At 43.8% G+C, this 72089-nt stretch overlaps 1 protein-coding gene and 1 non-coding gene across 3 annotated transcripts; one reads left to right on the top strand and one right to left on the bottom strand.

Moving 5' to 3' along the window:
• Nucleotides 1-19557: 19557 nt before the first annotated feature.
• On the bottom strand, nt 19558-43251 carry PRDM1 (PR/SET domain 1). Of its 2 annotated transcripts, XM_055135798.1 has the most exons (9): nt 42917-42978; nt 42800-42809; nt 41278-41338; nt 40915-41177; nt 34485-34604; nt 30785-31037; nt 24100-25208; nt 22834-22962; nt 19558-22529 (listed from the first exon to the last, which is right to left on the bottom strand). In XM_055135798.1, the coding sequence occupies exons 1-9, from the start codon at nt 42976-42978 to the stop codon at nt 21957-21959; spliced, it is 2580 nt and encodes an 859-aa protein (XP_054991773.1). In that variant the 3' UTR covers nt 19558-21956. The 2 variants fall into 2 exon arrangements, with proteins under 2 accessions (XP_054991773.1, XP_054991772.1); XM_055135797.1 differs by lacking the exons at nt 41278-41338; nt 42800-42809 and having other exon boundaries at nt 40915-41157; nt 42917-43251.
• Nucleotides 43252-51098: 7847 nt separating this feature from the next.
• On the top strand, nt 51099-51205 carry LOC129404561 (U6 spliceosomal RNA). Its single transcript, XR_008629955.1, has one exon. It is a non-coding gene; the product is annotated as a U6 spliceosomal RNA (small nuclear RNA).
• Nucleotides 51206-72089: the final 20884 nt, after the last annotated feature.

The raw sequence follows: 72089 nt of genomic DNA, 5'->3' as shown, positions 1-72089 counted from the left end.
TCTTTCTTTCTTTCTTTCTTTCTTTCTTTCTTTCTTTCTTTCTTTCTTTCTTTCTTTCTTTCTTTCTTTCTTTCTTTCTTTCTTTCTTTCTTTCTTTCTTTCTTTCTTTCTTTCTTTCTTTCTTTCTTTCTTTCTTTCTTTCTTTCTTTCTTTCTTTCTTTGCTACACCTGGCGGTGTTCAGAGGTTACTCCTGGCTCTGCACTCAGGAATCACTCCTAGTGTACTTAGGGGATCAAACCCACTTGACCATATGCAAGGCAAATGACCTACCCACTGTATTATTGCTCCAGCACTGAACTTCTATTTTCAATCACGGAGAAAAATAAGCCAGAACTAAAAACAGCTGGTTTGGGATCAGAAGAAGAATCAGTATTCCTTTCTGTTTCTCGGAATGGAAAAGAGAGAGAGAGAGAGAGAGAGAGAGAGAGAGAGAGAGAGAGAGAGAGAGAGAGAGAGAGAAGAGGACTGTCATCAAGGAGAAGGAGAAAAGAAGTCCTAGGTGCCCTGTGTCTGTCTGTAGGAGACCACTCCTACACCAGAACTGTAGGTCCCTATTGACAGCAACTTGGTGACTGGCCCATGTATGGCTAAGGATCATGGAAGAGTTAGAGATTAGAGCAAATCACCAAGAGAACAGAACCAGCAAAGAAAGTGCTCCCCATGGACATCAGCGGTGGTGAGAACGCCTGCCCCTTCTGGCAGACTTCCCTATGTAGAGGGGGAAGTTCTGCAGGGAAGTTAGAAATGAAAGTCATCTTGGCTAGGCCAGAGAAGAGAAAGCCTTGATGGAGCTCGGAAGCTGGGCAGACCTTAAAGATCTCGTGAAATACCAACTCATCTAAGGAAGTGGAGTCTTGAGTTGTTACTAAGCATCAGACAGCAAAACCCTTGAATGCCAGAATGAGGATTAGGTTCTGTGAGGACAATTTTCTTTTTATGCCTCCAGGCCTGGGACACACCACAAAGTAGAACTTTTTCTTTTTGCTGTTGTTTTGGGACTCGACCTGGTAGGGCTCAAGGGACCCCCTCAAGGGATCATACCTGGGTCAACCGCATGCAAGGCAAATGCCTTCCCTGCTATGCTTTCTCTCTAACACAAAGTAGAACTTTTTCAAAGCTTTTACTCAAAATCAAATAATGATGAAGAAAGTCAACACATTAGAAGGTCCTTGTCTCCTCAAATATGGAGCAGTGCTCACCTCAATGCTAAGTTTCCAGGTTATCAAAACATGGAACAAGAAGATGGCTGGTGGTTTTCATTGTAAACAATTTGTTCCAAACAAATACCTTCCTTCACCGAGCAGTCAAATGAGGAGGATGACCTATTTTGACTCATGCTGCTTGCTCGGTGGCGGAAGTTCTACTGAAAACAGCAGGAGGAATTAACTGAGGCTAAATTAACTCAGGTGTCTGTGGAAATGGGTGGGAAGAGGCAGTGATTCATGGCCAGGACGAAGATAAGCTCATTCTTGTCCTTATAAACTCCAAGTCCAGAGTCTATTTTCTGAAGGCATTATAAAAGAGGAAACTCATTTTAGTAAATAGAAAGTAAAAGGCGTCAGCATTACACAGGAGTGATGAGATATTCACCATCCTGACTTAGGTGTTCTGAGACTTTTGGAGACTTGACTCCTACATAGAGAAAGGGGACTCACATGAACAGAAAAAAGAAAAAAAGGAAGGGAAAAGGACATTTGCTCTTAGGGCATTTTAACTGTTTAATTTAATTTTAAAATTTATATTTTAAATCATAGTATTATAGTTTACAAGAATGAAGTCATTATTTTGTAAGTGGCAGGGTCCTACGCCAATATCTCCACCAGTGTTTTAAGATGTTAAGACATTTTAAAAGCTAATCTTATTACAGAAGTTCTATTAGCTTTCTCCCCCTCGGGTAAAAAAAATGTCAATTTTCTTTTACTTCTGGACTATGGTTTCCAGATCAAGATGGTAGGAGTTTCTCTATAACCCATTACTGATTAAAAAAAAAAATTGATACAGTTTGGGGGTGAAGATTTTTGATGCTGAGATTTCTTAGTTGGGACTTGGTCTAGGATGAGGAAGTGGCTGGGTATCCTGAAGACATCATATTCTGGGACTATTTCCTGGGTGGACCGTGCTCACCTCCCTTCCCCCTAGAAGGAAGAGGGAACCACTTGGGGGGAAACCCGCTCCTTACCACAAATCCTGTCTGAGCAGCTTAGAGAAGCACTGGCCCTGACTTGCAGTTTACCCCCAGAGCTTAGCTGGTTTCAGAGGAACGGCCATGATGGTCCAGTCTGGCCTCTACTAAGAATCTCGGGATGCCATGACTCTAGGGAGTAGCCATAAAGATAGCACAGGGCTCAGAAATTGAAGGTCAAGGTCACAATTCCAGCTTCTTGCTCATGCTTCAGGGATAAGTCACTCTTCCCTAAGCTGGGGGAGTTGGAGATAACTTCCAGGGTTCCTCCTATCACTGACATTCTAATAGTTGATGAAGCACTATCATCATTGGTGACAAAGGTCTGACAAGCTGCCATAGCCTCTGGGAATGTGCCAGGAAGCACTTGGAATGAAGCCATTGCCCGCCTTAGCACAGACTCCAGGGCTGTTTGTTTCATTTCTTTGTTTAATTTTTTTTTCCTTTCAGCCACACCCACCTGTGCTTAGGGCCTATTCTTAGCAGTGCTCAGGAGACCACATGGTGCTGTAGATTTAACTGGGGCCAGCTACATGGAAGGCAAGCACCATTACCCTCTCTACTATCTCTTTGGTTCTGTTTACTTAATTGTTTTTTGGTTCTGGTGTTCACGGAGTTCTCCCAGTTCTGTGTTTAAAGGAATATGTCACGCCTGGGATTGACCCAGAGTTGGCTGCATCCAAGGCAAACACCTTACGTATCTACTATATCTCCAGTCCCCAAGGATTTTGTTTTCATATATTAATATCTTCTTTTCTATTTAATTGTAAATTCTCAGAGACCTAGAATAGACAGGGTGATGTACAATGACTTTGAAAAAGTCAACTGTGGCATCATACACATAACTTGAGTTTTGCAAATATTGAATAATAAAAAAGAAATCTCTTTGATAATACTTTAGAGATACTCTTAAGCTGCTTCAGAGATAAGTAAATGACAATGCAATGGTTGCATGACTTGTCTAAAATCACAGGGGAGTAGTCAGAGGGCAACAGTAAAATAAACATCAATAATATAGATTAAAAATCAAGAGGAATATTTAATATAAAACATCATTGTATCCCTTGTCATCCCATTGCTCATCGATTTGCTTGAGAGGGCTCCAGTAACATCTCAATTCGTCCCTGTTGTGTGCTAGTGTAGCCCAATGGCATCTGCTTGCTCCAGGAATATGAAGAGCATCAAACTGTTCATTCAAACCACATTATGTGTCTGGCCCATCTGATTTTCTTTCTTTCTTTTTTTTTTTTTTTTTGCTTTTTGGGTCACACCCGGCAATACATGCTCAGGGCTGACTCCTGGCTCTGCACTCAGGAATCATTCCTGGCGGTGCTCGGGGGACCATATGGGATCCTGGGAATCGAACCCGGGTCGGTTGCGTGCAAGGCAAAAGCCCTACCCGCTGTGCTATCGCTCCAGCCCCCCATCTGATTTTCAACGCAGGCAGGTGCGTGTTTGTCAGCATGCAGAAAAAAAATATATATGTAAAACATAAAATGTATTTTCAAAGTAGAACGTTTCCGGTTTTGCAGAAAAGAACTAACACTACTGGTAACTGCAAAGTGTGTAAACAACTCCTCTTGAAAGATGGATCATCCTGTCATTTGGTAAGTGGTGACTCCGGTTCAGAAAACGGTGGCCCAGTGACCTGGAAAAGTTGAACATCACCCTATGTGTCTGATGGATCAGGAGAGACACGTTTCCTCACAGGAGGAAATCTATTTCAACCCAGAGGAAGATTTTTAAAAGGAGTAGGACACAAAAAAGGAAGAGAAACATTCAGGAGGAGGGGAAATGTTCACTGGCCCCATGACAGCTATGAAATAAATCAGGAAAAAGAGAGAATGAGTAGATGACTTTAATTGTCTGGCCTCGGCTGTCAGCAGTGATACATGAGGAGAATGCCCCTTTGTTAACAAACAAGGAGGGTGTTGTTATCACAATGTTTAATGAACACTCATTATAACCTGGTAATACGAAATGTGTGGTCTGATTGGTGGATCTCTAAACAATTATGTCGACATCTCATAACTTCAAGATCACACAGCCTTATATTTCACAATGTATTGTCCCCTAAAAATGAAAATTGTTTTCCATTCAAATAAGTGTGGTATGAATCTTCCTGAAAATTTTCCAGGCCTTCCAAGACTGCTTCCTAGCAAGCAGTTCTGGCACGGATGCCCTTGTTTCCATGGCCTTTGTTGACAGGTTGGAAAAAAGAGTTCTCTTTCTCTCTTTCTTTCTTTCTTTCTTTCTTTCTTTTTTTTGTTCTTTCTCTTTCCTCCTGCATGACCCCCCAAAAGAGCAGACTGGTTTTCTCCAAGGAGAGTATCTCCATTCACCTGTATTCCTAACCAACCCAAGCCAGTCATCAGGGATGGAAGTCAACAAGCCAACCTCCCAATACCAGGAGATAGAAAATGTGGCTGCCACGTGGTGCTGAAATGCAAGAATGAATTGAGGAGCCCAATTATCTTAGGTGGTAGTTTTCAGAGCTGTTGGAAGGTGACACTCCTTGGCTTGAGCAAAGTGTCCTGGAATCCAAGTGGTTACAAATGGTCTACATTTCAAGTTCCTGCCTCACCCCAAGGTGCTGGCAGCTCCTTCATAACAAGGCCCACCTGGGCACCAGCAGCCCTGACCACAGGGCAGAGCGCTGCATGCTGAGTCATCCGTCCTCCCAAAGCTCCGTGCCAACAGCTACAGGGCAACACCACCCTGTTTTTCTCTTCCACCTTGACGAAAACACCGCGCTGGGCAGAGCCACTGGAAGGGAGTGCTCCCTGCAGATCTTTCGACAAGATCTCTCCAGGTTAACACAGCCTTATGAAAATGAGCAACACACTTTTATGTCCAGTGATTTGTAGAAATGGTCTTAAGAGGTCATCTGGTTTAACTGTTGCGTTTTACACATACACACAGTCCTAGAAAGGTCCAAAGCAGGAATGGGGATGGGGTTTTTGATAACCTGTTCTTCCAGTGGCCCCCCAGGAGGGTATGCCTTCTCTTCCCTGACACCAACATCCCTCAAGCCGGTTCGTGTTCTGGAATGAATTCTTTTGAAACAAAACAGTGACATGATTTTATAAATTCTTATGAGATCCACGAGTGGTTCTCATAAGAACCACAAAGTGGTTTTGTTTCTTTTTTAAAACCGTTTTTATAGAGATACCAGGATAAGAACCATAGACTATTTATGTAACAATAACAAAAAAAGAAGAATGTTTTGAGGGTCCAGAGATATAGTACAAGAGGTATGACACTTGCCTTGCATGAGGTTGTGTCAGTCATGATCCTGGTTGGAATCCAGGCCTCACTTATAGTCCCTGAGCACAGAACCAGGAACAACGCCGAGTACGGCCAGGTGTGGACCGTGGCTTCTTCTAAAAAGTCCCCCAAACTTAGAGCTTTTTGGTTTTGGCTAAAGCCAAACCTGGATAGTCTTATTTCTGAAGCTCAATATAGGAAGAATGCTGTGGTCCAATCCTAAGGAGCTGATCGCCTACTTTTAAATCATACTGATTAATAACAAAAATATATTAAATAAATTTGAACAAAATTGTAATAACACTTTTCGCAAGTGACCATTCTGTGCTGGCATGATGCCATGAGGGGCTAGTACAGATGTAAGAAGTAGAACGTAGGATTTTCTAGTAAACATCCAAACCCAAATTTAGCCAGAACCTACATTCTTCTTGAGCCAAAGATTAATTACAGGTAAGAGGTACCCCCAAAACATCTATTAAGATAAAAGGAAAATCATGTAATAGGGTGCCTTATTCAATAACCCAATTCAATCCATTTTAGAAGAACTACTAAAATGAATTCATTTAAAAGAGGCCAATACAATAAATCAAATTGTACTTTGCCACAGGAAGGAAGGAATTCTTCTAGATCAGGAGAGCATTTTTATAATTTTAAATTTTTTGGTTTTGAGGGTACACCTGGCAACGGCCAGGAATCACTCTTGATTCTGTGCTAGGTCTGCTGCTAGTAATCACGAGAACATGTGGCAGAGGGATCAAATCTCGTCTCCAGAAGCAAAAGGATGTTCTCACTGAGCATCTTTCAGTGCCCCCCAGGGCTTCCATTTTACCCATACCTGAGCCTTCCCCACCCCCCGACTGGTTTGCTACTTGAAGTATAATAGACAAATATTAAACGTTCATTCAGTGAGCAAATGAGTGACTGCTGGAGTAAAATGCTGGATTTAGCTTTCATTAGTGGGATAAAAAAAAACCCCACAATTTAAGGCCAATTAAAAAAAATACTTTAAGATTCATATGTTGGATCAACCTATCTGATGGAGGGATTAAAAAATAATCAGGGAGGATTTTCTCAGCATTTTTTCCCCCTTTGGGGAAAAGTGTCTAAAGAACACTACCCTCTGAATTACATCTAATGGATCCTCAAACTCTTGATTTCTCTTACAGGGCAGAACAGAGGAAGGTTTCAGAGTACGTTTAGAATTCTCTAACTATTTAGCGGTCTGTGTATTTTCTGGATAGTGACTGCGATGCTGGGGTGGAGAGAGAAATCAGGGTCATGGCTTAGAGGTTACTAGCAGTTGTAATGAGTACAGTTACTAGCTGGGTGATACTAAACAAGTTACTTAAGAGTATCACCTGGATCTGGAAGGATAGTTCAGCTGGAAGGATAGTTCATAGTTCAGCAGCTATGATCCCCAGCACCCACGTGGTCTCTCCAGCTCAGCCAGGAGTGATCCTGAACTCAGAGCTAGGAGTAAAGCTGGAGCAAAACTAATATATATATATATTTATATTTATAAAATATAAAATTTAATATATATATTAAAAAGAATAGTTACTGTGGGACACTTTATGTACACTAGCTTTATAGGTTTTTTTCTTTCTGTGTCATCTAATTTCATTTATTTCTCTGGACCTTTTTTCTTTGCTGTAAGAAAATACCCCAGAGGATATTTGTGAGGATAAAGAAGAAATGCAATGAGACAGGACCATGACAAACCAGTATAAACTACACAGCAAATATCAAATGCTAGACATTACTTTTCCATAATTATCCTTTTATTATGAAGCACCAGAGTCAGTATGTAAAAGGTACATGTTTACTTTCTGTTTCTTCCACTGGAACAGTGCCATTTAAAATGAATACTGGAATAAAAAGTAGACATGACTCATGAATCATATGTTCTTTGGAACCTTAATCTGTTGCCCTCTTCCTTTATCACGAGAAGGAAATGAAGCAAAGAAGGGAAAAGTCAAGAGTGAGAGAAGATGAAAAAGTGACTCGAAGAGGTGCCCAGCTAATTTCTAGAACGCTTATTTGCAAATAGTACAATCACATTGTTCAAGGCTTGAGTAGGGCCATGATTTGTAATCGATTCCCCGTATTTAATTTTCGCGGAATTTCTATTCTTGCGCCGTCTTTGGAGGACAGAAGGCATCGCAAGAAACGTGGCAGCGGGTGTTCTGGGCGGGAGAAAATGGTCATTTAAAAAAAAAAAAAACCAAGCTCATTCTGGGCCTTGAAGCTTGACGGTGTCATTTATTGGAGTGACACAGTCACCCTGTAAATGACCAGAGACATTCCAGAGTTCATGACTGTTGTGTAACAACAACACTTCAAGGGTGGCTGCGGGCACGAGGCGCGCCACGCCCCCCGCGCCACGCCCCCCGCCCCGGCCGCGCGCGGCAGCCGGGGAGCCACGCCCCCCTGGAATGTGGCTTTGCTCAAAGGCTACCAAGCGCTGGGTGAGGGGGGCGGGAACCGGACGGACTGGAGGGACGACTCTATTTTCAGGGAAGACAAACTGGTGGCGCTGATTGGCTGAGAGTCCTTACCTGCCTTCTGCTTGGGGGTCTGAACCACCAGGCCCGGAGGTTTGGTCTGGAAGGGACTTCCTTCTAATGAGAAGCCAAGAGAACCCACGCCCCCCAGGCACACAGGACCCCTGGCCACCCAAGCCCAGCTAGAAAACTGGAGGTTCTCACCTCCCCGTGTTCCTACAGCCAACAAATTGCTGGAGAGGACATTCCATTCCCCTGAGAGACAGAAGGAGACAAGATGGCAGCTCCAAATTACATGTGCAATAGCCCAAAAGGCTTGTAAACATTTAAGGAGTTGATTGTTATTTTCATTCCTGACTGGTTTGGTGGTGCAAATAACAACTCCATAAACTGCCCAAGCCCAGCTGGAGTGCTGAGGACAAGCGTTAGGGAACAGGCTCCCTCCCTCGCCTGTAATGAATATTCATGACCAGAGTGAATCTCAATTGCTCTCCAAACAGGTCAGCTGGTGCATGAACTTAAAGCAGATCTGGGCATGTAAGTCATGCCCAAATTGATCTATTTGGCCAGAAAAAAGCACTCATGATTAGCCACAGGATCAACAGAGGTTCCCCACCCCCACCCCCCCCTCCTCTAGGCAATGAGGCAAAGAGGAGAGACCTTGTTCAGTGGGGCTTGGTTCCATTTTTGCAAGTTCAACTCTTGCAAAATGAGAATGTTCCAGAGCTCTGTTGTACCACTCAGTGTCAATAGTGAATACTATGACACTGTACTTGAAATAATGATGATGGCACTTTCTGGGTTGGGGGGGGAGGCGTGGGGATTGTTCACATCAGGTGGTGCTCAGGGGTAACTCCTGGCTCTGCACTCAGGAATTATTTCTGGCAGTGCTCTGGGGGACCATATAGGTTGTGGAGATTGAACCCGGGTCTACAACATACTATGCATACTATGCAAGCACTTTACATGCTGTACTAGCTCCCTTGTCCCCAAGTTGTATTTTCTGTAGCACTGTCCTCCTGTTGTTCATTGATTTGCTCAAACGGGTACCAGTAACATCTCCATTGAGAGACTTGTTACTATTTTTGGCATACCGAATACGCCACGGGTAGCTTGCCAGGCTCTGCCATGTAGGCAGGATACTCTCCATGGCTTGCCAGTCTCTCTGAGAGGGACAGAGGAATTGAACCTGGATCAGCTGCGTGCAAGGCAAACGCCCTACCCGCTGTGCTATCTCTCCAGTCTGTATTTTCTGTAAGGTGCTTTATTTACTTTTTTTTAAAAAAAAATTTTACCATGATGTAAAGACAAAAGTGAAGGGCCAGAGAGATAGTCCAAAGGTTAAGATGTTTGCCTTGCACACCGGGTGACACTGGTTTAATCCCCAGTATCACACATGGTCTTCTGAATCCCCCAGGATTGACCTCTGAGTAATCCCTGAGCACTGCCAGATGTGACCCAAAACAAACAAGAGTGGAAATAGGGGAGAGCAGAGACAGGCCCAGCAGGTAACCCCATGCCTGGCATGTGTGAGGCCCTGAGTTTGATCCAGGCACAACTTTGGCTCCTGAGCAATCCATCCATACCCCAACAACAGTGAATTCAAAAGAAAAGGAGTGCCACTTGAGACACTGCCTTAACACAGCTCTAACTGTGCTTTCGGGCCCCTGGCTGCTGTCCTTAGCCTGCCAACCCCTTGGGCATGTTGGTAGAGGGAGGAACTGGCTCTGCTCTGGCTCTGCAGAAGTCCCTGTGGCTGCCCTCTCCCAGAGGACCTGGCTTCCCAGAGCCGGGGGACTCAGCCCCATGTCTAAAGGTCTCTCAAACCTCCAAAGGAGCAGGGGTTCTGCTACTCTGGAGTTTGGATCATTCGCCCGGGTGGGTACTACCACAGCCTAACCCAGGAAGGAAACAATCTCCCTCTCCCTCTCCCCCCCCTTCCTTCCTGACCTGGCCCCCAACAGCTTCTACACCCCCCACCCCCTACACACACACACACACACACACACACACACACACACACACACACACACACACACACACACACACCATTGAAGGGACTTTCCCTCTCTAACCACCAGGGTCTCCAGTGGTGAGCAAAGCCAGTGACAAAAGACGTGATGTGGTTTCTGCTCAGTTAGAAGCACAGGAAAAACTTTCAAACACCCTTCAGATGGGAGAAAAACCAAGTACGGAAGGAAGTCTGCACCTTCAGCACAAGCTTTACCCAACCCCCCCACCCCCCAACACCCACTTTTTTTTCTCTTGCAGAAGTCTATGCCTTTCTGCCTGTCATTTGGAGAAGCTCAGCAAGTGTCCAGGGCGCTGAGCAGGTCCTGCCAGTCTGCCTGCACCTGCTCTCTCTCGCCACCGCGCTTCTTCTCTCATTTCTCTCATGTGAATAAGATTCGGACCTGAATTTAAGATACTTTTCTCATTTCCTTTTTTTTTTTTTTTTGGTTGGTTTTGGGTTGGTGGTGCTCAGAGTTTACTCCTAGTTCTGTGCTTAGGGATGGGTACAGAGGGATGCTTCTCTCTCTCTCTCTCTCTCTCTCTCTCTCTCTCTCTCTCTCTTTGCTTTTTGGGCCAAACCCAGCGGTGCTTTGAGGTTACTCCTGGCTCTGCATTCAGGAATCAGTCCTGGTGCTGGTAGTGCACAGGAGATCATATGGGATGCCAGGGATCAAACTCAGGTTGACCACATGCAAGGCAAGTGCCTTACCTGCTGGATTATCACTTTGGTCCCAATGCTCCTTTCATTTCCAAGTAGTATAGCTGATTTTAATAACTTTCTTTCTTCCTTCCTCCCTCCCTCCCTCCCTTTCTTCCTTCTTCCCTCCCTCCCTCCCTCCCTTCCTTCCTTCCTTCCTTCCTTCCTTCCTTCCTTCCTTCCTTCCTTCCTTCCTTCCTTCCTTCCTTCCTTCCTTCCTTCCTTCCTTCCTCCCTCCCTCCCTCCCTCCCTCCCTCCCTTCCTTCCTCCCTCCCTCCCTCCCTCCCTCCCTCCCTTCCTTCCTTCCTTCCTTCCTTCCTTCCTTCCTTCCTTCCTTCCTTCCTTCCTTCCTTCCTTCCTTCCTTCCTCTCTTTCTCTTTCTCTCTCTTTTTCTCCCTGTCTCTGTCTCTCTCCCTTTCTTTCTTCTTTTCTTCACACAGCCAATTCTCTTAAGAGCATATAATTCTTTAGGCTATGGATGAGTTATAATATATTATGCTCTTACTCCCAAGTTGGAGGAAGGGCTGAAACAGCTGTAACCTATCTTAGATGGGCTGGATGGTTTGCTTCAGATAATGTCATTTTAGTCTGGAATCCACGTGTAGGTCAAAACTAGAGAACACAAAAACTACCAGTTTGAAGCTCTGTGGCTATAAATCTTGGGAATTGCTGTGGGCTTGTAAAAGCTGTCTAACAGGTGGGCATACTGAAAGTCTCCTGATAATTCTTTGACGAATCATGCCTTTTGGGATTACACTGCCTGGAAACAAAAATGTTGAGCAGACGGCTCTTTCAGCTTTCAGCTCAGCCTCCATGTATGTTGGTTAACTGTCCATGGCAATATTTAAAACAGAGCACACCTCATACTCAAACAGCAAAGTATTTTTATGTGCACTCAGAGCAGAAAATATGTCCATTTGTATGCTTTCTCTCTTCTGAAAAAAACAATTCATACGCTAATGTGAAATAAACTTACCCACTTTACTCATAAGAACGTCTCATATTTGATGGTGGGAGGGGTAAGGTTTGGACAACCCTCAGCAGTGCTCAGGGTTTGGCACTCAGAGGTCACTCCTGGTGGGGCTCAGGGGACCTCATGTGATGCCAGGGATGGAACGAGAGTCAGCTCCATGCAAAGCAATTATCCCACCCATTGCACTATCTCTCTGGCCCAAGAACATTTGATTTTTTTTTTTTTTTTGCAATTGCCCAGTGCCTCCTATCTGGGCACCCCTGTGCTGCTTAGCTGCCATTTCCAGGTGTCAAAGGGAAGACACTCTGATGGGGTGGGAGTAGTGTCCTGCCTCAATTTCCCCTGTGAAAGACTGTTGACCCAAGGCAGACACAGAGCTTCATCGGCTGAACTCTCATCCTTTGCTGATGCACATGGGGATGCCAATTCAGAGTGGCACTGTGCAGGGGTATTTGGTCACCACCAGAGCACTTGGAACCTTTCAGAACAGAGACCCCTGTAGAGACGTGCATGGCTGTGGACATTGGGTGGGAGGGGTTCAGAATGATGGCCATCTCACTACTACTGGTCCTCTTTCCTGGTCCGTCTTTCTTCTGCAGACCTAGTTAAGAATCAAGCTTCTGACAAGGCAAAAGACAGTAGCTCGTTGCAATAAAATGTGATTGCTTAGGCCAGCCTGTCCTAAGCACAAACACCACCAGTGATTCCTGGCAACCCTGCCCAGCTCAGAGATCACCGCATTGTCCAACCTGCCAAAGCCAGAAGCAGAGTCAGGATCCTGGAGTTTGGCTCCCAGCCCAGCGTCCTGCACTTCTCCTCTGTCCCTCTCAGCTCTCACAGCCCCACTTCCGGGAGGCTGCCTCTCCAATCCTCTCTACCTCCTCCACAAAAAAAAAAAAAAAACGACTGCAAGAGGGAAAATGCACTGCCTCTATCTGTGCCATCAGCATGAAGCCTGGTCCCTCTTGCAGCTGCAGCAAAAGCAGATACCAAACTCCATGTGGAGCTCTGAGGAAAACCTCGGTCTCCCTGCTTCCCGGCCAGATGTACAGAACTACAGTCTTATCCGGGTTAGTAAAAATGAAGCATTCATGAAAATGAGACCTCAGCCTTTCATTGCACAACCAGCTGTGCGCAGGGGGTTGCTGCTGCCTGGGTCACTTAGGTCAAGATGTGATCAGAGGCTGTCTTATCCCAGCCCCCCTGCAAGGCTCCCTGCGCCCCTTGAGCCGGCTCGAGAGGAAAGTGTGTTCAGGGAAGAGAGTGCTCGCCTGTGCAGTGCTCCCACACAGGTTTCCTTGGAATCTGACCACACACTTCCCACCCCTTCCGCCACCCCCACCAGAAGGAGGAAACCCACTCTGGCTGTGTGTGCGTGCGCCAGGCAGATGGAAATGCATTTTGCTCCTGGAACGAGAAGAGGTGACTAGCTCCGGACTGGGGATGTTCCTCGGGAGGCTTGGCCTGCCTTCTGCTGGGGCCTGAGCATTTCCGCTTCTCTGTCTTCTTCCTGGAGGCCGGGCAGGCGGGTTGTGCTGGAAGAACAGGCTGGCTTCTTCATGCTCTGGGCTGGGCTCGCCCTGGAGTGTGCAGGGGTGGTGGCAGTTCTGCTCCGGTGATTGGCATGTCATTGGCCAGCCGTGTCCCTGCGATGTCCCTGAGCTGGGTCAACCCTTGGCCCTGAGCCTGGGTCTATGGGGAAATACCTCCAGGAATGACGGGGCACTGCACTGAGGAAATCCTGGCTCAGTTTCCCCAAAGCCAGAGAACAGCCTGGACCTTTCCTGCCTCATTCTTTCCTGTCCTCTTCTCCTTTAATTTGGGGGCTTGGGAAGGGGTGGGGGGGTGTCAGTGTCCATCCCTGGCACTCTGTCCTGAATGTATTCTGAGGCTTCTGTGCCTCTGCAGTATCAGCAAGTGAGCGAGATGTCCTGACACGCTCACATGCTGGGGAGGCCAGGGCCCACCCGTGTCTGTGATGGCAAACGGTCACAATGAAACTCACACTCAAGTAGAAAGCAGGATCCACCCACAGGAACTCCCCTGCCCGCCGGCTGCTGCCATGAAAGTTAGGGGGGGGCCCAGCCCCACGCCCCACGCCCCACAGCCTCGGCGTCCACCAGTCTGTGATTCAGTAATAACTAGAAGCACAAGTGTTTCTTTACTCGCCTTTTTTAACGGTTTATTCATAAAGCGATTTTTCACTTTTCACTTATTTTCAACCCCTTTCACATCTAACTGCTCATGGTTTCTGTCGCGGCTCAGCCTTGCCCTCTCTCCTCCTCCCTCTTTCGACTTCATTTCTCTTTATTCCCTTTTTAAACCTTGAACGGTTAAAGCAGTTTGGAGGCCTTGTTCACCAGAGCTTCCTTTCACCAGCTTCTCGGCTTCTCTTCTTTATCTGGGTCTTATTCTCTTCTTTAGCTGCTCAGAATACCACCCCCGCTTCCAATTTTTTTGTGACAACAAAAGCAAATCTTTGCCAGGCTTCATACAAGCATGTCTTTACACCCCTCTCCCTGAAAATAAAGGACAAAGAAGGAACTACAAAAACCTACTAAACTAAACATCCTAGAATTCATGGCACTTTAGCAGAAGTTTGATTTAAGTACAACCATTATTTCCATTAAAAGCATCTTGATTCCTTTCAGATGAGCATATTAATTCCTGGGGAAAGTTCATGGTTCTCACAAATTAGCAGGACCTTTTGCGAGTCCAAACTCTTTTGCCAAAAGAAGCCACAAGACTTGTTTTCATTCAAGTCTGCCCCTCATTTCCATTTTGTCTGACATCTGCTCTCTAAATTACAAGTATCTGCCTATAGCAACAATCAGAGTTCCAAGGAAAACAAACCAAAAGGAAATAAGGCAAACGATGGAATCTTAGCATATTAAGAGACGTAATACTTCCGAGAGAGAAAGGGGGTGGGGGAGAAAGAGATCGAAAGAGAAGAGAGAGACTGACTGCAGAGAGAGAGAGAGAGAGAGAGAGAGAGAGAGAGAGAGAGAGAGAGAGAGAGAGAGAGGGGCAGGCAGACTCACACACACACATACACCACAGAGAGGCAGACTGACAGAGACACACATACTACGCACATATGCAAACACACACAAACATACACACACACCAACAGAGAAAGAGAAAGAAGGAGGGGGGGGAGGGAGAAGAGAGGGAGAGGGGGAGGGAGAAGAGAGGGAGAGGGGGAGAGAGAGAGAGAGAGAGAGAGAGAGAGAGAGATCCCTTTATTTTAAAAGTCAAAATAAGGCTAAGGCCCAGGACTCCCTAAAGTCTCAGACTTTTTGGATGGAGGGGGTGTAGGATGGTAGTTGGCACCCAGTGCCCCAATGGTGCTCAGGTTACTTGCCAATGGCTTTGTGCTCAGGGGTCACTCCTGATGGCACTCAGGAGAACATGTGCACTGCCAGGGATTGAGCTAAGGTAAGCCATGCACAAGGACTTTGCCCCTTTACTATATCTCCAGTGCCTCAAAACTTTCTAGGCCTGGTTCTGAGAACTGACCCATGACTAGAACTAAGTTCCTGACCCCTAAGTTCATTGCTATCTGCAGAAAGGTAGGAGCTCATCACTCCAGAGTTTGCTTGGGTGTTCTTTCACTCTGTCAGGAAGCCAAAACCACTGTCATGAAGTCACTGATGGTCTTTAGCTGGTTTTCTCCCAGGTTTGATGAACTAAAACTGAGGATGCAAAAAACCCCAGGAGGGTTGCACAGTAAGGGGCCTGGGTGTATCCTACTCCACTTTTCTGTGTGGATGGGAAATGGTACTCGGGGAAGCGGAGCTGTTGTGGGACGGGAGGAAGAGCCGGCTCACCCCACCCGGGAAGAACAGGCTTCTCCTGAGCAAAGTAGACTCTGCAGGTGACAGGTGGGGAGTCACCTTGTCTCGTCACACCTCTTTCAGAGGCCAGGGGGGGAAGAACTCAAATGGGAAATCTATTTTCTAATCTTTTTTTGTTTTGTTTTGTTTTGTTCTCTTCAAGGGCTACACCCAGCAGTGCTCAGGGCTTACTTCCTATCTCCTGTGTTCAGGAATCACTCCTGGCAGACTTAGGATCATGTGGGGTGCTGGGGATCGAACGCGGGTCAGCTGCAGGCAAGGAAATTGCTCTATCTGCTCTGGTGATAAAAAGATAACAGCACCCTTCATCTTAGGGTAGCCTAGCTTGCTCAGAGCTAGACAGCTTTCCAGATCTGTCTTTATCTCTGTATCTAGATACAGAGATAAAGTCTCGTTAAGAAAGCTTCAGCTCTTGCCTAGTGCTCATATGGATTTTCAGGTTGATAGAAGTTTTTGAATCATAGATATAGGAAGGACACTTTGTTAATCCTGTGCTTCCAAGCAAATGGACACCTCTTAGTCTGTTCCCTTTTTTCCATGGAAAGAAAGTCACGGTATTAATGATCCTCAAGGGAGGCACTCATCTTTCTGTGACTTACGCCGGAGTCCCTTCTGGTCCCATTTCACTTCCTCTCCTTTGCTCTGTTCCTCTCCCTTCTGGGGGACAACTGGTTTCCATGATCCACAGGTAAATCCTTCAGCTCTTCAAATTGAGTTTTACCACAATTCTATGAAAACAATCTCTTTCATTAGCACTCTGGAGGATTTATTTATTTTTGGTGTGTGCGGGGGGGGGGGGGGAGGGGGAGTCACACCCAGCAGTGCTCACTCAGGGCTCACTCTTGGCTCTGTACTCAGAGATCATGCTTAGTTGGGCTCAGGGACCATATGAGGTGCTGGGTATTAAACCTGGGCAACTACATGCAAGGTAAGCGCCCTACCCACTGTACTAACTCTATGGCCTTGACCCTGGATAATTTTGTACAAGAATTCCCTATTTGCAGAATAACCTGTCACCTTTTTAAAAACAGGGATAGGAAAAAGCTACAAAGACATTGACATTGAGGCAAACAAAAGTTTCTAAAAGTGAGAAAGAAAGATATGTGTGCGTGGCCACATATAGTTCGGCATTCACCAAACCTGGAAGGCAGAGCAGAGTAGGAAAGAGTTTGTCAATTTATAGTACGCAACTGGGTGGGGAGAGTATTTGCATAAATCCAGTTAAAAACAGCTCTTTGGAGTCTTGCTGTGCTTTTTGCCTAAATGGCATGATTAGGCTGTATTTAGATTAAAATCATTCTCACTTATTTCAGGAGCAGCTGTCAGCAGTGCTTTGAGCAAATGGACTTGAGGGCGCTGAGGACTTGGGACTTGAAAAATATCTATGATGGAGGGTTGGGGGCACAGGTTTGAAACATTTCTGGTGGCTGCTATGTCTCCAAAACTGTTTTTTTTTTTTTAATCTTCCTTTTTGTTTTGTTGTTTTGTTTTGGGGCCACACCCAGCAGTGCTTACTCCTGGCTCCATACTCAGGGATCAGTCGTGGTGGAGCTCAGGGGCCCCTCCCTATGTCGTGCCAAGTCTGTCGAGCTCAAGGACAGCACCATACCTACTGTACTATGTCTCTGGAGCCCTCCCCAGAACTCTTGACTTGGTTTACCCAGAGAGCCAGTGTCCATGAGAATCTGAAGTCTTCTGACTATAAGTGGTCAGTGAAATGGGCATGTTATGAACAGCTCCATAGTTTAGTAAAGGAACTGAAACCCTCTTCTTGATTGCTTCAACAATCACATTTTCTTTTTCCTGTTAGTCATTATTCTATTCAGTTGTCTCCTTCTGTGTACAGGCCTTCTTTCCAGGCCAGGTTATCCTACAGGCCTTTTTTTTGTATTAGAAATCCTCTGCCATGTACCTCTACCTACTTTAATTTCCCTGCTCTGGCTTTTGCCAACAAACCCCTTTAAACAAGATTGGGAGGCAGCCTGGGGAGACAGCATATGGGTTAGGGCATGTGCAAGACCAGTATCAGACCGTCTCCTGAGTATCAGACTCTCTCCTGAGCACCACTGTCAAGAGCGTCCCTGGAGACCCTCAAGCACTACTGAAGTGAACCTGATGGGTCCTGAAACTGCCCGGCCCAACCACATCCTCTGGCCTTGGACATGGTGGGACCCCGAGAATCTGGATGGCCGAATACCGTTGAGTGACTTCCTTCCCAACTTCTTAATCACCCCATGGAAGGCACCCCAATGGTCCCCAAGTTGAGGGCCATTCCCAAAAGTGTTCAGAATTTCTCAGAAATACATATGATGTGCTGAAGTCATGTGGAGTTTGGGATTGAACTCAGGTTACATGCCAGGTGTGAGTTCTCCCAATTGGGCTACATCACTCGCCTTATATTATCCCCTTTTAAAGAAGAATCCAAACTTATGGGTTTTTTGATTGTTTACCTGTACCTCAAAGGGAAAATATTCCAGAACTAGGTCCATAGGTCCATGGAAGTGTGTGTTCTGTATATTGCTTTGTGGGGGGCAATTATAGGCATCTTTGAATAAAACTTTTGTTTCAAGGAAACTCAGAAAGGATGAGCTCTTTAGACTTGCTGTACAAACAGCTGCATGAAGCCTCTGTACAACAGTGTGGCTCTAGGGTGGATTGAAGCTCCCAGTCAATATTATCTTCTCATGTAATGTTTCATTAAACCACTAAGTCCACAAGTGTTCCCAAGATATATGGATTTCAAGAAGAAAAAGAAAAGATAAGCTTAGCCAAGGAAAAAAACTATGATTTATGGTAGTAAGTGCTACACTCTGGATCTTACTGGGCTGTTTTGCAAAATTATTACCACAATGGTTCTGTAGAATTTAGTAGTGCAACCAGCACTATTTGGCACGTTTATGACAATAGTGTTCTGGTTTTCTTAACTCCACAGTTACATGTTGGCAGCATTTCAACTTCTTGGCACAGATGTTTAAGTGAATATAAGGAAGAAGCATTTTTTAAAAATGAGTTTTGAGTGTCCAAATGTAAGAAGGAACATTCTTTTCTTAATATGCCACTGGCGTGGCATGATGAACTTTGTCTTGGGTGACATGGCAAGCATGAGAACCAATACAATGGGCTTCTCTATTTTATTAGGCCTCTAGCATTTTTGAGGAAGCATTTCCTACTCACATCTCAAATATACCTCATTTTTTGTTTGTGCACGAAAATGGGTTTGTTTTTAGAGCATCAGTGCACAAACAAGTAGACGTCCTTTCACCCCCTGAGCCTTGCTCGGGACCTTCTGGCCCAAGACCACTTTGGCACTAATAATACCCAGATACAAATAAAACAGTACTAAAAAAATTAAAGTTTTGATTAAGTAATTTCTTTCAGGGGGGTGGGGTGGGATTTGGGCTCCACCTGGCAGTACTCAGGGCTTATTACTGGCTCTGTGCTCAAGGATCACTCCTGGCAGTGCTCAGGGACTGTATGTGGCGATCAGACCTATATTGACTGCATTCAAGGCAAGCTCCCTACCCACCATCATCTTTTCAGCCCCTGAAAAATTAATTTTAGATGTGCAAGTGATATCTTTTTCCCCAGATGTGATGTAATGTAGGACAGAAAAGCTATACAGAAACACATGTCTGCATTCCTTGTGATTTCCTCGGTGCTAGCAAAAATGTTTCTAGTGGGCATGTACACACACACACACACACACACACATATCCTGTGAAAGGCATTTCTGGATTGAATTCATCTTCCCTACTTTCTCAACACCCCACACCCAAATCAGAGTCACACAGAGGCAAGCAAGCTAACCTCCCAGATTGAAAACACTGTCTAGCTCATAATTAAAGAGAAACTTTACACTGGTGATAGGTGAGACCACAGATGCAGGTAGTGAAATCACTCACATGTATGGAGGTGAGACTAGATCATGGCATTACCCCTGCTTGGGGGCCAGAGGTGACCTAATCAGATCCCATTCAGAATTTGTTTGGAACCCCACCCTTTTTCCCTATGATGTTGTTCACTGGCCTTCACACAAGACCCAAAACAAGCATTGGTAAAGCATGAACATTTATATTTAATTTACATTTTGACAATTTGCACATAAATAACAATGTAAACCAGTACGTAAACATAAGATAGTTTGTTGTTCTAGCAAAGTAAAAAGCCAATAACTTTGGTCAGTTTTAACTTTGAGGAAAGGGAAGAAAATATAAAACCACTGCTGATTGTGGGCTCAACATTCACATGTAAGAGGCCTAGGAGGAGTCAGTCACAAGTAAAGAGAAGCAAGGAGTCTAAAGCCACTGTACAGGTAGGCATCGCTAAAAACCTGCAACTGTAAGAAAACAGGGCAGGAGAAAAGAACCAACAAGTAGTTTGGAATGCAAAGTACTCGGTGTCCATGTCAGTGAGATGGCTTTGGTTTGTTGCAATTAAGGATTATTTGTTGAACACTGAGAGGTTCAAAACAAATGGTCAGTTTTACCACTTACAGGAACACGTTAGTAAGGCTTTGAGGTTTCCCTGGATTATCCTGCAGCTGTTTTCTGCAGGCTGACATTAGTTGCCATGACACAACGCTGACTCTATGAACCACCTTGATCAGTGATACATCAGTTATTTAGGAAGGAGAAGAAGGCAGAGGAGTTAATGGTGAAAAGAAAATAATAATGTAAGTTTTATATTTTTTTATTTGGTGTGACCACATTAATTATGTGGTCCAACAAAAATAAAGCCATTGTTCTTAATAGTGAAAAATGATGGACTCTTTCTCCCTGGTTTTTATGTCCCCCACCCTCAGCACTAAGGTTGTGGGGTCTCTTACAACAGGCAGGAGGTGCCCATGTGCACCAGTGTCAGAGTGAGGTCAGAAGTATTGAGCAAAGTTTCAGAAAGGGTGTGAGTTTTTATTTTCTTGCCTTAGGAAAAGTAGGTTCCTTTACATGGTTTGGCTCACAATTTAAGTGGTTATAAATATATTATATATACACATGGTATAGTGGTATAAATAGATTTATAAATATACATCACTCTTTTGCTACACCTTGAATGCCAACACGTAATCTTTGGGCTTAGCAGAGTAGAAGATAGAATGGCACATTCTACCTCTGTGGAGCACACATGGTTTCTCCTCGAGGGTAGCAAATCATTCTATAAGACACCAATACCTGCAAAACTGGACACACTCAATGAGGTAATTGTTGTTGAACAACTTTGCAATGCCCTTTCATCTTCCATTAAATTAACCACAAAGTGTAAAAACACAAATACTGAGGAAAACCGGAGTTTTACAGAAAAAAAAAAATACCATTGATGTGTTGGGGATAGGAATGTTCGTTACCCGCTTTTACCCAAAGACAACGAGAATACCCGTTTTTTCACTTATTTGTTGCTGAAGAGTGGCCTGAGCCTCATCGACCTCAAATCCTTCCTGGCAGAGCACCATTTTTGTGCAATTTGGACAGAACAACAACAACAAAAATCAACAACAAAAAACAACATGCGGACTCAAGCCCCCAAACCTCACATACAGAGCCACTAGTGCTGAGGGAGGCATTTCGAGTGGCTTCAAACATGGCATTTCTTCTTCACATTTTCAGATAATACATTGGGATGCAAAAGTCACAGGACTTTGGGGTGAGGGGAGGTGACCCTGTATTTTTGGAGAGAGACACAGATTGGCAAGGCTTTTTGTCTTTCTGGTAAACTGCGGCTGGGAACTGAACTATCTACAAGGATATTTGCGATTCCTTTGATTTTTCTATGGAAGTTATTATTGGGTAATTCTGCACACATATCCCCAGGTTACTACACGATGCTCTTCAAATGATATGACTCCAAGATGAACACATCGATTGTCTGACTTTGGCGACACCAAACCATTATTCTAGAGGGAGGTCAGATGAACTAATTGTCTCTGCTTACTAAATCTTACTAACATTGTAGATACGGAAACAGATGTGCAGAAATTATCTACAAAGAATGGCCACAAGACAAAAATATATATAACATTTATACTCAAATTAGAAACAATTTTTCCAGTCATTGTAAACTCTTTTTAATTATTGCTTTTTGAATGATAAATTGTATAATAAATTATGAAGGATGATCATTGAAAAAATAATTATGGCTAGGCAAATAGTCTTACTAATGGGAAGGCTATGCAAACATATCCACACAAAATGTTCAAAATACACAGGTTCAAATATATAGATGGGGTGTAAATAAGTATATATATATGTATATATATATAAAATACGTATATATATTGTCTGCCTCGTTTATGCCCTGAGATTTCAGTAACTTTGGAGTTCCTTCTTTAATTCCAGCGAGGTTTGGGGAGGCCACCTGCCGGCGGGAGAGCTTCGCAAAACTGGAATTACGTACAAGCCACATGTGCCCTGGCTCGCCAAGTCATAAGTTAAGAAACACAACACAACACTTTTGAGTCTTCTGAAAATCTTAAGGATCCATCGGTTCGACTGTTTCTTGTTTGACCTTTACAGGTAGCAGAGGTAGCGGGTTGCTGTGAGGCAACTTGATGAGGGACGGGTCCGAGGACTCATAGAGGCTGCACCCCGACAGGAGTCCGGGGCCCAGGTTTCTTTGCAAAGACGCTTTCAGGCCCGTTTCTTCCTTCTCCTTCCGGACCACGGCCAGGATTTCTTTCTCCACCACCGAGGTCACGTCGACGTTGTCCTCCACGTCCTCGAGGCGGTCCGCGTTGTCGCTGATGTCAAACTTCTCGATCTCCTCGTTGATGCGGCTCAGGTCCTCCAGCGTCAGCGCTGGGGCGGGGGCCGCGGGACAGTTCCCTTTCAGGTGGACCTTGAGGCTGCAGAGATGGATGTAGCTCTTGTGGCAGTGCACGCACTTGTGGGGCCGCTCCCGGGTGTGCAGGCGCTTGTGGAGTTTCAGGTGCACGAACTGAGTGAACTTGGCAGGGCACACCTTGCACTGGTACGGCTTCTCGCCCGAGTGCAAGCGCAGGTGGGTCTTGAGATTGCTGGTGCTGCTGAAGCGCTTGTGGCAAACCTGCGGGTAGGAGATGGGAGGTGACGGGGAGGCCCACGGGAGGCGCCGGGGCTGACCTCCCACGTGACTCCCCACGCCTCTGGGATGGCATCAAGCCAACTGGTCGACCTGTTGGACCTGGGCCCACAAGCTGGTGTTTATCTCCCCGATCTCTTCCCCACCCGCTGCAGTGTCAGGATCTCAGCTCAAAAGCAGCGACAGGGCGGTCAGCACTTGGGGTGGGGACCGGGAGGAACAACGGGCTGACACGAGAGGGTGTTTTCTATACCAAGGCCTGAAGTTCTACCCCGAAAATCCTGCCCACCTGGCATTCGTGTGGCTTCTCTCCCGTGTGTACCAGGTAGTGTTTCTGCAGGTGGGCCAGCTGAGTGAAGCCCTTGTTGCAGGTCTGACACTTGAAAGGCCGTTCTCCGCTGTGCACTCTGAGGTGGACCTGGGAAGAAACCACACGCGTTAGCTCAGCTCGTAACCAGCCAGAGAAACAACCTTCCTGCTCAAAAGACTTGGCCGCTGGAGATGCCGACATCTCTAAAGAGAAATCCAGGGTCAGAGAGTGGCCCGGGGAGCCAAGTGCACACTCTCCATGGGGAAGCAGCTCCTCAAAGCACCAAACTGAAAGAGTCCCTGAACACAGGTACTCACCACACCTCCCGCTACAAAAACAACAACAAACCACCCAGAATATGGGGAAAGTAAAGCATCAAGATGACGGGCTGGAGGGAGGACAGGGATTAAGGAACCTGCCTTGCATCCTGCAGACCCCAGTTCAATCCCTGGCACTGCAGATGGTCGCCCCACCCCAAATACCACCAGAAGTGATCCCTGAGCACAGAGCTAGCAATACAGGCATAGCCCAAGCACCACTAAGTGTGGTGTTCCTTCCCCTACCTCCCCCACAACAAAAATGGAAAACATCAAGATGAAATCTTGCCCAGAAGAAAACCCTGACCTTTTCAGAATGCTTGGTTTTGTTTGTGCTAAATGAACAAAACGTACCAGGTTAACTGGGACTTTAAATGGAGCTTCTAGTCCTGACCCCACTGTTTTTCTGCTCTCAGGTCACCCAGGAGCTTGCCCTGGCTGCTCTGGGAAGAAACTTGTCCAAATTCTGCACTACTTTTGTTGAAGTGACAAAAGCAGTTCAGCCCACAGCAAATGTTCTCTGCCTTGGTCTCCTCCACGGAGATACCAGTTCTCCCACACACCCCATGCTCCCCCCCCCAACCCCCGGGAGCCAACCACTACTAGCTCTAGTGGGCCAGGCGGGCCATATGCCCTCTACCACTGAGTCATGACCCTGTCCCAGGGAGGCCATTGCCAATGGTAGGAACTGAGTTCCATCCAAACAGGCCAAGGTAAGGCTGGACAGACAAGATGGCTCGGTGGGGCTGATTATGTGCTTTGCCTGTGGGAGGGTTCAACCCCCGGCACTGCATAGTCACACAGGCATGGCCAGGAGTGACTTCCCTAAGCCACCACTGGGTGTGACCTCAAAACCCCAAACAAGAAAGACTCCCAGGCCATCACAGACACTAGTGGCACATTCCATTAAGCTTTTATCAAGGCCTACCTTCAGATTTGAGAGCTGACCAAAGGTCTTGGAGCACACGTTGCATTCGTACTTGATCTTGCCATTCTGCTTCTTCAGGGGGTAGGGCAGGGTCTTGTAGCCGGTCACGTTCCTCTTGTTCTTGATGAGATTCATGGCCTCGTCGCTGCTGGGGGCTGCTGAGGTAGCTTTGGGTTGCACCACGTGTTCAGAGGAGGTGGCGGCTGTGCCCGCCGTGGGGGACCCACTGGTGGGGCTACCCCCTTTGTCCTTCAAGCTGGCAGCAGCGGCAGCCCCGGTGAGGGAGAAGGCACTGTGGGGTGCGGGCACGATCACCTCCCGAGGGTGCTCAGGCTGGAGCAACCTCCGGGCCCCGTCGGAAGGTAGCGAGTTGGGGAGAGCGGCCGGGGCAAGCATGGGGTGAGGCAGGCTGCCTCCACCAAGGAGGTTGCCGTAGACGGGGTAGAGGCGTGGGAAAAGGCTGAAGTTGTTGAGGCTGTTGATGTTGCCCACGGACCCGAGGCTGTTACAGTTCATGCCGTAGGGGGGTAACAGGAACTTGGGGTAGTGAGGGTTGTAGGAGGGGAGGAAGGTGGGGGGCAGATGTGGGGCGGGCGGGTAGCCGGGGTAGGAGCTCAAGCCCTCGGTGCCATAGTGCCCGTTCAAGTAGGAGTAGGAGTCCCGGGGTTCGTGAGGGCCCGGGGCCAGGGGTGACACGGTGTTCCCCGGGCTGCTGTGAGGGCTGGAACTTCTGAAGCTTTGGTCGGGGCTGCTTCTGGCGGAGGGACTCGGCGTGGTGGAGGACGGGATGGGCGAGTGGGTGATGTAGGTGGGCCTCTCCATGCCATAGGCCAGAGAAGCTTTGAGAAAGTCTTCCGGGAGAGGGGCCCGGACGGGGTAAACCACCCGAGGGTAGAAGGGCATTTCGGGGCTCCCGTTTTTCCTGAAGTCCTCGGCGTCCTTTTCCGAAGTGAGGGGTGAAATGTTGGAACGGTACAGGTCCTTGCCTTTGGAGGGAGGGGAGTCCAGCTTGAGGATCTCTTTCACGCTGTACTCTCTCTTGGGCACGGACTTGGGGCAAAGGTCACTCTTCTCCATGCTCTGCAGCTTTGGGTTGCTCTGAGTTTGTGCTGAGGGGAAGGAGGGAAAAAAAGGCAAGGGAGGGTCATTCCGAGAAATAGAGAGAACCTGAGATCCCAACTGGGATTCTCACACAAGACGCTCCCAGACCACTCCAAACCCACCCTAGTCCCCTCCCCAGCACCCATCCATCTAGCACCGTCTGCATGACTCAATTTCCCCTGACAGAAGCCTTATGCCAGAAAGTGCTCTGTTAGTGAGGAGAGATACTGCAGAAGGGGGGTGGAGGAGGCAGAGAGATGGTTCAAGAGGATGAGAACATGCTTTTGCATCTTGGAGGCCCGGGCTCAGCCCCCTGTGTGTCACACACACAAGCACCTCCAGGAGCTTTCGACCTGCGAGCTTAGAGTACCCCCATGCGTGGTTGGGCATGGCCCGCCACCCCATACCCAAGATAAAAAAGAGGAGGGTAGAAAACTATTGGGGTGGATGGGGCCAGAGAGGTAGCACAAAGGGTAAGACTATTATTGTGCAGTCAATCCGGGTGCAACCCTTGCCATCCCACGTGATCCTAAAGCACTGCGATAATTCCTGATAATTATCCTGATAATAAACCTCAGATAATTCCTCAGTGCAGTATGAGTAACCCCTGAGCATTGCAGTATATGGCCCCCCAAAAAAAAGGAAAAAAAAAGAAAAATATTGGGGTGATGTGTCACAGGCTACCCAGAGCCACTGTGATGTTAACAGTTTCCTTATGGGAAACCAACGAGAGGTGAAAGATTCAGACTCATATCTAAGTACCGGAGCTAGTACAACAGCAGGTAAGGGGCCTGCAGCCTACCCAGATTCCATCCCTGACATACAATACAGTCCTCTGAGCACTGCCAGGAATGAACCCTAAGCCCCACCAAGGGAGGTCCCCAAATAAAACAAAAACAAAAGACTTCTTTTTTTCTCATTTCACATCCTAAGCAGTCATCAATTTCTGCCTGCATTTGCTGAATTCCTGTTTGAACCCCTGTTCAAATGGCTGAGGCCCACTGGACAGGTGAGCACCATGAGTGCCATCCTGCTCCGTGATTTTGCTGACCACAGTGAGTTCACCCAGGCATTCTGCCAGGGCCAACCAGGCTCCCTGCTGCATTCCCCTGAAATCACAAGGGGTGTGAGACGGGCCCGGCTGCCAAACCACAACAGGTACTCCCAGAGCCAGTTCAATTACTTAGAGCACCAAAGAAAACAGGCAGTTGAGATGAAAGCCTTGCACAGGAGGGCAGCAGGCTGGGGTGTGTGTGTGGGGGGGGAGGCTGGGGGGCAGCTGATGATGCTCAGCACTTCGAGTCAGCCGCGTGTCTCCTATACACCGAGCCAGGGATGCCCTTCAGGAGAGCACCATGGGAATCCAGAAAGCTCCATCTCCTGGCTCAGCCTGCCTGAGGAACACTGAGCAACTGTGGCTGGGCAGGAGTGCAGGTCCCACCACCTGCTCTTGGAGGACGGGCCCGGAACAGCCATCATCGGTACGTGCAGGTGGTTCGAGAGGCAGGAAGAGTTTGTGCCCGGCTTTAGCGCTACAAGGACACAGACAGCTTTGAAAGGCAGCTATCTTGCCACATATCACCAATACAAAGGACATAGGTTTGGCAGATGATGCTGGAGCCTGTTTTTTTGGGGTTGTCTTTTCCTTAATAGTTCATTTGTCATCTTAAAAAAAAAAAGGCCCCTGATTGAATTAACTGAGAAAGCGCCTCGGGTGTGCTAGCTGATAGATCTAGAAATGCACTGGGTGGAACTCCAGATTCTCAACTCTTCAAATGCATTCTCTCAGCTGACAGGTTTGAGGGATCTGATGCCATGAGTGAGCCCCTTGGAGAATGTTATCTCTGGCCAGAGCTGTTATCAGTAACTCCCGGGTGAGCCGGCAGCCCCAGAATAAACACAGTCAGGCCACTGCTATCAGGGAAGATGCTGATGGGGGCAGTGATGGAGAGCCTGTGGAGGGAGAGGGATTTCTGAAGCCACTAAACCAAAATAAATACCCCCTTATCAGGCCAATATCAGTCTTTCAATGAGGCCCAGCAGGCAGGAAGTTCAAATTGTCACTTTTGTTTTTTAAAGCTGAAATGGTTGAGGAAGAGAGGACTCACTTGGGAAGCTGATAGGCCGAGCACCTCACAGCCACAGGAAGGAATTTTATGGAGGCGAAAAGGAATGATTTGGAAGGAGCTGCACAGAGCCCGGGCGCATCATGAACAAGACAGACGCCACTCCAATAAAGCAAAGACACAGGATTTTTCACTGTCATGACTTTCTATCATTTTTCGGTGGCCAGCGATCTAAGTCTCATAACTTTTCCAGTGGTGTTTTGGTTCTTAGTAGATGAAAGTCTGCAGGAAAACGACCGACTCCATTCCCAGCACAGAGCCTCACTTTCAGTGAGGCGCTCACGTTAAGAGCCTCAATAATCCAATCGCTGAACTGAAACTAAGCTAATGATGGGAGCCGCAAACAAGAAAGCTAGAATTTATATTCCCCATGTAGAGCAGCCGTGCCTGGCATGTCATCTTATCCACAATGTTTGCGCTCGCTTATGCCTTCACAAAAATAGATGCGTATCTTACTCCAAACACAATACCCATAGGGAAACATTAGCTCCCTCCCTCCCCCCCTCCCCACCCCGCTGGCCATGCTCTAAGCTGGAAATGATGTAGCCCTATAAAAGTCCATTTCAAAAAATCATCCTTCAGCAGCTGAGTAATCAGTGGAGTTAGTGTCATTTCTAACTCTCCCACTCAGCAGCAATTTGAGTTAACATGAAAAAGAAAAATCAAGATCTGTTTTTGTTCTTAAATCTTAAATGGCTGTAGGCGGACGGAGTCATTTCAAGAGTGAACTGCTTCTGAAGGCTCTGAATGGCTTAATTATGCCGACTCACATTTTCGATCTATAATAAGAACCCCCAAAGACTACAAGAAAGAACCTAGAAGTTCTGCAGTAGGCAAAACAAAGTCTGTTTTCAACTGAAACTGAGAAAGCAGATTAACATTTAGAAGTCTATAATTTGGTCAACTGTTTTCTAGATGGGTAAGATACATAGAGGCAAAAAAAAATGGGTGGGGGGGAGAGCAAAAAGCTTGAGAGGGGTAGGTCGGAGGTAATCTGGCTAGTTTTCGCTCTTTGAGTTTTATAAAGATGCCTATTTGTGATTTCTGTCTACTTATTTTTATTGATATCTCAGTATTCCTGGTCTCTCTTCTCCTCAAGCCATCACTACCACCGGAAACCGACACTTGGCGATTCAAACACAGAACTTCTATTATGCTTGGAGCATGGAAACCGAACACGACTCATTTGAAGACACCATATACCTATTAGGCCTGATGAAATAGTGGAAAATTTCCTGATCGGAGTCTCAATCATCAGCCACCACACCTAAGACAACTAGTTTCACAATCAGCAGCAGCAGTCTTGGCTTAACGTGACTGGTTATTATTAACTCTCGTCCTTCGCTCTGGAATACTAGACAGTGAAAGGCTCATCTGAAAATATTGTGCCTCCATTTAGATAAAAGTTTGAAGAATCAAAAAGGGATATTTGAGACCACAAAAAAAAAAAAAAAACAACCAAAAAACAAATCACTTCATGACACACATAAAAGTCACTTTTGAACAACAACAACAAAGGCCAGGAAAACCAAGCACCGGACTGTCAAGTGCTGTGCAAAGCCTATTCCAGCTGCTGAATGCAAGGCCTTTGAAACTTCTCTTTGGCAGGAGACAGAAGTATACAAAAAAGCTCTGGTATGGTTGGTGCAAAGGCATGGAGGTGGATTGGGTCAAATAAGGTTATTGCACTTCGCTTTTAATATCATAGATTCTCTCTGAATCTATGAATTAATTAAGTTTAAATAATAAGAGAACCCCCTAGTGTAAGTGACTTGCTATGCCAACCAAGTTAGGAGAATGAGCAAATCTTCCTGTGGGATATCTTGCTGGAACAGAAACCTTTTCCCCAGGCCCTAAGCAAAGGGCCCTCCATAAACAGATGGAATATTGATCACCAGGGTATCTGGCACTTAGAGGACAGAGATTCTTGGACTGCTGAAGGGGAAGACAGAAACCCTCTTTGGTCACCATTTGTATCCATCCTGCTCTTGTTGGAGTTCAGTTTATATCTGAGCTGTTCAAAATTCTTCCTGAAGGACCAAAAATAGTTTTGGATGCTTGAGGGGAGGTCTTAAAAGCTTCTATTGTCCCAAATTTTCAGAACATAAGTATAATCTTGAGATCACTGGGGCATGAGCAACATCAAATTAACTACAAAGCTGGAGTCTGCCAAACAAGGATATGTAGTTGATTTGACAACTGCCTCTAAGGTTCAAGTTAAAATTTTAATTTAAGTTTATGCTGACATTTACCCCACTTTATTTCCAAAGACAAAATGTGAATCAAAACTACATTTAGTGTGGATGGAACAATAGTGTAGCAGTAGGATGCTTGCCTTGCATGTGTCCAACCCAGGTTCAATTCCCAGCATCTCATATAGTCCCCTGAGCCCTGCCAGAAGTGATTCCTGAGCACAAAGCCAGGAGTAACCCCTGGTCATCACCAGGCATAGGCCCCAAACAAACCAATAACAACAAAGCCCTACAGTTAGTCCTCACACAAAGCAAATGACGAGCCCATCAATGATTAGTAAATATGAGTCAAGGGTGGGTATCAGGAAATTATTAATATGACCCACACAACTCAAGCTTAAAGTGATATCAAAAGAAAAAATATTACCATATTTGAATCTAGAGATGTAGGAAGTTTTAAACCGAAAGGGGAATTTTAAAAACTATTTGATCCTTGGCAGCCCATATGGTCATCTGAGCCTGCCAGGAAAGATCCCTGAGCTTAAAATCAGGAGTAGGCTTTGACTACTGCTGAGTGTGACTCAAAAACAAAATCAAAGAAACAAACCAAAAAAAAAAAAAAAGTAAAAGCTTATAAATGTAAGGAACTGAAAATTTGTTAAGATAAAATGACAAGAGGTTACAGTAATAGTGATGAGAAGATAAGACAGGTTTTTACCATAAAGAAGATAAATATTTTTATCTTTAGTTATTTTAGAATATTTGAAAATTCATAACTATGTTTTTCTATATATAAACTTAACAATGGCTCACAGCAGATCAAAACTTGATCAAACTCCTAGCTCCAAAATATGCCAACACACTTTTTAAGTACAAATATTTTACCACAAGCCGGGGGTGCTACCTTACACACTTGGCACATCAGGGCCGGTTCTCATCCTACTCTCTCCATCCTCTCTGAACACATCAGAACTGAATATATATGTGACTATACATGCATATTATATATTCACATATATGCATATATGTCTTCCTGTACCTTTCTGAAAAATCTACTCAAAGGCGTTCAAAATACTTTTAAAATTGATTAAATTTCAAAATAAGGAAAAGGGACTAACTTTTCTCCCCCTTCCCTAGTCCCTAGTTTAAGCCACCTACTTGGCCCAACAGATGAAGCCATATAATTAAACAACATGTTATTAGCTCATAGGGGCAGAACTGACATTACTGGCATTTTTTGTTGTTGTTGTTCTTTAATCCACTTACTGAGATTCATCATTGTCAGCTCTCCGGGATAAGGATAGTGAAGCCTTTCTGCAAAGTCCCGACAATACCACACAAGAAGCTCCTGGTTGGCAGGGATGGGCTTAATGGTGTAGAAGTAGATGTTCATCCCGTTCTGACACGCAGCCAGGTTTTGCTCCCGGGCAGAGTGTGCTGGATTCACATAGCGCATCCAGTTGCTTTTCTCCTCATTAAAGCCATCGATGAAGTGGTGGAGCTCCCCTCTGGAATAGATCTGCCCCAAAGAGAAGACAGATGTGTTAGAAAAAAAAAAAGTCAGCCCCAAAGCAATGCAAAGCTTTCCCAGCACCTGCAAGAAGAAATACACCAAGTTCTAGACCTCCTGGGATTTGTGGCCCCCCTATTACCTAGTTAGAAAAAGAAAGGACCATTTAGCTGATGGAGACTTGAATCAGCAGAAATCGGGTAAGAAACAGCTAAGGCCCACATTCTCAGTTATCCTTTCCATTTCAAGCTCACTGTCTTTTCACCTTGGGGGTGGGGGTGAATCGAAGCGCAGCATCAAACACTAAATTTCACATAAAGTGCTGCCTCAGTCTGACTACACTGCCCGAGAGTATCAAATGGATAATGTTAACTTCTGTTCTGATTCTGCTGACTTGAATACTTTGAGTCACGGAGTAGACTAAGCCAACTAAATGCGTCAAACTGAGTCTCTCAACTTTTTCTATGGCCTCTGTACTTGCCATTTCCTACACCCCCGCCCAAGGCTTGAACTATGCAAACATCCTCCACCCCCAACCCTCCAAGTCCTAAAGTCATACTAGATCATATGAATACTTGGAACCCAGCCTTTTGGTGGAAACAGTGGGTGGGACAGAGGTGAACTTCACCTGCCGTAACCAAGTGAGCACAGGGACCGAGGCCAGAATTTGACAGTCTACTGAGAAGTCACTTTTCCTCTTGATAAACATGTCCAGCCTTGCTCTTTTCCTTCATGCCCAAGGAGGGGAGAGGGAACCCTCTTATCTGTGAGGACTTTGGATGAAACACCACTCACAGAGTCATCGGCATTTGTTTGGGGAAATAGCCCAGGAAGAAGCTATGCTATTCTCTGAAGGCAAAGCTCAATGAAGAATTCAGTTTGTCCACAGTAAAAAACAGCTGTTGGAGTTGCACTCATTTAGTTCAGATAAAAGGCAGAGAAGAGGAAAACTTAAAACACACACATCCTGACTGTGCCTCACGAACTCCGGATCTGTCCAAAGACTCTCTCTCCCACTTAAACAAGAACCTCCACCTCTTCTCCAGACTTGAAAAGCTTCCTTACACATCTGTAATCAATACCTGATTATCTGCGACAGGTAGCCTCAAAGTTGCAGAGCCTGGTTCGTAGCAGGTATTTCGCTCTAACTGGACAGCAAGTTATTACAGCCCGGTTCACAGTCACAAGCTGGCTATGTCAGCCTAATATGCATTTCTATAGTTCACACAAACGTTATCAGAGATGAAAAAGAACTCTGTCCCTTTAATACAGGCAGTAAACACCAGAATCACTTTCTTTTGAGAGTAACTTCCTGTAAATTGTGAAGGGGGAAATACATGTGGCTTCATCAAAGCAGCTTGTGAGAGCTTTTGCGGTGTGTTTTGTTAAGAGAAAATGGAACAAGGCTGGGTGAATTCTGCTATCAAGAGGGGTTTTCAAGTTTGTTTACTCTGATGTGCAAACTTCCAGGAACATGAGGTGCCATCGCAGCTCACTGCACAGTTCAGAGGGCGGAAACGGCTTTCTAAAGCTACGGATATGCGGATTCCAGGCAGCTTTCCACAGACTACAGTTCACTTTAGCCTCATTTAGAAACAGAAATGTCCACGCCATGAAGTCACAGGCACAAGACACACACCCCCACAAGCCAATGAAATAATGCCTACGTCGCGCGAACACTGCTCCCTGTCACCTCACGACATTTCCATATATTATCACGAAGATTAAAAATGTGCTGACTCATAAGTACAGTTACAAGAAATGTCACTGGTTTCTCAACTCGCACATCCCTTCTCTCCTCCAAGTGTGTAATCTGCATGGCACTTTTTCTTTCTTCACAACAGATGTTAGTATTTCCGCCAGCAAAAAAGCAGGATGCTTTTAGTAGGAGATGTAGAATCGCCCACAATATTCTTTGCATGTGGATTCTAACAGGACCTCCCAAGGAAGGTAATTCAGTTACCTAGAGTGACTCTTGAATGAATGGGAGAAACTGGAACTGTGAAGGGATGGGTGTCCTTAGGTTTCCTGTCTTTCAAGAAAAACAAAATCACTGTGGCACTGGGAGTATAGCTTGGCAGTGAGACACCTGTCTTGTATGTGAGGCTCTGGGTTCGGTTCTTGACATCACATAACAAACAAAATTAAAAAAAAAACACACCTAAAAATGACCCCATGTTAACGAGACTTTAGCTGGGCTGCTTTAACTCAGACCTTTGATATATACACACTCCCTTCTCTTCTAAGACTTTATTGGCAATAAAGGCAAGCATGCACTCACGTTTTGACCATTATAAGTCATGCCGTAAATATAAATTAAGAATGAGTAATTCTTAAATGAAAATTGTAAGTATACAAATGCAAACAAACGCAAAATGCAAACAAATCGTTGCAAACAATTATTGCTCTCTTTAACTTAGAAAATAGTGAAAATCTCATTTCTTTGGTGCAATTCCCAAATATGTCTATTTTTCTTTTTTGCCAAGCAGGGGGCTAGATGAAGCAGCACTGGGGTAGGGGTGGATGAACAATTGAACTCAAGGCTTCAGACATGCTCTACATATGTTATGTTGCTTGAACTATCTCTCCTCTACTAGAAAATATATTATAAAGACATTTGCCCAGAAGATTGAAGTGTTCTGAGGAAACACTGGCAGAGTAAGCATAACACAGTTTTTGCTGTTACCCTCTTGAATGATGGTGAGCATTTTTCTCATGCCATGGAGCAACCTACATACTGTCAAAGTTTCATGTTGCAGATGCATTTGAAACAGTCCTAGGTTAGGCTGAGCTCTATTCTCCATCTCTAGTCCACCAACACCAACTTCTACTCATCCTTCCTTAATAATTACAAAGGATCATTTCTTTTGATTAATTCATTTGTGAGTACTCTTCCATTCAATTAAAAGTTAACTCAGCAAGAAATCAAGAAGGAGTGAAATCTAAGACTTGGTGACTCATCACTACTTCCTAGCAGAGAAATGCAAATAATGCTACCCTTAAAGCAAGCAGCAGACTGTTTCCTTTTGGGGGGCCTGAGAGATGGTAGAGCAGATAAAACAACTGATTGCCAATATTCCACATGGTCCCCTGAGCACCACCAGGAGCAATTCCTGAGCACAAATCCAGGAGTAAGCCCTGATTCTTGCTGGGGGTAGCTCCCAAACCAAAAAACATCCCCCTAAGACCTCCCAAAGCAAATAAAAGCTCCAATTAATTGCAGAAATTGATTCCCAGATAGTCCACGTCTCTATGTCCGTTACCCATAGGCTGTGCTTCCTGGCTCAAACACGAAGCCAGTTTCATCATACTTGCTCAGAATTCCCTGTGTGCGGATTACTGGTGGTGAGTCCAACACAGGTTGAAAAGGAAATGATCCAGGCATTCTAACTCCTTTCCTCCCCCACCCCCCACCCCCTTATTCTTAATGAGTCTGGAAAATTTTTCCTTACTTACCCGCCAAAAATATTTCCTGCTAGCGTTCTTAGGAACTGTATCATTGGTGTAGATTTCACCTATTAGAGGCCCAAAACGTGTTCCTTTTGGTATGTATTCTTTACTCACTACTCCAATAACCTAAAGAGGGTAAAACATAAGAAACAATTACTTTGATTCTAAAATATCAACCAACCATTTTAATTTCAATGAATTGTCAAGTGGTAATACAACCAACAACGACAAAATTGTGATATGGAGAGCAGGTGTTCCTGGCGTCTACACTAGTTTAAAAAATAAGTTTCTTCTTTTCAACTCTGCCACAGATCAAAAGCAAGCACACTCGACTTTAAGCATAAAAAAGTCTAGAGATTATGCAGTAACTGAGGATCCTATATTTTTGCTACCTTTTTTTTTTTTAATGCAAGAACAGAGAATAACCATTCTATCCTGCAGAATTAAATGGTCACAATTATACCATTTCAGCCTATTCCCACTTTCTATTTCTCCTTCTCCCTCAAACCATAAACATAGTGTTTGAAGGAAATAAAATAATTTTGACCTCAGAAACCAAAATAATGCTCTTTGGTTGTGCCACAAGGCCCCAGGAACCAGAAACCAAACATATTATACACATTTTTCATTTTGGATGAGTTATTTTTTTGGTTTGTTTTCCTCTCTAGTTTGCAGGTTTTCTACAATAGATTTTCAAGAAACTTCATTCTTTACCATCTTCTACTTGATTGTGGTCACGTCTTCTTTTAAATGGAATTTAAACAGAGTGGAACTGTGGGTTCTGAGATCTGAGGAAATGACCTTCTCAGACGGATGTATCACACATTTGACTTTGTTGGGCCTTGCTAAAGAAACATGTTAACTATGCCAGTTCCTCCTTGATTGTAAATTTCTTTAAGGTGTGGGGGATGGGGATAAAAAAAAAATCACCAACCACAATCAGGAAGCAATTCATCACTATTCAAAAGAACTCCTCTGTAAGTAATCCTTCATACAATTTGCAGTTAGAGTTCTGTTTTGGTTTTGATTTACTCACTTTCCCACTTTAATTTTTGTTCAAATCTTTATGTTCAGAATGTCCTACAGATTACTTATTGCTACCTTACTGAAATGGACCACAGAGAAGATATGTATAATGTTTATTTTATTTAGTTACTATTCTATTATCCTTAGTGACTCCTGTGTAAGTGTGCATCTGAAATGGTAGCCCCTAATATAAAAACCAGTAACAGTTCATGATGGAATATAAAATTTTGGTTGTATCATCTATCAGTATATCGTATCAGTGTACACACACACATACACACACACACACACCACAAATATCTCAATAAAATCTCCAGGAAATTTAAATTTGTTTAATCACTAAGGAACAAGCGCTAGTCTATGTAGTTGTGACAGTTTAGATAGATTTCTTTTCAACGATGTATTTTTTTTAATTGGGTATTCTTTTAAGCCATATTTATATCTAAACTGGAAAGAGAGAGAAAAAAATTTTCTAAACCTAATGCAAGTTGAAACCAAGTTGGTGAGCTAGTGTTATTTTGGGTCTTTTATGAATTTCTGGTAGAGCTGAGAAAAGCAGATGTTTATTTCATTTTTCTTCTGCCCCTGCCTTCATTTACATCTATCTGCCCTTTCTGTAGCAGTTCATTGTTATTGATCTTTGTTAGCAGTATAGCTACTGGGGACAGGATTCTGTCAGCACAGTCTTCAGATAAAAATATTCACTACAGCTTAATTATACTTACTTATTCAGAGGCTCATTGTTTATGATACACTATTAAGCCTAATTAATTTAAGAAATTCATGGAACTGACTTCCATGACACGCAAACCATTCGGCATTCATATTTGAGTGATTATTCCATAATATTAAAATGACAAGCAGGAAAAACAAATAATGTCATTTGTTGGTGAGCCAATAATTAGCAGTTGATATTTTCAACATATCCACTTTAAAGCAGTAATTTTAAGAAAGACACTCAACTGGTTCATCAACTTTGTTTTAAATTATAGTCTCCTGCAGACAGTGTCTTGGGACTCAGAGCTTGATTACCAACAAGCAGCATGACATGGAGGTCAGAGTTTTTCTCTAGAATTGTCATTTTGCTAACCAATGGGCCTTTAGGTTTTCAGTTATTACTCTTACACGGAGAAAACATACAACAGTCTCTTATGGGCAAAAGAAGCACCGTGGAATTTTGTTCCTACAAAGGAATTTGGGGAAGGCATGATTGAGCCCAAACCCCTTCGTCTATTAACTGGTAAGTGGTATGTATACAGCGGGAAAGACAAGCAAGTGAGTAAAAATAATCTCTGGTAGTAGAGGTCTATGGTAACCCTGAAAAATCCCTGAAACAAATCAGTCTCAATATTAGATCATCCTTACAAGTGGAACAGAACCTTCACATTTTAAGATCTTCACAGACACAGAGCTCAAGTGTACATAAACAAATACACAGATGGATCAAGAGATGTAAAATCATAGAATTCGGGTTGAAAGGAATCCTGTCGCCTACATAATCTATAGCCATTTTCAGCCCTTCTGCCTTCTAATACACATTAAACATCTCCGTAGCAAGATTAAAAGCTGCAACTGTCAGATTGTGGGGCTCAGCCAGGTAACTGGAAGGGGGAGTCAGAATAAGAACCGAGTATTTTTAATGCAGTGTTGAAGACCAAGTCTTAGCTCTCCCCCAGCCCTGAGAAGATCCAGGCATGACTCTTAGCCGGCCACATTATATCCTAGAAGCAAATTCATGCTTCAGAGAAACCGGGTGTGGTGCGGGCCTGCCTTCAATCTCGCAAATGGGAACAAAACCCACTAACAATGTGTGCACCTTGCTCAGGAAGGAACCTTCACTGGAACTGACCAGGGTCCTAAAGAATTTCCATGGGGGACAGGCTGCTGCGTGCCACCTGTTAAGTCTCATACCAGGAGGACGCTGCCCTACTTTGGCCACACGAAGCGTTGGATGCGGAGCTGAACCCCGGTGATCAGTGTCAGCAGTTACAGGACACACGCACACGTCCAGGGACCCCGGGCCCAAAAAGGACTTATTTTCCACTTTTCAAAATAAAAACTTCATAACTTGGGGATGGGGGAGTGAGTGAGGACCTCAATGTAAGTATGGGACAACAGACACCTTTTTCTTTTTATGGTCAATTTCTCCCTTCAAGGGATCAGACACTCAGAATGGTGAATTTTCTGCAGCATTTAGGTCTGAATGGGGCGAGCACATCTTCCTATCAAATGACATGAAAGTCTAAGTACCGCCTGGCTCTCTCCTCCTCCCTGAATCCCACCCCATAAAAAAATGACTTTGAAGTAAAGTCCTATTTTGAATATAAGGACATTTGCATTAAGATGACTAGAACTCCTAAGGACATCAAGCCTTTTAGCCTGTAATTCATGATTCCCTCCTCCCCTCCTTTTAAGGGGTGGAGTGAATGGGGATGTTTTTAGAAGGTTTCCTCCTTAATTATCTTTATATTAAAGGAAACACGGTAATGTCCCAGTATACTGTCTCCTAAATAAAAGGCAGTATGAAGAAGAGGGAATTGCATGTTGGGGAGAGATACTTGTTCTAGATGGCTTGAGTTAATAATGGACTTCAATCAAAATGGACACTGAGGGAGTCCCCATCATCCATCTGATGTTTATCACCATATGACTCTGGGAGGTCAGACCCACAGGGCCACAGTGCCTTTGAACCTGAACAATCTCAGTACAAGCCACTGCTTTTAGGCTATAAACGTTTAAATTGATCTGCATTCAAGTACTCCGAGAAGATTATTTCTGTTTGACCAGGGGAAAATCCCCCCTAAAAGAATAACCCATCAGTTAAAAATGCTTAACAATTTTTGAATAGTATGTCTATATTTGGTTTGAGTTCTGGAAATAGGAAGTAAGAACATGCTCATTAAAAGTGCAGTACAGTTCTAAACCCAATCTAAAAATGAGGGTCACGATCAGAAATATAGCTGGTATGTTTTGTTTCTAAACCAAAAAAAAAAAAAGGCGCTGACACATAGCACAAATTCATAACGAAAAAATGGTCTTGTTAAAAAAATCCCCAGTATGTCAGCACAGCAGTACAAAATGTAACATCTTCTGCTACTTAAATGAAAAAACTTACAGAAGGGTAAGATAAATCAGTTGGGGGAAAAAATGTACATCTATACATAGGCTTTCCCCCACGATTTTCACAGCTCTCAGGACTGAAAGGGCTAACTGAGAAATGAAAACGTAACGTTTCATCCATCCTGGAGAATTCTGTCCTGGGACTGGTTTGCAGATTTTATACCACAGTACTCTCTCCCTCCAAAGGAGCTGTCCTTTCCCAAATTTCATAAAAGGGAGGGAGAGACAGAAAATGAGGAATAAATTCTAGAGTAAATTTAAGACACTAGAATGTCATTTACATGGGTTTCCTGATTTTATTATGAGTAGGGACTGAGGCTATGTGACTCTTCAAGTATTTCAACTAAAAAAAAAAAAATGCAAAAACATGGAAGAAAACCCTGATCTGAACTCCCAGGATAGTTTGAAAAAGACCCTCTTTTTAGAACACGGGCATTTATATATATATTTGGGGGACCTCCCTAATTGAAGTAGGGAGTTTGAGGTTCACAGAGAAACCACCATAGACATTAAATGAAGGATCAGTGTGAAATACGTGAAGACAATAAATAAAACCACAGTGACACCAAGAGGGGCCACTGTAGCACAATCATGCAGCACTGGCTGAGGAAGTGAGCGAACTCCTGTCCAGGGGTGACTGTCTCTGAACCTTGCACTCCCTAATCTAGAAGCACTCAGGACCTGATTTAGCTGTGACTTTCCGTAGAATGGTAGAAACTGAAAAAGTTTTAACAGAGCTGAATTGTCGATAAGACAGAGGCCAAGAGCAGCCACCAAAGGGAGATCTTTATTTCAGTCCAAATGAACTGGACGGTCACCAAACAAATGACCCCCAGGCATATACTAATATTTGGCTGAATTTGATATGAGGGTGGTGATGGGGGGGTACTTTAAAAGCCACCACTAAACCTTAAATACCCAAACAAATCCTATATTGATTTCCATGGGCCACACATATTCAGAGACTTTGTATTCAGGAGAGTGTTACTTTCAGGAAGAGGCGTAATTAAGGCTGACCTCTAGGGTTAATTTTTTGGTAATGCTCACGTCTAACTACTATTTAAATTTTGCTTTTTATAAAACCTGCCTCCACTCTCTCAGCAGAGAAAAACAAACACCAAACACACACACACACACACACACACACACACACACACACACACACACACTCAATGGTGGCGTTTTAATGAAACTCAAAGCAGAGTTGCTCTGATTTAATTTTAGACAGCTGTGTCTTCCCCTCACCAAAAACACTGGACTCAGACACACAAACAGGAAAGAGACAAAGTATTTCCCAAAGAGGCTTCCCGACTCCTTCAAATGCTGTTTCTTAAGGGAAGGAAGAAAGTGATTTAACAAGGCCGTAATGAATCCTGTACTAAGCTATGGATTTCTACGGCTAATGATCTCCTTCTCACCCCTCTCTGAAGGCATTCACAGAACTGACAGTGGCCTGCGGTTCATGGTAAAGTCTATGGAGGGGCCATTCCTGCCTCTCAGCTCCGCAGGAACTAGCCAGAGCGGCTGAAGTGGCCGATTTCTCCACACAAGAGGTGGTTCTACTAGTTATTTCACAGCTAAACATCACGCCTCGCTCTAAGAGTTCTATAAAAGGGTAAACACGATTCCTCTGCTCATTTTAAGTTTGGGTTTTCAGCCCCTTTGAAACAACAAAGAGTGTACCCACTTCAGAGGCCCAAAAGGAATGGGCCTGCCAGTCCGGCCCGAGCAAAGAAGCTGCCACAGATAAACAGTGGTTAGCGCTGAAGTCATCGGACAGAGGACACTTTTACATGAACCCCTGTGTGCTTTATACCAGGCCTGCAGTTCATAAACACGTCGAGGTCTTGAAAATAATTTTAGAAACCCAGCTAATAAAGCCGGCTCGTTAAAAAAGAGTAAAGCCACCTCCGGCCCAAAAGGAGACAAAAGAAACAGGAAAAAACTTTTTCTAAGAAAAAGTTTCCCCCTTTCTCATAGGCTATTGTACAAGAAGGGGGCCAGGGCCAGGGCCAGGGCGAGCAGTGGCCGGTGGCGTCCTCAAGGTTCCTGAGCAATTCTGCTCCAAGATGTGTCAACTTGTCCCCAGTGAAGAGCTGAGCCCTTGTGGCCCAGTTTTGGAGGAGATGGACTGTGGCTGCCTGGCTGAGAGGAGGAAGGAGAAATCTAGGGAAAAGTGAATGAAGCCATCCAGTGCCGGCGGCTTCTAACCAGGGTCTCCCAGATCTGAGGCCTGAAAGCAAGGAAGGAGATGGGGCACTCCAGAAATGCCACACGCAGGGAGGCTTACCTCTTGGCTGTTGGTGGCATATTTGAAAAGCAGGTTCCTGGGTAAAGATGCCTCGGCCTGAACCGAGGTGCTTCCATCGGCACCAGAATCCCACTGGTGGTCGTTGACGATGTATGTACACTTCTCTTCAAAATCAGCCTCTGTCCACAGAGTCATATCGGCGTCCTCCATGTCCATTTTCATGGTCCCCTCGGCCAGTGCTTGCAACCTCACAGCGCCGGAGCTACTACACTTCGGGGCAGCCTGGAAGAGAAGGGAAAGGCCTTTAATCCCCATTGTCCTGTGCTCCCTCCAGAGAGCCGATGACTAATACAGGAGTCCAGGCCTTTCAAAGCAGATGCGGACGGACGGAGTGCTTGGCACTGTTGAGTAAGCGCCAAAAAGCCGTATAAAGAGTGTCTTCCACAAGCAAGGATCTTAAATGCTGGTTTAAAAAAAAATAATTCAAAAGTCTGGCAACCTCATGGGGGGAAAAGGGTGGGGGGGGTGGCGAGAAACACACCTCTGATCAATCCCTGGGTGTTTTTTTTTTTAACCTCTCATAATAGAAAAATGTGGGCGCTCAAGCCTGGGTCCCAGAGCGCCTGGGGTCATGGCCGCCAGACCCTCAGCCCTGGTGGAAAAGCTGCCTCAGAAAAGTGTCACAAACAAGGAGAGGAAGAGGAAGGAGCTCTGTCTGCCTCTGAATGAAGCTAAAAATGGAAAGCGCGTGTGGTGCAGGAGCGGAACCCAGCCTGCCTTTTCCAAATGGGGAAGACTGAACTTTCCCACCAGCTCCCTACGCAAAACAACTTTCAAAACAACTCCCCCCCTCCCCCGTCTCGCCCCCCCTCTACTGTTGAGTTCTTTCATCCTCTCACACGCAATAATGAAAAAGGGTGCATCCTGGGGCATCACTGAGCTGCAGCCTTTCCGAAATTGTTAGGACCAAAGGAAAAGAGGAAGAAAATAAAAACGGGGGTGGGGGCTGCCGATGGCTCCAACCGTTGGGGTGGTTTTTTTTTTTTTTTGGATTTGGGGGCATCTCGTGCCAAATTGGAAGGAACCAAAATAAATAAATAAATAAATAAAGTTGTTCAATAGAATTCCCTGGAGGGAATTCCTCTCGGAGTCCTCAGCTACAAATAGCACTTTCCATTTAAATCTGAAAGTGTACCAATTCCCAGAAGTTACTGAGGGGCTACAGTTTACTGTAACTAAAGTTACGACAAATTTAGGAGGGATCCGGAGGACAAGCTCCGCATCCATCCACTGGTATATTGATAAGGATATTCCCGCAACTCCAACCCAGCGCCCCAGTTTGGAAAAAGTGCTTCCGAAGAGAGAGAAAAAAGGGTAAACAGCTTGAGCAATGTTTTCCCAGATAGTCATGTTTGATAAAAAGTAGAAACACGGGCATCATTTCCAGGGAAGGCGTCCTCTTTCAGATGTAAACATAATCATGAAAATCCTTCAGGGAAGCTGAGCTTTCTATTTCTTTATTTCTTCCCTAATACATGAGCAATAATCCTTCCCCGCGCGCTCTTAAAAAAAAAAAAAAAAACTTAGATGCGAAGTTGTCTCTCCCCTTCCGTCACGATTTAAAACCAGCTTGCTTGTTTTTCCCTCCAACATATACAAGTCACGATGCCGGAGAAATCAATAACTCGTCACTGGGACAAAAGAAAAAAAAAGGAAAAGCCAACTAACCCGATCCGTTTCCCCCTCACCACCGTGGGATGGGAAGAGGAGGAGATGGTGGTGGGCAGGAGCGAGGGGATGAAATTTCAATAATGAATTGTGTCAAATCACGCCTAGAACTGAAAGGGTTAATGATTCATCCAGAGAAGGGGGCAAAAGAAAAAAAAAAGTCTTATAAACGTCTGACAGTGCCTTAAAAGCAGACGCTTTTCTGGCTTCTGGCGATGTTAGCTCAACATGGGAAAAAAAGAAAAAAAAAAGAAAAGTTTTCTGATCAACTTCAGAATTTCCCAAAAAAAAAAAAAAAAATGAAGTTCCTTACCGAGGTCGTACCCACACGTTTTTCCAAGCAAATATCCAACATCGGAGAGGAGTGTGGCGCATCGCTCCCCAGTCCGCCTTCCCCCCGCGTCCCCGCGCGGGCTGAGTCCGGGCGCGCACCGCGGCTCCCGCGGTTCCCCCGGCGGCCGCCGCTGCCGCTGCCGCTGCCGCTGCCGCTGTCGCTGCCGCCGCCGCTGCCGCCGCCGCCGCGCGCGTCCGTCCCGAGCCCGCTCGCGGCTCCCGGCGGCGGACAGGTGCTGCTGCGCGCTGCGCCGCCTTTCCGCAACACTGGAGGCCCGCGCGGCGCCCCAGCACTTTCAGTCTGCATTAACGCGACAGCCGCTCCTTTCCCCACCCTCCGCGGATTTCCCATTCGCCTGTTACAGCTGCCCGAGGTGGGGGCGTGGCCACACCTGGACTCGCGGGACGCGGCCGCGCTCCAGCTCAGGGCTTTCCCCCCACCCCTCCTCCTCCTCCTCCTCCTCCTCCTCCTTCTTCTCCTCCTCCTCCTCCTCCTCTCCCCCTCCCGCACAGGGGGAGCCGCAGCAGCAGCCGCCGCCGCCGCCGCAGCAGCAGCAGCAGCCCCGGAGCTTCCTCTCGGAGCCTGTGAATTTCAACATTTGCCTTGGAAGCTCCTGACTTCCCTTTGAAGGCGCTTGAAAGTCCTCGGCGTGGACTCGGACTGTATTGTATTCTAAATACTCCAGACCGCCCTCCTTCCTGCTGCGGCTTAGTGAGGAGGGGGTGTGGGGCGCACACATTCCTGGCGGGAAGGGAAGCCTAAAAAAGTGCACCTAAAACGTGCGTGCCGTGACTCCCCTCCTCTGTACAACCGCCACCCCCACCCCCCACCCACGTCCTCGGGGATGATCTTTATTTTTGGGCGTCTTTTTTATTTCTTTTTTTTTTTTTTTTTTTTTTTGCGTTTTGGAGGTGTCTGTCTGGTTCTCCAGCCATTGCCTATGAAATGCGCGTTTTCCCTTCGCCCGAACCTGAAAGCTTCCGTTGCTCCTGCGAACTGAAATACCTTCACATTTGGCAGAAGTTAACTTCCCTCCCTCCACTATTTGGTAAATAGGGAAATAGGAAAAAATTATAATCCTACAGATTAAATTTTCTTTGCCGACCCCTTCCCCCAGCCCCCAGCCAGACTTCCGCGGAGTGTGTGAGTAAAGTGTAAAGAGAACGTTGAGACCGAAGGCTGCAAGTGGAAGGCAGACAGAGGCAGTAATTAGTGGGGCTCTTTCTGAGCCCTGTCCGGCTTTTCCTCCAGCCCCAGTCAGTCCTCTGTTGAAGGAAGGACATCCTGTGATGATGGCATACAATGTCCTGTTTGTTTATTATTAAGAGCGTGGACCTTGCATTCCTGCTTCTCATTACAAAACAAACCAGATGCTTTACTTCCTTCAATGGTCTTGTGCCTTCAGCAAGGAATCCTCTAATTCAGAGAAACAATGATGCAAAGGGTCCATTTATAGCCAGCACCCCATTACAATTACTGTTTAGATCACAGAAACACAAGTCCCCCCACTTTCCTGCTTGCCTCACATAGGTGGTTTTTAAACTCGTCTCTCCTTCAACCTTAGGCTGCAATGTCATTTCTAACATTTTAAATACACGTGTGCGCACACACCCACATCCCTACACACACACCCCCACTTACCCACACACCCAGTCCCAACCTAATGATACCAACTTAGTCATAGCAGAGTGGACATTTGAGTATTTGTTTACAGGAAGACACAAACAAAGCAAAACAAAAGTTCAACTCAATCATAAAAATATGTCTGTTGATCTTTAAAAGGTCTTTCTCCTTTTTTTTGGGGGGGGGAAAAATTTTTTTTTTTTGGCAGGGTGGGAGTGGGTGGGAGGCAAAAGAGTTTTTGCCAGGAAATGATCTTTGTGTCTAAAGTCTTTCCACGCGGATCTCTGTGGTCCAGAACAATGACGTTCGCACCAGAGAACATAAGGAACACACAAGGCTTACCTACTGCCTGGTGACCTGCGAATGCCAGCGATGCCAGAGGGGACGCTAGCACCGGAGGAAACAAGGACTTTGAGAGCAGCTGTGCTTGGGCGGAAAACTGAATGAACATTTCCTCCAGGAGTTCTCAGAAAGCTCCGAGATGATAATTAAACGAGAGAAATCCAGGATCCTCAAGAGGGTTTATTAAGTGATGCTGACTCAGCGCCACCATGGACAGAAAAACAACGTAGTCATCCTGAAGGCCGGCCTGCTGCTCAACTGTCTCGCCTGCAGATGTTACAGCGGACAGAGCTGTTCCCGTCCCTCTCTGCATCAAACTCTGCTCCTAGACCACAGCCACTGGCCTGGTGCGGCTGACTCAACTGCCGTGGTGTACGGGAGCAGGCAATATGTTTGGGGATTTGAGGTGGGAAGAGCCTATTTGAAGCTAAATATTTACTTTAATGACTGGAAGATGCCAGTGAATCAACTCACTGTTAATTAATATCAGCCTGCACTCACCTTCTGAGGTGGTGAAATGGGCTTGAGTCTGGGGAGGACGCAAACTTCAAATACCAGTGTGGGGCTTAGCCAGGCAACCCTAAAATTAGTTCCAGGTGTTCCGGCCCAGCTGGGCAAGGCCACGAGTGGAACTTTAAGAAAGTAAATTTGGTGACTTTCTGGTGTTGGAAGATAAAGTCCTTCCAATGTATGCTCCTTGTCTCAAAATGATAGCCCCAAATACCACCCGAAACCTACCGTTTTTTAATTTTTGCATTGATAGCAATCAAGAAAAGGCAGGAATATAATTAAAAATGAAAGGCAAAGAGGCCAAAGAAGGAATGTGCCCAGGGATGTGGCTCAAACTGTAGAAAAGTGCACGAGAGGTCCTGGGTGGGTTTAGTCTTGGCCACTGAATGTCTCCAGCACCCCTAGGAGTGACCCCTGCAACAAGTGTGACTGCCCCCCCCACCCCATAGGAAGTATACACCATCATCAGGACACGCATACCATATAATTATATTAATATATTGTCCGGCACCAAAAAATGATAAGGAGAAGGAAAAGAGAGTAACTTTCTGATTTTATGCATCTCTTGTACAAGGCCTAAGCATGGCATTTAGAATGCTGACTAAGTAGGCGGTTGTTGACATTTGTCCCTGAGTACACATATAGCTTCTGGAGGCTGGCACTCGAGTCTCAAATGTGTGCTTCTAAAGAATAACTGAGTGCACTTTCAGTTACTGTACTATTTTCCCTCCCTTCCAAATAAATAAATAACCCGCTGCTGTTACCTTTGTTAATCATCATTTCTCAGGATTTATCTCACTGGGCATGTTCACAGTGGCAGCAACTTGCCTCTCAGTAACCTCCCACCCCTTTTAGTCACCAAGTTCCATCAGCCCCTGCAAGGAGGGATCCATCCTGAGTCCCTGTGCCCTTCCCCAGGCCCCCAGTCTGGGGAACTGCAATTTAGGCAGCCAGATAACTGTGGAGGTAAAGAAAATGATGCTAGAGTGAAGAGATGTTGAATTCCCAATGAACAAACACCTCATTCTACTTAGGGGGGGAAAATAATTTTTTTTTTCCTAAAGAAAGTTTTTTTTAAAAAGGAATAAAATGTGCCCAAGATGAAACGTGTTTTCATTTTCTAATTCAACGTCTGCTCTACCCAAACAAGGTCAATGACAGACTAACCACATCAAGAGAACACCCCCCACCCTCTACTCCCCACTCCCTACCCACCCACTCACCCTCACCCCCCACACCCATTTCCCACTTCCTGCAAGTTAGGCATCTTCACGCTGGTAAACATTTGGGGACCAACTGCAAGCTTGAGCTCTAAAAGAGGGGCACCAAGGCTTTGAAGCCCTCCCACATGTCTCAAAGCCAGGCTGAGAACCAGAGGGACACTTGCTTTTTAAACTTTAACAGCCTGTTCAACTGCAGTCCCGGACTCAGCTTTCTAGCTGCTTCCTTTCTTTAAAGCCGGACAAGAAGAACAAGTACGTGTGTGAGTGAGAGAGAATGTATGTATGACACATGCCATGTTACAATGCGGCCTGTGTGTCATTGGTATGATATGTGTCTGATATGTTTCGATGATGTGTTGCAGCAATTTAAAAATAGCACAGCCTCCCTTCCAGTGACGCAACTCACAATTCTGGGGTCTAAATGCTGCCATGGGGATCCTGGAGGGCTGTGGGTGTTTGGATGTGAGGTGGGAGTTTGGATTTTATAAGTAAGAGAGGCAGAATTTACACAAATGGGAGAACCAGTTAAGAGATGATCCCTCCCTTGCAGCAAGGATCGATAAGTACTTTAAACTCTGGAAAAAATCCAGAGGCCTCTTTTAAACCTAAGGAATGTCTGAAATCTCAGTATTTACAGAACTGTCTCGTAGCATCCCATCGCAGTGTCACTTGTCTTTATTGACCCATTGATGGTTGATGAGTGTGGTTGGATTACACCTGGCAGTGCTTAGGACTTACTGGTGGCTCTGAGCTTAAAGATCACTCCTGCAGAGGCTTCGGGGAGCAAATGCAATGCTGGGGATAGAACCTGGGCAGGCTAGGTGCAAGGCAAGTGCCTTAACTCCTGTACTGTCTTTCTGGCCCATCTATTTTTAAATCATGTATCGAGTTGGACAGCTACCAACTTAATCAGTAATATCAGAAAATGACATCATGTTTATACGTTTTGTGAGAAGACCAAGCTAGTCTTCCAATATTTGGTGTTGTTTCTAATGATATATACTTCCAGTGACTCTTCAGACAAGGGAATTTGTATTTCTGAAAAGGCTGTGAAGAAGAAAAGGAGAAGGAATATTTGAACCCAGAAAATATATCCCAATGTTACATTTTGGGGGAAAAGTTATAGACAATGGAATGGACAGGAAGTCAAGTATGAACTGTCAGTAAAGGTAGGGACAGAAGAGGGGTATAGGCTGAAATGCAGTTTTCTCTCACCTCTTGGTGTCTGCAAAAGGACAAACAGCTTCTACATAGGAGAGGGAAGACCCTGAGGTCACACAGACGAGTGGGAAATTTTAGAAGAATGTTTTTTGAGGCTATAGATAGAAGTGTTTCACAAGAGTAAGAGGAAAGGTGTGTATGGTGAGGGTGAGGGTGAGGGCGTGTGTGTGTGTGTGTGTGTGTGTGAGAGAGAGAGAGAGAGAGAGAGAGAGAGAGAGAGAGAGAGAGAGAGAGAGAGAGAGAGAGAGAGAGAGAGAGTGAACTGACTTTAAAATGGGAATAAAACAGGAGCCAGAAAAGCATTTGTGTGGTCTGGTGGTCAGTCAGGTGAGCTATTGTGGCAGGTACAGTCTCCTTGGAAGAAGAAAAAAAGTGTTCCCTCCTCCCCCCCCCAACTTGGGCCTGCCATTCTATGCTCCCCTAGACGTGCAGGATGTTAAACAATGAATCAAGGAAAACTTATTTCTTTTTGAAAATGGTACCCACAGCTTCTCCTTTCTTTAAACAATTTTTGTATTTTATCTGGGGGAGCTACATTTGGCGCTCAGGACCTCCACGTTGATGCTGTAGTGGCAGGGATCAGACGCTAACTTCCACACACCAAGCAGGAGCTCTAGCCCTGCGAGCTGGCACTCCCACCCTTTTCCTCCTTTCTCAGAGAAGATTCAAGGAGCAGAGGCTGAACTGTTCTGAGCCAGGATGAGTGAGAAGACAGGATTGTAAGGGGTTCACCGTGCAAGCATGCGCATTGCCTACCTAAGAGGGAGAAGGGGGCCACGGGATACACTTTATTCGTCTGCCTATAGACATGAAGATGCCCCATCGTATGGTTCTGCCCCACAGGGGATTTATGTGGCCTGGGTTGAAGACCAAAGATCCAGCCTGACATTTCATTTTCTTGTTGAGGAAGTTGAGGGCCAGAGGTCAGAAGGTAGAAAGGTCATATCTGCTCGGCCTCCTTTTGATACTTGGACCTCACATCCCACGGCAAACGTGGCAGATGGCAGCTCACAGATATGCTGCTGCTCAGCAGAGAGCAGAACCAGGATTTCCAGTCGAGTTCTAGACAGAATTTTCAGTACAGAGTTACTAAGCACCGAGCAGCCCTAAGCTAAGGGCAGGTGGGCTAGGAAAGTGGGCAGGAGCTATGCACCTATTGGAAGAAACAAAACAAAACAAACCGTTTAAGGGTAGGTGTTGACCGAGTGGAATTCAATGCTCCAATTGGAGTTGCTGAAGGGAGTCCCTGAAAATCCTTCCGTTCCACCTGAAGGGTTGAGAGGTGAGGAAGAAAAGACAAGCGAGTGGTAATACAATGAGAACCCTCATTTAAATAGACACCTTATCTTTTGAAAAACTCTCTCATGTTGACTAAGAATAAACCAGGAAACCTTTTAACAAGAAGATAGTGTGGAGATTCGGAGGCCAACAGCCAGCCTTATCTGGTCCCCATCGACAGCCCATTGTTCTGGGGGGCAGTACACACCAGGGAAGCCAGGCCAGAGCAGTTAATATTCAATAGGCATCTTCCCCTTTCAGGGGTGCCCCGGAGCAGAAGGGCAGCCCTGCATTACCCTAGAATGGCACCAATCACTGGGAAAGCAGCAGCTCTGTGTTTTTCAGGCTGCTCCTCAGGAGCTTCTTTCAAAAGTAGAGACACTGTCTCTAGAGAAAGATAATCCCACAATGGAGGTCCATTAAAAGTATTAGCATGTAGACTGCCACCATGATCCTCAGGAGGAGAGCTGGGCTTCACAATAGACAATTAAGGCTGATAAATCCAAGCTACTTGTTGCTGTTCTAATTCCTCCTAATTGAATGCTACTGGTCCCGGGCTCCTGCATTCAGGGATGAAACACGGCTCCTCTAATCTCCAAGATACCTGACCTACTTCCTACTGAACCTTTGTAGCATTCTTGTCTTCCCATCTGGACCCCCTTTCCTTTTTCTGCTCCTCTCCTATTCCTCAGAGCTTGACGAGAGGAGAAGCAAAGACATTGGTGGGAGGAAGTGAGTGGTGGAACGGAAAGGTCCACTCAAATCAATAATTCTGAGGCCTCACGCAGTTTCTTGATCAGAGGGGCTAAGTCACACTCCTGGGCACAGTCAATAACACAACTACAGCCTATGTTAAGACTCAACCAGTGGCACTGGGCACACTTAAGATCCAGCGTCAGAGCATCGCTAGCGGTCAAGGCTGCAAGTGCTTATGGGAAATGAATCTGTCTTGGTCTATTTGCAGATGACGATACTACATTTGTGTGGTGACTTAAGATTTCAAATCCTTGTTCTCTTTTGGGGATCTAGTTGTTTGTGGTTTAAACTATTGAATAACTTGTTTTGATGAAATTGTTTTGAATCTGGGTATCAGGACTGTCTAAGCCGCAGGAGCCTGGGCAGGATAGTCACTGGCGTTGTGCTCTGTGGTGTTTATCAATATGAACTTAAGAAGGAGCTCTAGGACACTAGAGACTTGAGGTATCAAGTATTTACAAAAACTGATGAGAGTATTTGGGCAAGGCTACTTGGAGGTGATTCGAACAGCTCACTGGAAAACCACAGGGCATCAGCTGCAGCACAGGGAAGGCCCCCGCAGCAGCCTGTGTAAGAAACTGTCTCACCCATCTGCCAACCCTGGAACTGTCCCTGTGTCACAGGGCCTGAGCAGCAGGACCTGCTCGGCTGGCTGGCAGATGGACAGCAGCGCTTGGCTGGGGAAGTCAACTCAACAGACCTGGTCAAAAGGTTCACTGCAACTAAACCTGAACTTTTGTTCCTTTATTTTCCCTTGGCCTTAATCTATCCCTGGTTTGGATATGTTATTTCCTTATTGGTTTGTAATAGACATTATCCAGTAGGCTATTGGCGGATGCTGTAGTGTAAATGGTAATTCCTGTCTTGAACCTGTGTTAATAAATTAGGTAAAGACAAGCTCAGCCTCTGAGAATAACTGGCTGTAGACAAACGAGCCACTGCTACCAGCTACTCAGAACAAAACATTTCTTCTCACCTGGCACCCCAAAGGATAGAATTCTCTCTAAACAACAGAGTTTTAACGGCCCGTTTGGTGCCCGGCTTCATGGGCATCTTTCCCTTCAGCAAAGTCATCTTTGAAATTAATTTTTGCCCCTTCTATAGTATTTTTAATGCTGGAACGTTACTATAGACTCCATCTCTTCAAACTCTGGCTTACTCCAAGAGTGTGAAATAATCTGTCCTTTACAAAATATATAGGACTGGATGCGCTTACTTCAGCAGCACATATACTAAAGTTGGAGCAATACAGAGAAGATTAGCATGGCCCTTGCATAAGGATGACATGTGAAAAATATATAGGGCCAGAGAGATAGAGCAGCGGATAATGCACTTACCCTACAGGCAGCTGACCTAGGTTTGGCCCCTGGCACCACATATGGTTCCCTGAGTACCACCAGGTGAGATACCTGAGTACAGAGCCATTATAAGACCCTAAGCATCACTGGGTGTGGTCCCCAAAACAAAAAAATAAAATGATTTAAAAAATTGAAAATCCAGGTTTGGGGTTAGAGATGTAGCTCAGCAGTAGAGCACCTGCCTTGCATGTGTGAGACCCTGGGTTCCAACACTGGCACTGCAAAATAAATGATAAGTAAATACAGGCTTGAAGTTAATAATAATTTCAACAATAAATCATAATATGTTGTTGGTTGTTTTAAAAAGAGAGCCTTACATCATATATGTATATGTGTGTATATAGAGCATATATACTATATACTATGCACGTATAGTATATATACTCTATATACACACACTATATATACACATAGCATATATACTATATGTTTATATATACTTAAACACTTTTAAAGGCTACTGTTTTATTTATTAATTTTTATTACTATTAAAATTGTTATATTTTGGTTTGGGGGCCACACCTGGCAGTACTCAGGGCTTACTCCTGATTCTGTACTCAGAGATCACTCCTGGTGGTGCTTGACAGACCACATGCGTGATGGAGATTGAACCTGGGTTGTCTTAACCTCTGTATTCTCTCACCTGTCCCATATATATATATATATGCATACATATATATATATATGCATACATATATATATACACACATATACATATGTATACAATATGCGCTCTCAAATCTGTTTCAAAAACACTGGCATAGAAATTAGTGTATAGACAAAACAAGACAAAGCAACCCAGGTACTGAATTCATAACTGCTGAACTGGACAATAGGGGGCATCATATTATTCTCTCTCTCTTTTTTCAAATGTACTGTAAAATATAATTAAAAGGTGTTGGGAAGATGTAATGGTGGTGGGATTGGTGTTGAAATATGAAACATTGAATGTAATCAATTACTGTGAACAACTCTTTGAAAATAAAAATTAAATTATATATATAATTAAAAGTTTTCTTATAAAAACATTTCAAATTCTGGGGCCCAAAACAGAGGTTAAGGTGCTTGCCTTGCACATGGCCATCCCTGGCTTGATCCCTAGCATCATATATGTGTTTACTAGTACCTCTACGAGTAATTCCTGAGCGCAGAGCTGTGGTCCTGAAACCAAAAATAAATCAATATACATGTTTATCAACACTTTGAATCCCTCCTCCCCCTCCACTCACATTTCTCATCATTCAGTGTGAATGGAGTGTTAAGCTGTGAAGCAGCTAACTAAAATGAAGGAGTCTGCCTGCTCTCCTGTGCCCTCTTCAAAAGAAGCACCTCTGGAATTATAATAATTGGGGGGTGACTGTATTTTTTTTAGCGTATGTCAAATGTGAGCAATTTTGGTATACTTCAGGCATGATAAACAACCACCCAAGATGTTCAATCTTGTCTTTCTGACAAAATTTAAAATTATGCCTTTTTTAAAATTTTATGGTACAACGACCCTACTGAAAAATGAATCAGGAACATGGCAGGCTGGGAAAATACAAGAGCAGAAAAACACAGGTGCTCAGGGCAATACAAATCCTCAAAATCATGGGAATCTACTCCTTGAAAGACATATTCTCCTTTAGAGAAAGGAACTAGAAGCAAAATATTGTAGATAACTCACTTTTCCCCTGTAGTCTCTGTCTGAGAGGGAGGGTGGCAACACCCAGCAGGGGCTCAACTGATAAACTGTCAAAGGCAAGCCATTTGTCAGCTCCAAAGAGAAGAGAACAAGCTGAAAGATGGACTCAGGAAGTAGATTTATCTGGTACAACACATTAACTAGTATAAATACCAGTGGAAAAAGTAAACATATTCCTCCAGCCAGAAAGGTCTAATCACAGGTACCACACTGCACGACTCAGTGTTCTCTGAAAGCTTCTCACTCATCAGAAAAGTGACACCAATTCATCTTGATGTTCTCCCCCGGATGTATTTAAACAATTCCAAGGTTTATTTCCTTTATTGGCCTCTAGTTCATTAACAGCTAATTTACACAAATTGAAAAGGGATTTACTAGATGGAAGAAAATGTTTCTTGATCATCATGTTACTCTATTCCTTAGCAGGAGTTTTTCCAAAATACTAGGACAAATGAAAACTCAGCGTGAGAACATACTTTTCAAAAGCTTGTACATGTTGAACATCTGCGTTTATAAGTGATTTGGGACATTCTTTGAAACAAACATTCATTTTAGAAGTTTCAACCAGTGGAGATGGGTGTGACAGTTGCTTGGTTTCTGCTGGGTCCTTGAGGAGTCTGCATTGCTAAAGACAATAGTATTCGACCCAGCCATTGACACTTGGCTTCCCGTCCAGATGGGGCCTCTGGGATTCATTTCTTTTTATTCTTTTTATTCATGCTCTACCATCACACTGAACAAGGACCTCTCTTTTTGTTCTTTTACTGACTGAGCTGAGAGCAAACTCAGACAACTCAAAAAACCCAGCACTTAGCACAGTTGGCCTGGTCTATATGAATGTAGATTAATGTGTGATAAATGGCTAGATTGGAAATGATTCTCAGGTCCCACCTGTGAAAGCAGCATGGTTGTAGGCTCCAGGAGATATTTTCTCTTTTCTACTGAAAGGACACTGACATTTTGTTCTTGTTCATAAAATCTTTTTAAAAAAGATCCCGGATTGGGACCAGAGAGAGAGTACAGGGTTACAGCACTTGACTTGCACGCTAACTAGGGTTGATACCTGGCACCACATACGATCCCTGATCACTGCCAGGAGTGTATTTTTACTTTACTTTCATAAGTAAAAATATAAAAGAAGATAAGTTTTTTAAAATTCCCGTATCAGATGCCAGAGACAAAAAGGGAATAACCTACATTTGACAATAGCACCTGGAAGGAAGTTTGTGCACCAAAACCAATAGTTTTCTAAGCAGAAATGATTTAGTGAGTTAGGAGGCCCGCCTTGGTCCTCTCACGTTTGCACACCTCCCAGTATTAGACACCTCTTGCTAAAAATTTCCCCTGCCAGTCTTTTGCCTCCCTCCCCTTTACAAGCCACCCCACCCCACAGTAATTAGCTTTAACAAGAGCAATTAACAAAACAAACTCCTTGCTGCTTAGTGAGCTGATAATTCTGATTGCAAAATTGTTTTCGGATGTGCAAGGCAGTTTAAAACGAAGATAAATAAGTTATGCAACCATTTTGCATAAAATCCATTTGTTTGTGTGTGGAAACAGGGCCCCAGTCTTAAATAATGCACCTAAAATTACCATTACATTTCAGCTACACTGAACTAATATGTTTTCCTATACTATTCTAAATTGGCTCATTTTATTCAATGTTACAGTTATTCAGTTTATCTCTGAATCCAATGATTCAGAGATAAATACCTTTTTTTGGCCCCTATCCCTATAATATGTGAGTCATTTTATTTCTTTGATTTTTTTTTTTCACAGTGCTGGAGATGGGACCCAGGAACTCACACAGAGTAACTGCTCTACTGCTGAGCTACATTCCTAGCGCTATGTGTTTTTCAAATGTAAGACTGACATAGACATAATGAACACACTCTATGTCACGAATGTTTTCCACACGAAATGTTAGGATTCCAAGTTTGTCAAGTCACTATCACTATAAATTCTTTCATACAACAACAAAAATAATATAACTTTAATGCTTTGCTTATCATTCAATCTGATAAGTAAATGCCACATGACCTCTAAAGTATATATTTGGAGTTTTTTTTTATATATTGATTTCATTGGGAATGATTTTTGTGTTAGTCTTAGCCAACTCCTTTGATTTTCTAGTAATAATAACAATGCTAATAAAGGAAATAGAAGTTTTCTGTAACTATACCTGAAAAGAGAAAGTCTACATTCAATTAAAAGCAGTTTCCTTGCCACTAGAAGTCCTGATGAACATCTGACAGCAATAAAATTCTCAGTGTGTTAAAACTGGGATAATCCGACAAGAAAACAAACACAATAGCTTCCCAGGGCCAAGGAAAAGACCTAACAGAGCCAGTGACATTCACTGGTTAAATGAGGCCATGTAAAACGTTTTCATCTCTTGGATTTCCCAAGAAGCCATTGTTGTTAAATATTACAACCTTGTTCTGTATGACACAGATGACTGGAAATAAAAATCTCGCTGTCTCAAAAGATTCAGTAAAAAGCTGCAGCTATAGCCACAGCTGGAATATCACTGTACTTCAAGAAATCTACTTTAGCACATGAAATGATGAGGTATTTTAAAACATGCTTACTTCAGAAAAAAATGACACGAAAGGATTCCTTTAAATAGCAAAATGTCCTTGCTTAAATACAGAGCTGGGGTCAGAGAGATAGTACTGGGGTTAAGGTACATACTGCCTTGCATGTTGCTAACCCTTGTTCTTTCTCTGACCATGAGCACAGTCATGGTGACTGGGGTGATCCCCAGCCTTGCAGACCCTAATAACACCACACCTGTGGGTCCTAGTATTGAACTCCCACCCAGTTGACCAAGAATCACCAGGAGTGGCCCCAGAGTACGTGAGTACCACTTGGGAGACCCTCTCCCCACCAACTAAAAAAAAGATATGGTTCAGTTTATAAAGATTTGGTTTTAGAGATGGTCTTATTAACGAATATTGATTATGCAAATTAAGTTCTATTAAGATGTAAAGAATTGCCTCTTCCCATTTTTGTAAATAATCCACACAACTGATGCATTTCTTATTCAATGTGATTTGGACCAATATGCTATTTTATCATTACTAGGATGGGGGTCCCAACCAGTGCCCAGGGGACCTGGGAGCCAGTCCTGGGGATCCATGATCAATGAAGCCTGATAGTACTGGAGACCAGCAGGATACCCCAGTGGTGCTTAGGGGGCTACAGGACCATACTCAGTGGTGATAGGGGTTAGGTTGGGGACTGGGGCTTGAATCAGTTTCCCTGTACATGTGAGGCATACATCCCTGACCGCCGACTATGTCCCTGACTATATCAATCTTTAAATTATCTGGTTAATCATAGATATGTTAAATGGTGAGTACTAATCTTAAACACTTGAAACCGAAAATAATATTCATGAATGCCAAGTTCTCTGTGTTGAGTGGTGAAGCAAGTCCTTCTTCCAAAAAAGAACCTCTGTATGCTACAGTTCACAATGTTCTCTCTGCCTAAACCCTTCCATAATCCATTACCTTTAGTCCAAGACACTGAGTCCAAAATCCTCCTAGATTTCTATCACCAGCTTCAATATTTTATAATTGTTTATCCCACACCTATCTCAATTACAGGATTTTCAACTAGTACTTATCAAGTCTTTCCAAAGAGTTCTACTTGGTAGAACAATTCGTAGTACTGACATTTCACTAGTTTACATAATATTTAATTAAATCACATAATTACAACTAGTGTAATTAAGTTTAAGAACAAATAAACAAGTCTTGGTAAGCATCCTGATCAAGGAGAAATGCAAGAATATTAAAGAGGAGGTGACATTGGAGTGATATTAGAGAGGTATGGGTAAAAGGTCAAGGTCTTATGCAAAGGGCAGGAGAATATTAAAAAAACAGGGCAAGTGTGTTAAGTGAGGTCAGGTAAAAGCACTTCAAGGTAATCAGCCAATAACTGAATTAAAAATTACCTGTTTGTGTTAATACATTGTTTTCAGGACCAAAGAAATAGTTCAAAGACATAGGTGCTTGCTTTGCATGAGGCTGCGAGTGTGACCCTTGTTCAAATCCCAGCAGCATATATAGTCCCCTAAACGCAGAGCCAGGTATGGTCCCTGAGTACCACTGGGTATGACCCAAAAGTAAAAAATAAACGAGAGAAATGTTATGGCAGGTTTACTTGCCAGGTCAGTTACTTTGCAACGCAACTGATCTGGATTCTATCCCTAAAGCCCATATGGTCTTCCAAGCCCACCAGGAGTAAACCCTGAGCACTACTAGGTATAGCCCCAAACAAAAACAAACAAAAATGCCAATAACATTAATTTCAAGTAGTTAATGATATATGGAACTAAGAAGAAGCTGCATCTTCAAGTATTACTTTATTATTTCTTATTGTCCACATTTCTTTTATACCATTAAAATTATTATGAATAACCTTGAAAGATTCACTCCATAAAATAAACATTCTAACCTAAAATACCTTTGGATAGGATCAAAGCCATAAAACCTATGCTTAATTAAGAGGATATCAGGCAAAAATAATAGTTACTTTTTTCCATGCGTTGTTTTTTCTGCAATGCATTCATTGAATTTAGCCTGTTTCCAGCAGAATTCAAGTCATAAGCAAGATGGGGGTTTTATTTGTTTCTTTGTTTTTTGTTGTTGTTGTTATTATTGTTTTGGTTTTTGGGCTACACCTGGCGATGCTCAGGGGTTATTTCTTGCTCTGCATTCAAGAATAACTCCTGGCAGTTTTCAGGGACCATGTTGGGTGCTGGGGATCAAACCTAGGCGGGTCATGTGCAAGGCCAATGTCCCAACCACTTACTATCCCTCCGGCTCCCAGACCCAAGACCATTTTTAAAGTTCTACTTGAAATTTAACCAGTAGCAAGACTGATAAGGGAAGTGTTTACTTGAAAGTTAGCAGTTTTCAAAAACTTTTTTAAAAATTACTTTTATTTTTAATACATAAGTAATTACTTTTTATGGCATAATTTGTATAAATCCTCACAAGTCTATCTCTGATAGGATTTAAGTAGTATTATAATTCCTTGCAACCAAATAGCCCCTCAAGAAAATAATTATTGCCAACCACTTGGTACACATATGTTTTTTTCATCTACCCAAGTATCATTTTTCAAAACAAAGTCATATTGAATTTACTATCTTATAACCTGCCACTCTCAGGTGAGAGAAGGAATCCGGAGTTCCGACCTCTGTCGACTATCAAGAATCAGGGACGCTGTCTCATTTGCCAAGGTGTCGAAAATCAGATAGGCCGGACACGTAAAGCAATTTGGAGATGACCACTGGACTAGAACTGTTACGACTGGATTCCATTGAACATCAAAAGAACTCCTGGCTGCCCATCTACGAGATAGTCAAACTTCTTCGTCAAGACCTTGAGAGAATGGTTTGAGGCTCTTCCTGTTTCTGGAGTGAGCAGACGCCATTGGGCTAGACTAGCACGCGATATGAATGGAGATGTTACTGGCACCCACTCGAGCAAATCAATGAGCAACGGGATGACAAGTGATACGAGGGATAACCTACCATTTCCCCTGTCCACATAATTTTTAATTGCTATAGTGTACCTCAGAGTGTATACTTATATCATATCATGTTTTATTTAAACAATATCCAGTTCATATTGCTAGTGTCCTTTTTAAGCCTCCCTCCCCCCCCCCCAATACACACTTCTGTTTTATGATGCCACACCTGCTGGTACTCAGGACCTACTCCTGGCTCTGTACTCATGGACCATTGTTGATGGGGCTTGGGGAACCATACGCAGTGCCAGGGACGGAACTGCATGCAAGGCAATAGTCCTACCTGCTGTTCTACCTCCATGGCCCCATCAAAGGGATTTTTGCTGTTTGCTCTTGTTGGTGGCCTCTCGGTGAAGGGAACCACCCACAACCAGCTCTCATCCCTCCGCTACACCCTTTAGCATCACAACTTCCCCTTCCTGGCCCACTGGAGTAAATCTGTGCACAACACTGTCTGCTTCTTCCGGGAAAGCTCAAAGGCCTGCTGGCGTAATGCTCCCTTCAAAGCATCCCCTGGAAGTCTGTGTGGGATGAGGAGTATTGAAACCATCCAAGAGAGAAATCCGCCCCACCGCCACGTTTCTGTTCTCGTTTACTCAGAGCTCTCGACATGAATGGCTGGAAGGTTGTCCCGTAGCTCCCCCACACAGACAGCAGAAGCCACACACACATCTGGGCTGAGGCTTCCGCACGGGGCCTGCTGAAATCCAGCTATTTGCTCTTGTTTTATTAGAGCTGGGTTCCAGAGAAAGGACTGACTGTGGGACTAATTACAGGAAGGAAGAGGGACTTTCTCGATCCATCCCCCCGCCCCCTTTTTCTCCTTACTCTGCAGCAATATTTCACAATGCTTGGGGGTCCAACAATATAGGAGGGGAACTTTACACCCAGGAGGCCTTTGAGCTTTCCCAGAAGAAGCACAGATTTGGTGCACAGATTTACTCCAGTGGGCCCAGAAGGGGAAGTCTTTTGCCAAAGGAAATAGTCAAAGGATGAGAGCTGGTTCCCTTCACCAAGAGGTCACCAAAAGCAAATAGCAAAATCCGTATGATGCGGTCGGAGAGATAGGTGTGCAGCCTGCCACAGATGCAGGTTAGATCCCTGTTCATATAACAATGAACAAAAGACTTGTGCTTGGGAAATATGAAATACCTTAGCTTCAGGTAGACACACCCGGTTGTGCATTGCCCTTCAGTGTGGAGAGAATCAAGGTGACGATTTTTGGAATAACCTCATTTATGATCTCAGTGGCTTAAGAACTATATGTTGTTCCTCCAAACAGGAACAGTAGACTTGTAGCTATTTATTAGAATGTCAATTGGCTCCTTCCTTCTCTTTCTCCAAAGAAATGGCCTTTTCTTGCAGTATGTGTAGATTTATATCTGTGTCTTGGTCTGAATATAGATGCAGAAGGGCAAGCAAGAGCATCAGCAAATAGACACACCGATCATTAAAATACATGTCACAAAAGAGGTCAGTGTTGCTCAAAGTTTCTGCCTATTACAAACGCCCTATGGGGCTTTACCATGTCTTGATGCCATGTTCAAGCCCGAAGCTATTAAATCACCACTTGGGCATGGGAGCTGGGATTCCATTAATTTGTAAAGATTCTCATGTGTTGCCAGGTTTGGGGACCAACTGGTTTACTTCATAAATATGACCTTTTAGGTGTTCCCTATGTTTAAATAGCATCTTTCTGGGGTAGACAGATATTTTGGTGGTTAGTAGGTTAGTCTTGCATGTAGCTAACCCCAGGTCTATTCTAAGTATAGCCCCTAAATACTGCCATCTACAATGTCCCAAATAAATTGTATATATGTATATATACATGCATATATATTGAGACACACATATACATACACAGAGAGAGAGAGTTTATAGCTTGGTTTCATTATTAGGCAATAGGCAATCAACCTATTGACTAGGAACTGAGGCAATGAAGTCAAGACATGAGCTCTGTATTGAGAAGTGTCTGTGCTCAGGGATCACTCTTGGGGACTGTTCAGAGGTCTAGATGCAGTGTTGGGGATCAAACAGGGATTGATCACATGAAAGGCAAAACATTAGGGCCTTGAGATAGTACAGTGGGGAGGGCACTTGCTTTGTACTTGGTCGGCCTGAGTTAGATCCCTGAAACTCTATATGAGATCCTCTGAGTACCATCAGGAGCGATCCCTGAGTGCAGAGCCAGGAGTAAGCCCTAAATACAACTGGGTGTGGCTCAAAAATAAAATGAAAAAAAAGAAGAAAAGCAAGCACCTTACCCTGGTACTATCTTTTCAGCCTACACAATTCATTCTTAATGTTATATTTATTATTATAAATAACATTCAAGTCTTGAATATTCAATATTATTATAAATAATATTCAAGTCTTTAAAAAATAATAATATTCAAGTCTTTAAATATGCAATATTCAAAGAAAAATTTTGGAAGGTTGTTCTAGGAATAAAGATTTGGTGATAGAGAGTACAGCAAGTAGAGTGCTTACCTTGCACCCAAGTTCAATTCCCAGCACTGCACATGTCCTTTAAGCAATGCCAAGAGTGATCCCTGATCATAGAACCAGGAGAAAGCCTCTAGCACTGCCGGATATGCGCCCCCTACCCCTCCAGAAAAAAAAGAATAAAGATTTAATTTGAGCGTAGTAAAGGCTATGGGCTATAGCATGGTACTAGCACAGAGCCAGAGCCAATATATTTAACTGAACAAATTAGAGAAGCACTGTGTCATAAAACAATTAAATAGGATTAACTTCACCAATATTTGCATAAAGAAAATATAAACACTTAGAATGTTTAAGTTATACTTAAGTGTCAAAGTATTTGCAAATGATACTTTGTTGGCATAAATTTTCTGAAAGGAACTTTAGCTATATATAACAAGAGTCTTAAAGATTTGTAAACTTTTGGGTCAGGGATGTAGTTTAGTGGTAAAGTCCATACCTCAGATGAATGAGGCACGATCTCTGGTATCCTCTCCCCAGAGAGTCATAACTTTTGATCAAATGGTTATACTTATGAGAACCACACTGACATGAAAACAATTTAAGCACAGTTATACACACGTACTAATTCCAGTGCTATGAATAATTAGGACAAAAGGAAATAACCCAAATGTTCAAATTGACAGAAACTGTTAAGTAGATGATGGTCTGGCCACGTGATATGCATGTAATTATTAAGAAGCACTTCAAACAAATGAGATATGAGAGAACAAGCCTGACACATTACTGTATCAGGAAGAGACCAGAATGCAAAACTATACTATCATATGATTCTATTTATTTTCTTTTTACAACTACTAAAAAATTCTGCCATTTATGTAAAAGAAAAGCATATGAAATACTGAGAAGAGGTTTTCTGATGGTTGATTCCCAATTCGATTCCTCTAATTAGTCTTAATGAAGTCAGCAGTTTTGACATAAATTACAATTAACTATAATCCGCATCTGACATACACCCTCTAGTCCATATGTTGAGTCTCTTAGTCAACCAAATCTAACCGTCTTCAGAAACTGATTTAGCTGAAAAACACACAACAGACTCAAAATGACAGCCACCTAGGAAATCTGAATCAAAGATAATCATTAACACCAAATTAAAGCAGGAGAGGGGGAAATTGCATTACATCTTGTTTCTTCAATCTCTCTTTTAAGCATAAAGTAATCCAATCACAGACCATAAAAAGCTTAGGGATAACTTTAAGGCAGGAAAAACATAGACAGGACATTTGGGAGCCAATTTCTAATTCTCATTCTCTTCACCAAGGCAACCCCTTCCACTAAGGCAGGCAACCAGCTCAGTGTGGGAAGCACAAGAGTGCATTTTTTATCCAGCAGAAATATTTAGCTTGGCTGTCTGCCAGAGAATGCTGGAAGAACGGACTGAATTAGGGGATTTACCTTCCACGTGTTTGGCACGCGTCATTTAGAGTATCTGAGCAGTGCTCTCTTTCCCCATGGCATCTGAGCAGTGGAGAAGGCTGAGTAATTAGGAAGAGTAATATCACTCACTACTCATGCTACATTCATTCAGGTATGAACTTACAGACTGGGCACTTTATTCAGGTTCCACTTTGTTTTCTTTTCAAGACTGATATACATGCTAAAGGACATTCTCAGTCTTCACCAGAAGGTAAAGAAGGAAGAGCTAGAAGGAAGAGCCTGTATTATATATTTTCCCTAAATTCTGAGATGCTTACTTTTAACAAAACTTTGGTACTGTAAAAGTCTCTCAACAATTTTTGATGAGTTTGATTTCTTTCTTTCTTTCTTTCTTTCTTTCTTTCTTTCTTTCTTTCTTTCTTTCTTTCTTTCTTTCTTTCTTTCTTTCTTTCTTTCTTTCTTTCTTTCTTTCTTTCTTTCTTTCTTTCTTTCTTTCTTTCTTTCTTTCTTTCTTTCTTTCTTTCTTTCTTTCTCTTTTAAGGCTCTAGGATGAGGGGGAGACTATAGTAGTAGGGCACTTGCCTTTCAAAGGGCTGACCCAGATTTGATCCCTGAAACTACAGTTTCCCCAGGAGTGATCCATGAGCACAGAGCTAGGAGTGATTCCTGAGCACTGAGTTAGGTGTAAGTCCTGAGCACCACCTCCCAAACAAACAAACAAAAAGGCTCCATCATAGTGTAGTTTTAGCATCTTTTTTTAAAGCTTTTTTTGGGTCACATCCAGCAATGTTCAGGGGTTACTCCTGGCTCTGCACTCAAGGAATTATTCCTGGCGGTGCTCAGGGGACCATATGGGATGCTGGGAATTGAACCCGAGTCAGCCGCGTGCAAGGCAAACACCCTACCCACTGTGCTATTGCTCCAGCCCCAAGTTTTAGTATCTTCATTTAAGTGTTATTAAGAATGGTTATTTACTTTAGATATTGACATCATTAGGAGTTATGTGGTCAAGTTACTGAATATATTGGAAGCTGTGTATGTTTTTCAATCTTTAATTGATTAAATTCTAGGCAAAGCTAATACTCAGTAGACTCTAGAGGCCAGAAGATTCTATAGATCATCTCCTTCATTTTGTGAGAGTCTCAGTAACCTGTCCAAACTATTGGTGAGTGGAAGAGTCAGCTCTTTGGTCTTTACTTCATGTGCCATGTTATCCGTAATCCCATGCCAGCACCCATGGGCACAGAGATCAGTGAGTAATGGAAAGTCACCAGCAGTTGTGGAAGACTCTGTCCATGTTTATAAACAATGGCCAGAAATGGGGAACACCCCACAGTGTCCAAATTGAGAAGGCACAGTTAGTGCAAACACCTCAAGAAATGGCCAGTTTTTATCAGTTAAACAACAGACGCAATCGTGTAAGTTTCCTTCTGCGGTGGGGCACAGCATGTCTGCTCCACGTGTCCACTGTGCAGGAAGTGACAGGAGGCTGTCATTCTATCTAGAATTGAGAAAGTCACCCCAATGCTGCTCTGTGTTTCCAGGCAAGGATGTCTATCTCTTGGCCCAAACCCCAGCTCATTATAATTCACTTAACACCGACATACAATTGTACCACCATGGATGAGAGAAGGAAACTTTAATCAGGCTTTTAAAAGGGCCATGAAGCAGGAGCGGTTTCTATAAATACAAACTTGAATGAATGCTTTATGAGATACTATTTATGTGAAAAGGAAGGAAGGCGAATATTCTTAATAGCACACACATACTCTCCATATGGAAGGCTAGAGGAGTGGAGAGTGGCCCTGCCTCTGTAGAAAAGGAGCAGGGTTGTGCGGGTGGGGGTGCGTATATAGAATCAGAATTATTGTATACCTGTGGCATTGCTTACTTTAAAACTAGGGGGATTTATACTTGTCAATGTTAAAGAAATTTAATAGCTGGAGAGACAGTACTGGGTTGAGATGTTTGTCTTGCATGCTATCAGCCTCAGTTTAATTCCAGCACTATATATGGTCCTCCAAGTACACCAGGACTGACCCCTGAGTGCAGAGCCAGGAGTAAACCCTGAGCTCCACCAGGTGTAGTCCAAACCCCTGTGCCCCCTCCACAAATAGAAATATGATAGCACTGTAGCCCTTTCGTCCCGTTGTTTATCAATTTGCTCGAGCGGGTACCAGTAACGTCTCCATTGTGAGACTTGTTGTTACTGTTTTTGGCATATCGAATACACCATGGGTAGCTTGCCAGGCTCTGCTGTGCAGGCGAGATATTCTCGGTAGCTTGCCGGGCTCTCTGAGAGGAGCAGAGGAATCGAACCTGGGTAGGCTTCGTGCAAGGCGAACACCCTACCCACTGTGCTATCGCTCCAGCCAAGAATGTCAGAAATGTGATAAATTAAAGAAATAGCTTCATGTTTAAAAATAACCTTATTGTCACAGATAGGCTAAATTTTGATTCAAGACACTGTGAAATATATATGTATACACACACATATATATATCACAGTTAAAATGGCAAGCTTTATACTAGAATACTAGACATATTTTACCACAATAAAACACACAAACACACACATATATAATTGTTTTTAGCAGAGCCTGGCAAGCTACCTGTGGTGTATTTGATATGCTAAAAAACAGCAACAGCATGTCTCACAATGGAGACGTTACTGGTGCCTGCTCCAGCAAATCGATGAACAGGACGACAGTGCTACAGTGCTATATAATTATAATTGCTTTGCATTAATTACATCCACATGCTAAAAAAAACCACTCCCATTATCTATATCTGAAATGTATATATATATGTATATATATATGCTCTACCCACTGTGCTATTGCTCCAGCCCCAAATGTTTTTATATCTTGACATAGAAACCTTTTATCTATCAAACAGTAATTCCTCACTTACACAGCCTGATTCTGGCCCGAAGCCCTGCTAACCTCTAGTTTCTTTTAATTTTCTTGTATTAGGTAGCTCATGGAAGTGGAAACTGAATTAGTTTTTCTGCCTTTCTTATTTGACATTTTTTTTTCAGGGTTTATCTATACCATATATACCATGTGTCAGAGCCTCATTAGATTTCACGGCAGAGTAATATGCCAGAATAGTGCTGTTTGGTTTGTCCCTCTCTGGAATCCTTTTGTGCATACTTCAAAGTGCTGATGGACACTTTAGAGGTCTCTATCCCTTGGCTCTTATGAATGCTGGCATACCCATATACCTGCTATCGATGTTGGTATACCTGTATCGAAGTTCCTGTTTTTAATTGTTTGGGGTATATATCTAAGAGTAGAATTGCTGTGTCCTATGGTCATTGTTTAGCTTTAGAACCAATTCAAATGATAGGTTAAAATATTTATGCCAGAAAATTTGATTTTTCGAGGCAGTGAATATAAGAACTGTCTCTAGGTCATTCTGCCTGGGCTAGGATGTTGTCTTTACTGCTTACAAGCTGTCTTCGAGTAATTAAATCGCTTTCTTTATCTCTCATATTATTCATCAGCAAGATGGAAATAATACACTAAGTTTATTGAGAAGTTATAAAGCCTTAGTCAGTCTATGCTCATGAACCATGGAGAAGAGGACCTGGCAGAGAAGAGTGACTAGTTATCCTTGGTTATCCACATCTTCTATTGGGGCTGGGGATGGCTCAGTGGCTAAAAGCTCCTGTCTTCAAGTCTTTTTTTTTTTTTTTGCTTTTTGGGTCACACCTGGCAATGCACAGGGGTTACTCCTGGCTCTGCACTCAGGAATCACTCCTGGCAGTGCTCAGGGGACCATATGGGATGCTGGGATTCGAACCTGGGTCGGCCGCATGCAAGGCAAACACCCTACCCGCTGTGCTATTCCTCCAGCCCCCTCCTGTCTTTGAGTCTTGAAGATTCAAGTCTTGAAGATTGAACCATTGAGGTCCATCCTCTGTGCTGCTTATATATACCAAGAACTATCCTGGCAGCTTTGTTGCTGGGGAACTCAGAAGTCACAACAGAGTGTGCCATCTGCACAAAACTACATATGTGTATATGTATATATATATATATGTATATACATATACATATATATATATATGTGCGTGCGCGTGCATGCGTGTGTGTGTGTGTGTGTGTGTAAGCACTTCAAGTAAAGTTGTGCAACTTAAGATGTGCAAGAACCAAGGCTAGGAGTGTGGCTTCCCAGTGAGCATGTGTATGAGTACACCGTGACCCCATGAACACTACAACCATAAAGTGAAGAGCACCACAACCAAATGAATGTGACCGCTGGTGAGTGTGGCAATCCAGTGTGCAACAATAGTGGCAACAAAGAAAATGGAAGGGAAAAGGAGAGTACTTTATCGTGAGCATGTGCTCATTTTATTTTATTTATTTTGGGGGTGGGGTGGGTCACATTCAGCTGTGCTGGGAGCTTAGTGCTGGCTCTGAATTCCTGGTGGGGTGGCAGGGAGGGGGCACCTTATGTGCTTGCCCCGGATGCAAGGCAAGCACGCAACCTTCTGTACTATCTTTCCAGTCCAGAATGTCCTAATTTTATGGAAACACTATTTCAGAAGAGACACAGAAAAAGGAGAAAAAACTAGGTATGGTTTATAGCTGACAGTTTTGTGATGATTGTGAAAGAAACGTGTGTTTTAGTAAAAAAATCTCCAAAGGAAAACATTAAATATATTTGAAAAGGAATAATTATATCCAGATGGTAAACCATATATTTTTCTTTCTAAATATTTAATTATGAACAGTACCTTTATCATCAGAAAAAAATTAGAAGAGGAGCATAAAATGCTGTTTTTTTGAATACCCATTACATGTCTGATTTGGGTTCCAAAGACTAAACAGATTTTGTCGGTCTATCTTCAAAAATTCTAGGTTCTAAAATTTAACCTACTCTGAAGGAGAATCATAAACGAAAAATTCTCCACAAAATTCACAACTCTATTAAAATCTTTCTATTGAAAACTTTTCATTGAAATCTTGTAATCATCTTTGAGAGTGCAGTTCTAAGACTGCCCCGATCAGACCCCCTCCTGCTCCCTCTTGCTTTACAACATGATCCGCTCACTCCTGTACGCCAGAGTGATGAATTAAATGTATGACAGCTATGACAGGTGAGGAGTGCATGCAGGGGCTTAACCAGCAGGGATAAATAAGATAAAGTCCCCATGTAAGACAAAAGCCCCCACCGACGCTTGCCCACTAATGACCACAAACAGAATCTCTCCACTTGTCCTGTTTGCGAGGAGCAGCAGGAATCACAGACAACGTCTGGCAGGGCATAAGGCTGCTTCTCCAAGGGTCTCTCCACCAACTAATTGAAAAGCCTTGATTTTCTGCTCAGCACATCTGAAAGACAAGCTCAGCTTCGATGCACACAAGTGTGGCTGCCTTTCAATATTATATTAGGATACAATAGACTTAAATTTACAGCTGGGCTAAGTGGAATTACTGTATATAAACCATAATATCTATCTGCAGGGATCCAGCTAAGCCCCAGAGAGACAAGTCCAGCAGGGCAAATCCAAGGAATTTTGGAGTCAATCCATTAGGATTATCAGGGAGCCCCTTCTTTTGGAAGTCATAGGCTCAATCTATGGTAGCAAAGAAGTCTCAATCTTCTTTTATCCTAACCTCTTATCTGGAAGTCTATTGACCCAGTTTTTATTTAAAATAACCTGATAAGCTACAGATGATATTATAATCATTTTCTACAATACCAATGTGACTTTGTTGAGCTGGCATCTCAGGCACATAAAAACTCTTGTGCAGTGATTAAAAAATGAAACTTTGGGGAAAGTATTTGCATAATCAAAGGGCAGCCCTCTTAATTACAATAATCTGAATATTGCCAATGGTACGTGATGCTCAAGATATGTATCAGAAAAACTGATCTACTGGTTCTGATCTTTTCCTTTTTGCGTTTTAGTCACTGTTCATTTCCACTCCTTAATAATAATACAAGGCATTTTCAGAGGAGTGCACACAACAGCGTGTTCTACGAGAATACACAGTCCTCTACAGTCTAGCTCTTGGGGACTAGTTCACGTAATGTCAGGTCTGTGTGAAGCAGATATTCAAGATACAAATGAAAAAAATAATAATACTGAAGAAATAAGACATAAGATCCAAGACATCGATAGCCCACAGGTATTCTGATATATACTGTTTTTGTGCCACTCCCAGAGATGCTTAGGGGTTACTTCTGGTTCTGCATTCTGGAACTACTCCTGGCAGGCTTGACAGACCATTGAGGGTACTGGGGGCCAATTTGAGGTTCAGGGGATTGAACCTGGGTCAGCCATGCACAAGGCAAATACTCTATCCACCCTACTAACGCTACACCCCCAGCTTCTAGGTATTCTGGAGATGAGAGCAAGTTCTATGAGATCCTCAGTCCTTCCTGCAGGCTGCAAAGGTTATTTCTAGCAGCAGTGGCTGACTGAGGTCCTCCCAAGGCCCAGGTAGATTTCTCCAGGGGAAGCGACTCTCCTCCCCAGCTCAGGAAATGATGACTCAGTATAGCAACGAACTGGCCCAAATTCAAAGAACAATTTGGTGACAGGGCTGAGAACTCCACCCCTATCTGTGGGGCACCAAAGGCTCTTGCTCTTTGTCAGGCTTCTAAACTCCACCCCAGTGGAAAGTTTCCTGATCAATGCTAGCTTTAATTCCGCATCTGTGAGAACTTTGCTTAAGTGTGCATTCTTTCCTTCTCACTAAGGAGAACCAGCTCTGGGAACATCTGAAACATCAGGACCCAACTTATGCTTACACTGCCAGGAAAACTCCAGAGTGCCTTTTCCTGCGGAGAGAGGTCAAGATACACTGGCGCTGCCTCCGAGCTCTCAGAAGACAAGCACGCGTTCTTGCATGGCCCTTTCTCCAGCATTACAGAGCAAGAGACAGATCCAGATGTTGGTTAAAACATCAGACTCAAGTCATTTGGCAAATAATCTTCAAGACTCCGGACTTGGACCTCTCGTGTAAGGAAAAGAAAGAAATTAAAACGCCCACCTGTGTTTCAATAACAGACAGATTCCTGGCCATCTAGGCATCTCATCAAGAACTCATGGAGTGAGGGGTGGAGAGATAATACAGCGTGGACCCAGGTTTGATCCTGGCACCTTGTATGTTTGTATGTTCCCTAGAGCCCTTCCAGAAGTGATGCCTGAGCAAAGAGCCAGGAGAAAGGCCTGAGCACAGCCGGGTGTGCCCCAAACAAAACAAAAAAAAAAAAAAAGGAAGAAGTAGAAGAAGAAGAAGGACTTATGGCAGGCCATGGCTGAGCCACTTGGGAACGGGCCTGGGTTTTGTCTGTCCACAGCTCAATACTCCAAGGGGACATTGTGCAGAAGTGCCACAATGACACTGAGGCAACCTCCTTTCGGGTCTTATCTGAATGGCAATACTTAACTTTTGCCACCTGGGTTAGCCTTGCAGAAGAAAGAGTCACATTCAATTACTGTCTCTATTGCCTAGACAACTACTGTTTAATCCCACCTCCAGCCGATATTAACTAGTGGAAAACATACCACTATTTTTAGATGGGACTGTGATTTCTCCCTTTCATCTATGAAAAATGTATTTCCTTTCCCAGTCATGTCCATCCCAGATGCTAGATTTGATACAAAATTTTAATACAACGGTATAATCACCCTTTGTAGAAGTGAGCTTTGAACTTTGTTGTATATTCAGAATGTAGGCTAAGGCCCAACAAACAACACTCTTGACACAATCACGAACGGTAATTTACTTTAAATAAAGCTAATCTAAAAGAAGGAATAAACGAAATAAAACTCATAAAGCTCGTATTTCTTCCTCCCACTCTACCTTCCTCGGCTGTTACCTTCACTCCATCTTTTCCATCTAAAACTTACAAATTATTTGATCCAAAACTTGGTCCGGCCTCTAATGCACTTTAGATGATATTTTCAGAATTGACTAATAAATACTTTTAGGATTGATCATAATGCCGTTCATACTTCTTTTTTTTTTAGAAATTATATTTTGAGGAATGATGAATTGCTAAATGAATTATACGTCAAGTTAGGACTAAGGGGAAAAACACCACACAGAACAGGCAATCATACCTAATTCTCAAATATCTGAAAATGTGGAAAAAACTTGTGCCTGCCAAATTAGTAATTCATGTTCTTGCTTCAAAATATGATTGCTCATTTTGGGGGGGAGAAACAGTGGGAGAACATTTACAGGCAGAATCTGGATGAAAATCAGGAAAATATCAACTTCAGATCATGCATAGTAGGTGCCAAGATTACCGGCTCTGTTGGCAAGATGTGGAAATATTGGGGGTGCAAATGCTGATGTACAAGGCAGCTTTTGAGAATCTAAGCACATTATTTCCCCTGGTAGTTTTTGCCATTTGAAGAATGATCTGGAAAGGAGGTGTTGAGTTAGTTTCCATTGACCTCAGCCTGACCTGGAGGTAGGGGTTTTAAGAGCTGCGCAGGCACCACCGCCAGGAAGCCCTAAGCAAACGGCATGAAGAAAGACCGCATTTGTGGGATCCCACGAGTCACCCCACCATTCTTAATGCAGACGGAGGGCATCCTTTTCACCGTTTGGGTGGGAGGAAATTCATCCATCTTCATTAAGATTTTTTGGGGAGGGTGGAAAGAGAAGGGGTTGCCATTTCCTTTAGCTCTTAGGACAGAAGCTAGCAGTGATTATTCATTTCAACTCCTGTGTGCCCTCCTGGCTGCTCCTAGGGGTGACCAGAGAAGGATGGACATGACAGTGTCCACAGTGGCAACCCTTCCAGTAAGCTGAGTTACAAACTGAGCAGCAAGGAAGAACTTCATCATCAAAACCCACGATGTGAAAACGTTTGTGTGTTGGGGAGGAAAAGTGTGAAAGGTTTCGACAGTTATTGCATACTTTTTCCTAAAGGGGGATAGTTCCCTGTGAGCACTTCTATGTCAAGGTTATTTTACTCCTAGAAACGGTCTAAAGCAAGCAATAATGTTTGCCTACGCCACACTAGTTTGCAGAGTATCTTCAAACTCTCATGAGCGAAGGTGCTGATGGTGGTCTCTAGAGTAGAAGCATTGCTACACTGTTTCATAGTATAAATGGTGGAGAATTTGATTTCAAGGGATAAATATCCACATTAATGATTAGTCTTGAGGGGGAAAAAAGGGTTACATAATTTTCTTCCTGATTAAGAAAATTAAAAAAAAAATAAAATTAACAATATCCACAAGACAAAAAAACCTAGCAAGTTACCTCTGGTACTTATATCTTAAAGTAGGTTAAAATAAAATACTATGCATTTTTAAGATGTTTCAATAGAGAGAGAAAAAATTGTGTTCTTAGGATTCTATGGTTGGTTCCAGGTTGGAAATTATAAAAATTCTCTTTATAAATATCCTAGAGAATTTTTTTTTTAAAGAGAAGGAGCAGCTAAGATATTTGTTTCCTTTTAATATATCTTGCTTACTTTCTTACTATTGCTCATGGATACATTCAAAATTTCACTGAATCTATTTTTGTCTATTCTGACATTTTCTCAGTTATATCCACCTTTGCCAATTAAATAAGCAAAATGGATTGTGGTTGTAAGCTTTATACCAGGATAGATTCTCTCTTGAATATCTCTTGTAACCAACTGAACTTATAGAGCCTTTCTACTTCCAGGTCCTGACAGTTTTAATTCTAAGTACATTTTCTAAAGTGGAAACTTATCGTGAGGGACCAGGCTGAATTTGCCTG

Source organism: Sorex araneus, chromosome 4 (genome assembly GCF_027595985.1).
Source record: "Sorex araneus isolate mSorAra2 chromosome 4, mSorAra2.pri, whole genome shotgun sequence".
In the NCBI taxonomy this organism is placed as follows: Eukaryota; Metazoa; Chordata; class Mammalia; order Eulipotyphla; family Soricidae; genus Sorex; species Sorex araneus.
The sequence above is the reverse complement of the archived record's forward strand: the minus strand, read 5'-3'. Positions and strand labels throughout refer to the sequence as shown.

Bases quoted from the DNA above. Each gene is read 5' to 3' on its own strand.
- PRDM1 (XM_055135797.1), bottom strand. From the start codon at position 43,243: ATGCAGACTGAAAGTGCTGGGGCGCCGCGCGGGCCTCCAGTGTTGCGG. The intron at 41,158-42,916 runs GTAAGGAACTTC...CTTCTCTTCCAG, and splicing joins AACGTGTGGGTACGACCTCG to GCTGCCCCGAAGTGTAGTAG. The intron at 34,605-40,914 runs GTAAGCCTCCCT...TACCCTCTTTAG, and splicing joins ATGCCACCAACAGCCAAGAG to GTTATTGGAGTAGTGAGTAA.